The following is a 72,089-nucleotide window of genomic DNA, read 5'->3' as shown; positions in this document are numbered from 1 at the left end:
TGATTTAGAGCTTCTGAGCATGCGCCGAAACCCAGAAGTAACCCGTTCCGGTACTTCTGGGTTCGGCACGGTTCGCAACCCGAAATCGCACAACCTGAAGCGTCTGTATCCTGAGGTATGACTGTATGTAGAACCCTTGGAACTGAACCCCTGTGTAAGATGCAGTCATACTGTACACACAAGCACACCCTTCTCCCTAGATGATAAGATTTCTACAGTCAGGGAGTGTTTCATGCAAGGAAGCTTGAGTTGCATCTTCCCTACCTGCCTTCCCATCATCCCAGTGGGAATGTGCCACATGCTTTCCCCCTTCCTTTCCCGAATGGAAAGGTCAGCTTTGAGATGTCAAAATATAATCTATAACTGGTGGGATTCCCCCCCTCCTACTCCACTTTGATTTCTCCATATGTTCTCCATTTTTCCTTATCACTGCCCCCCTTTATGCTCTTCAAGACATAAATAATCAACTGATTAACTCTCTAAACAATTATGCTATGGATCCGGGACCATCTTTCCTTTTCTGACAATCAGTGTATGCTTCGCTTATTTATCTGATCTGCATGCACCTGTGCCATTACTCTTGATTGCAGTTTGGGAAAATCCTAGCCTCAGCTCTAACTGGCTGCAATCTAGTGCGGATGTATATATAGTATTGCATGCAGATGCAAAGGAAGTGTTTGCTCCACATTAGTAAGCCAGCAGTGTGTGTATGTGCATATGTGTGTGTGGTGTAGCAGGAGATGACTTCGAGCAACTTGCAACAGTCTTGGCTCCTACTTTGCTGTGATCATAAGGCATCAGCGTTACAGGTTACCTTGCCAGAAATCTTGATTGCTTGTTTAAAAATAGAATTGCAAAATAAGCCAAGGGAGGCTTGTAGGGAACGTGATGTGTTTTGGACGGCGAAGCAACACAGAAGCAACTGTCTCTCACAAAACCTCACCTGAAAAATTATTTCAAAGTGGATCTCGGCAGCCCAACCGCCACGTGGATTGAACTGGAGGCTGAAAGACGTATTCAGGCAGTAACAATAAAAAGCGGCGGAGGAGGTTAAATGGTAACAGGTAACGTTTCCCCCCTTAACATCTCTGTTAATGATCTGGAGGAGGGAGTAAACAGCTTGTTAATAAAGAGGAATCCACACTGGGAGGCATTTATGCTGATCGCAGAAGACAGACAAATAAGGCAAGATGGAAAAATGGAGAGGAGAATGTGGTGGAGCAATCTGGACAGAAAATGAAATGAATGAAAATCAAAAATGGGAGAAAGAAGACTGAAGCACAGTGGCACAATGACAGTGGAAATCAAAGCTAGAACCTAACAGCCCATCCAGACTCAGGTTTCTTTTGCAGGTGCGTTCTGCAACTTCTTGGTGACTCAGAAACTGCAATTAATCCAGAATGCATCAGCTAGACTGCTGACTGGGAGTGGCCACTGGGACCATGTAACACTGGTCCTGGAGAGACCTGCATTGGTTCCCAGTACATTTCTGAACACAATTCAAAGTGTTGGTGTTGACCTTTAAAGCCCTAAATGGCCTCGGCCCAGTATAATTGAAGGATCATCTCCACCCTCATCATTCAGCCCAGTCACTGAGGTCCAGTGCCGAGGGCCTTCTGGCAGTTCCCTTGCTGTGAGACGTGAAGTTACACGGAACCAGGCAGAAGGCCTTCTCGGTAGTGGCGCCTGCCCTGTGGAATGCCCTCCCATCAGATGTCAAGGAAATAAACAACTATCTGACGTTTAGAAGACATCTGAAGGCAGCCCTGTTTAGGGAAGTTTTTAATGTTTAATGCTGTATTGTGTTTTTAATATTCTATTGGGGGTCGCCCAGAGCGGGCAAGGTATAAATAATAAATTATTATTATCATTATCATCATCATATGGAAGAAACAGTATTCCCCCTACCCACACCCACTCCCCTGAAAATGAATACCTCCACTTAGTGGGATCAAGTTCCCCTTTCCCCTATTCAGCTGAGCATTCTCTGCTGGAAATGTGCAGCTCAGCACTCATATTTTCTACCCTTCGGACGGCAACATCCTTTTCCTGTGCTCCCATAGTTTGATCAGTAAAGTTTGCTGCCTCAATCCATCTTCCACCTGCCTTGGCTGGCTTGTTTGTGTGAGATTCCCTCTTAGCAGGGACATTTCTGAGCAGTTCTTGTAACGTACCTATCCGTAAACCTAATCATCACTTATAAATCAGAATTTTGACTGAAAGTAAAAGAAGGATTTTATAAAGTAAGATCATTATTGTATAACCTCAGTGCTGTAAATCAGTCAGTTGTACCCTAAAATTGCAAAGTGAAGATCCGTAAATCACAACACTTTTTTTATTATTATTCTTTAGGAATCTCTCGGCATGATTTGTAAATCTGTTGTAGAATTTGTAAATCCAGATTGGGGTATGTAAAACCATTCCGTGGCTTATAAATCAGCAGAATGTTTTAGCTAAATCTAATGCTTAAAATAATGATTTCTGAATCAAAACTTTTGGTGGAAGATTTACTGGTGAGTTTTATAAATCAAAGGCAAGATATATAACTCAACCCCCGAGAAGTGCAGATTTATAAATCCAACTTATAAATCATCAATGGGGTGTTGGGGTGGAGTTCATGTTTTACACTAAATAATATTTCACAAATGGCACCTCGTACATCATGCAATTGCCACAAATCTTTTACATGGGAGTCAGTGTACATGATGTGTGACTGAAGAAAAATAAATAAGTTCTGTAAGTTGGATGCAACAGAATGGTTAAACGTTTAACCTGTGCTCCCCAGACAAGGCTGAGCTCCTACTTGGGATGCGATGTCGCGGATGCAACTTCAGGGCTTTGAACATCAGCGGTAGAGGATATTTATTTATCTAAATCAGCGAGAGTCAGCATAATTCATAAAGCTGGCAATATTTGCAAAACAGAAAATCTGCTCAGGAATATGAGGCATGCTTCAGATAAAAACTGGGGTTCATCAATGGGAAGAACAGGGAGACAACTGGCCACAGAGGAAGGTCCAATGGAAATGAACATGCCTTTAGAAAGAGCCCTCTTCTTTTCTAAAGTTTGTGCTTTCAAGTGGCACCTATCTGGATAAAAACCTAAGAAAGGCCTGCTGGATCCAGCCAAAGAGGACCCATCTAGTCCAGCATTGTTTTTTTCACAGTGGCCAACCTGATGCATGGGGGAAACCAGCAAGCAGGATTTGAGCACAAGAGCATTTCCCCATCTTGTGGCTTCCTGCTCTGCCTAACTACAGCCGTATAGTTAGGCAGAGACAGGCAACTGCCTTAGGCAGTTGAAGCTTGGGTAGTGAGTGGTGGCAGAGTGTTGGAGGTAGTGATGGGGGGGGGGAGAGGATTCAATTCAGTTTGCATTTTAAAGGTGGACCTACCCAGTTCACACTTTCGGAAACAGTCTGCAGACTGAAATGCAACTATCCTTCTAAATGTGCACTTTACTGTTGGGCTATGACTCCTGTCAACCCTGCTCATGTTGCCTGAGGCTCATAAGAGAGATAGTTCAAAACCTCTGGAGGACGTCAACTTGGGGAAGGCTTGTTCTACACACTTTCCAGACCTCCGATCCTCCAAAATAGTTCTTCTTCTATCACCCATTCTCCAGTTCCAAGTTCCTTCCCATACAAATGCCAAAGTTAGCGCGATGCAAGAGAAACTCTTCCATGCTGGAGCCCACCTTCTTAAACAGATGAAACGTATTAATGGCAGTGAAGCGTTGCAATGATAGGTTGGTTTCCTCCTGATTTCACAAGGGTCCCAGTTGACCGAAGAAGCTATCCTGGCCCTTTCTCCCATGAATTATAATCATAATCATTATCTAGAGTAGCTATTAATAATCCATATAATTGCAACATTATTTCTTCAGATGTCTCCCATGCACACATTTTCAATTAGTTTTAACTGTATGGAGAGATTTTGAAGCCTCTGAGTTTTCATTATTAAGATCATTTGGGCCAAATAAAAAATCTGGCACTGGCAGCTAAGTTTATTAAAAATGGCTTTTGATAAACGAAAACAACAAATGCGCTTTGCATTTGAATGGGAAGAGCCCGCAATGATGAAACACAACCAGAGGACTCCATTGTGAAGTCAGAACTCTGCTTTATGGATGGTGGTGTCAAAGGAACCTTGGCAATTAATCTCATTTCACTGGCTAACACCCCAAGCCTAGCATGTCTATTCAGAAGTAAGTCCTATTGAATTCTAAAGGGCTTAACTCTCAGGAAAGTAGGGTTAGGACTTCAGCCTAATTAGAAGCTAAATTCCCAACTGGAAGCTAAGTTCCAAACATGAAAAATTTCCAACTGGTGCCTTCAGCGTGTAGGAGAAGCTTTATTTGAAATCTTATGGATCCAGTCTGTTTTATTCATTCAAAATATTTGCAAACCATTTTCTAGAATCAAAAATACTTCAAAAATAATGTGGTTTCCAGCAACTGGTATTTGAAAGCATTGCTTCCTGTGACTCTGTAGGCAGAGCATAGCCATCAAGGGTAGTAGCCATCGATAGCCCCCTCCTCCATGCACCTGTATAATCCTCTTTTAAAGTCATCTTGGTTGGTGGCCCTCCTGTGGGAGAGAATTGCACAGTTTCACTATGTGCTGCATGGAGAAGGGCTTTCTTTGATATCTCCTGAACCTTCCAATAGTCTTTTCTTGCTTGCTTCACATCCAACATGCTATGTACACTGATGGTGCTATATTGAAACCACCTCCTTAGATTTAAATGTAAATCTACAACCTTGATTGCAAGTTCTACATATATATATATATATATATATATGCAGGTTTTGGTGTCTTCGGGTATCTTCCCGTGTAAGAGTTGGGGTGTCTAGGCGACGTTTCGACGAGGTCTCACTCGTCATCTTCAGGCTGGTGCTTTCGGCTTCTTGTTACTAGAACAGAGCAGGATCTCAGTGTTTGAGTTCCTATAAATACTGTTGAGGGGGTGTGGTGTATAGCCTCCAACGTTCTGGGCAGAGAGGAAGTTCCCAGGTTATTGTGCCTTTTCTTCTTTTGTTCATTAATTACTTGAGGGATATCTTGAGTGATTTCTTGAGTGATATTCTGAGTACCACTTAGGAGGGTCATTAGGTGTGGATTAGTTGCTAAAGCTTTCGTGTCTTGACCTCTTGAGCTTGTGTAGAGTTTTTCTGAGAGGATGGCTGTACTGCACTTAGTTGTGCTCTGGCTTGGCTTCGTGTATAGGGGCGAGCTGTGGTTTTGTGCCCTGTGCCAGTCAGATCTGTGTAGGGATTGCAGGGGGGTGCAGCATCCGGAGGTGCCACTATGGTTTGGCTACTGGATGGTGTCTGTAATTTATCTGTGGAGAGGGTCTGGGTTTGGGTCTGGTGTGGTTGATTGGAGATGGCGTTCTGTGTGCCTCTGGTTCTGGTGTCGGTTTTTGTGGGGAGGGCTAATTTCCAGATGTCTGGCAGGCGGGACGTGTCGTCACGCTTGTTCATGTTGTGAGGGTGTTTCTCTATCTCGATGGCTTCCATGATTATTCTCTTGTGGTGATGTTCCATGTTAAAGAGCAATTTGGAATCTGCAAAATTAATTTCGTGTCCTGTTTCTTTCATGTGTTGGTAAAGAGAGGAAGTTTTTTCTTCTTTTTTGACGGCATTCTTGTGTTCTGCGATACGTGCATTTATTCGTCTGTTTGTTTGTCCAATGTACGTGGCTGGGCAGACTTTGCAGGGTATTTCATAGACCCCTTGGTTTTCTAACTGGATTTTATCTTTTGGGTTTCTGAGGATATTGGCTATTTTTTGGTTGGTGCAAAAGGCTGTTTTGATATTGTGTTTATGGAGGATTTTGCTAATTTTATCTGTAGTGCCCTTGATATAAGGAAGGAGGGCCATGCCATTGTTTTCTTCTGTGTCTTGGTTTTTGGGGGGTGTTTCTTTTTGGATTAGCTTCGTAACCCTGTTTTGCTGGTATCCGTTGGCGATTAACACATTTGAGAGATTCTGTAACTCAGTTGTCAAGTGGTCTTTGTCAGCCAGGCGTTTGGTTCTGGAGATGAGAGTCTTGGCTACGGAGTTTATTTGTGCAGGGTGGTGGTGTGATTGTGCATGTAAGTAGCGGTTGGTGTGTGTTTTTTTCCGGTAGATAGTGTGTCCTAGGGAGCCATCAGGTTTTTTGTAGATTAGGACGTCAAGGAAGGGAAGTTGGTTGTTGGCTTCTATTTCCATAGTGAATTGTATTTTGGGGTGTAGGCTGTTGAGATGTGTGAGGAAGCTATCTAGTTTTTCCTTCCCGTGTGGCCAAATTACAAAGGTGTCGTCAACATATCTGAGCCAAAGTTTGGGTTTGTGTTCTGACTTGTCTAAAGCATTGGTTTCAAAGTGTTCCATGTACAGATTTGCGATGACCGGTGAGAGGGGTGATCCCATAGGTGCTCCTTCTATCTGTTTGTATCTTTGTCCATTGTGGATGAAGTACGTGTTGGTTAGGCAGTGGTTGGTCAGGTCCAGGATGTATTCGGGGGGATTGTATTTGTTTTGAATGGCTGTCAAGGCTTCATTAATGGGCACTTGTGTGAAGAGAGATACAACATCGAAGCTCACAAGTAGGTCATCGGGATGTAGGTTTTGCTTCTTTATTGTTTCTATGAACTGGAAGGAGTTTGTAACGTGTGAAGCGATAGATTCTGCATAGGGCTGAAGTTGCTTAGCGAGAAATTTAGCGAGATTTTGTAGAGGTGAGCCTATGGAGCTGACTATTGGTCTGAGTGGTGTTCCTTCTTTGTGTATCTTGGGGAGACCGTAGAGTTTGGGGCATCTGGATGATTTTTCTCTGGGGATGATTCTTAGCTGGATTTCTTCACTGATAGGAGAGGCTTTTATTTTGGATTTGGTGGTTTTTTCCAGATAGGTGGTGGGATCTGTTTTTATAGGTTGGTAGGTAGGGTCTTGGAGTAGATTTGATAGTTTTGCTTGGTAGTCCGATGTGTTCATCACAACAGTGGCATTACCTTTGTCTGCTGGGAGAATGATTATGTTGTTGTCTTTCCTCAGGTTGGTGAGTGCTTTCTGTTCTTCTTTGTGTAAATTGCTTCTGGGTGGTTTGCTGGAGCAGAGGATGTTGGTGACTTCGAGTCTGATTTTATTGGCTTCATCTGGGTTGATTTTGGTTAGGCTAGCTTCGACTCCGCATATGATGTTTTCCGTGGGGATGCGTCTCGGGGCGACTGCAAAGTTGAAACCTTTGGAGAGTACTTTGGTTTCAGTTGAGGTGAGGATCCTGTCTGATATGTTATGTACTGTTTGTTTCATGGGTTGTTGTGGAGGGTGGCTGGGCTTCTGGCGTTTCTCTAGTTTGTGGAGTTTGTTGGTGTGTGTGTCTGTCTTATGTGAGGACTCTGTTTCAGCTCTCCAAACGGCTAGTTGTTTGCATTTGTCCCAGAGTGCAGGGTGGATTTTGTTACAGAGTTTGAGGTGAAGAGTGAGCAGATCTTTGTTGGTTTGGTTTAGTAGGTATCTTTTCCTATGTAGTTCGTTTCTGATTAGGGATAGTTCAGTTCGTTTCAGGATCCTTTCGGTAGCTGGGGTTTTAGAGTGGAATTTAAGTTGGAAGCATGTGGGAATTAAGTTGTTGTCTCGGCAGTTGCGTAGGAACAAGAGATCACATAAGATGGTGGCTCTTCGGATTTCTAGTTTCTCGTAGGTTCTTGTCAGCTGGAAGGTTTCCTCCCCGTAGAGGTGAGATATTTGCTTTCGTAGATTTTCACGGGTACAGGAATGCAGGTTTTGGTGTCTTCGGGTATCTTCCCGTGTAAGAGTTGGGGTGTCTAGGCGACGTTTCGACGAGGTCTCACTCGTCATCTTCAGGCTGGTGCTTTCGGCTTCTTGTTACTAGAACAGAGCAGGATCTCAGTGTTTGAGTTCCTATAAATACTGTTGAGGGGGTGTGGTGTATAGCCTCCAACGTTCTGGGCAGAGAGGAAGTTCCCAGGTTATTGTGCCTTTTCTTCTTTTGTTCATTAATTACTTGAGGGATATCTTGAGTGATTTCTTGAGTGATATTCTGAGTACCACTTAGGAGGGTCATTAGGTGTGGATTAGTTGCTAAAGCTTTCGTGTCTTGACCTCTTGAGCTTGTGTAGAGTTTTTCTGAGAGGATGGCTGTACTGCACTTAGTTGTGCTCTGGCTTGGCTTCGTGTATAGGGGCGAGCTGTGGTTTTGTGCCCTGTGCCAGTCAGATCTGTGTAGGGATTGAAGAAATCCAGCTAAGAATCATCCCCAGAGAAAAATCATCCAGATGCCCCAAACTCTACGGTCTCCCCAAGATACACAAAGAAGGAACACCACTCAGACCAATAGTCAGCTCCATAGGCTCACCTCTACAAAATCTCGCTAAATTTCTCGCTAAGCAACTTCAGCCCTATGCAGAATTCTATCGCTTCACACGTTACAAACTCCTTCCAGTTCATAGAAACAATAAAGAAGCAAAACCTACATCCCGATGACCTACTTGTGAGCTTCGATGTTGTATCTCTCTTCACACAAGTGCCCATTAATGAAGCCTTGACAGCCATTCAAAACAAATACAATCCCCCCGAATACATCCTGGACCTGACCAACCACTGCCTAACCAACACGTACTTCATCCACAATGGACAAAGATACAAACAGATAGAAGGAGCACCTATGGGATCACCCCTCTCACCGGTCATCGCAAATCTGTACATGGAACACTTTGAAACCAATGCTTTAGACAAGTCAGAACACAAACCAAACTTTGGCTCAGATATGTTGACGACACCTTTGTAATTTGGCCACACGGGAAGGAAAAACTAGATAGCTTCCTCACACATCTCAACAGCCTACACCCCAAAATACAATTCACTATGGAAATAGAAGCCAACAACCAACTTCCCTTCCTTGACGTCCTAATCTACAAAAAACCTGATGGCTCCCTAGGACACACTATCTACCGGAAAAAAACACACACCAACCGCTACTTACATGCACAATCACACCACCACCCTGCACAAATAAACTCCGTAGCCAAGACTCTCATCTCCAGAACCAAACGCCTGGCTGACAAAGACCACTTGACAACTGAGTTACAGAATCTCTCAAATGTGTTAATCGCCAACGGATACCAGCAAAACAGGGTTACGAAGCTAATCCAAAAAGAAACACCCCCCAAAAACCAAGACACAGAAGAAAACAATGGCATGGCCCTCCTTCCTTATATCAAGGGCACTACAGATAAAATTAGCAAAATCCTCCATAAACACAATATCAAAACAGCCTTTTGCACCAACCAAAAAATAGCCAATATCCTCAGAAACCCAAAAGATAAAATCCAGTTAGAAAACCAAGGGGTCTATGAAATACCCTGCAAAGTCTGCCCAGCCACGTACATTGGACAAACAAACAGACGAATAAATGCACGTATCGCAGAACACAAGAATGCCGTCAAAAAAGAAGAAAAAACTTCCTCTCTTTACCAACACATGAAAGAAACAGGACACGAAATTAATTTTGCAGATTCCAAATTGCTCTTTAACATGGAACATCACCACAAGAGAATAATCATGGAAGCCATCGAGATAGAGAAACACCCTCACAACATGAACAAGCGTGACGACACGTCCCGCCTGCCAGACATCTGGAAATTAGCCCTCCCCACAAAAACCGACACCAGAACCAGAGGCACACAGAACGCCATCTCCAATCAACCACACCAGACCCAAACCCAGACCCTCTCCACAGATAAATTACAGACACCATCCAGTAGCCAAACCATAGTGGCACCTCCGGATGCTGCACCCCCCTGCAATCCCTACACAGATCTGACTGGCACAGGGCACAAAACCACAGCTCGCCCCTATACACGAAGCCAAGCCAGAGCACAACTAAGTGCAGTACAGCCATCCTCTCAGAAAAACTCTACACAAGCTCAAGAGGTCAAGACACGAAAGCTTTAGCAACTAATCCACACCTAATGACCCTCCTAAGTGGTACTCAGAATATCACTCAAGAAATCACTCAAGATATCCCTCAAGTAATTAATGAACAAAAGAAGAAAAGGCACAATAACCTGGGAACTTCCTCTCTGCCCAGAACGTTGGAGGCTATACACCACACCCCCTCAACAGTATTTATAGGAACTCAAACACTGAGATCCTGCTCTGTTCTAGTAACAAGAAGCCGAAAGCACCAGCCTGAAGATGACGAGTGAGACCTCGTCGAAACGTCGCCTAGACACCCCAACTCTTACACGGGAAGATACCCGAAGACACCAAAACCTGCATTCCTGTACCCGTGAAAATCTACGAAAGCAAATATATATATATATATATATATATATATATATATATATATATATATATATATATTCAAGAATGATCAAAAGAGTTCTTTCAGATTACTCTTATATTAATATGATTTTTTTTTAACCTCCCATGGCAACATGACATACTATTACTTAAACTCGTTTAAACTATGAGCACAAGTGACTGTGCTCCATCCAATTTTGTACCCATAATACGCTTTGAACATGTCCACCTTTGCTAACAGCCTTGGACTCCTTCCTGGCCTTTTCCACTTCTCCCTACTTGTAATTTTCACCTTAAACGAATATATCATTTTGCACAATCAGGGAAGATGACTTTCATTCCATTTACTCTTTTACAAAGAATGCAGTTAGTAGAGACAGATTCTTTTTCCCCTTTGCATTTCCAACCCTCCCATTGCCGTGCTCTAAAGACAGGAAATGGATACACACACCGTCTCTATATAATAATGCATCAAAAATATATTCATTGTCTTGAATTTCATTCATCTCTCTGTGTGTCAACATTTCTCACTGAAGTCCTGCTTCGTTTGACAAGCAGGATTTATATGGGTTCCCCCTTTCCTCCTTTTTGCACCACATGCATTCCACTTTATAAGCGCATACACACACATCCCTCATTAAAAAGTCTTTCATTTCCCAATTTCCCCAACAATTTCATTCAGTGCGCAACAGTATTTCATTTCATCTAGGATTCCATCACTGTCTGTTTTTAGCACATAGTTAAACTACGAAATTTGCTCCTGCAGGAGGCAGTCATGGCCACCAACCTAGACGGCTTTGAAATACAGCTGAAGTAATTCAGGAGGAGAGGGTTGTCAATGGCTAATAGCCACCGTGGCTATGTTCTTTGTTCATGGTCAGAGGCAGTAATAGTTCTGAATACCAGTTGCTGGAAACAGTGGTACGGGAGAGTGTTCTTGTGTTCAAATTCTGCTTGTGGGTTTCCCACAGGCATCTGGTTGGCCACTGTGAGAACAGGATGCTGGACTAGATAGGCCATTGGCTTGATCCAGGAGGCTCTCTCTATGTTCTTATGTTCACAGACTTCAAATGGCCAACGAATCACAGGGGTTGGTGCTGCACACTTCTGGTTCCTGAGAGGGCTTTGAGGTCTAGGCCCACCCGGCCCACTGTAGCTCAGCAGGTTTTATCCCACCTCAGCTTCTGATGCTTCTGGTGAAGAACCCCTGACAGAGCAATGCAACAAAAGCAGACTCTGTTGGGGGATTCCCAAAGGTCTATTTCTCAGCAAGATCCAATTCTCATCTCACTCCTTTGATTTTGAAACACAGGCTCCCTGACACTTGTCAGAAGCGTGCAAACATTTGACTTCACCGCATCTACCAATTCTGGCACCCCATCCAATAAAGTGATAATGCATTGGGAGAGCATTATCCCATTACACGTTCATAATTTGAAAGAACTATGGGGAAAGACAACCGGCGAAAAATATTGGCAACGCGAGTTAATGAAAAGCTCACATTTTCTAACTACTGTTTAACTAATTAAAATTGAATTAAAGGAATATAGCATTAACTATGTCAACTGTTTTGCATTAAAAAGTTGTTAAATATATCATGCTGTTTGTAGGCAGATTTTTGCAACAGCTAATTGTGAGAAATAGTCATGTAGTATCTAATTGCATAACTGGGTAGCGTATAAAATTCACAATTAGGTGAATTATATTTAGTAAAATATGTTCAAATACATTGTTTTTTAGATTGTGGGGTTTTATGGAAGCATAATGGAATCGAAGCACATTTTTAATTACCTAATTATTGCCATTTTCCAAGTCCACTTACACCATAATTGGTCTTATTTTCATAGTCCAAGCTCCATTTAATTACGCTGAATCCCTTTTACCTGCATAAAGGAATTCTCTTTTTTATATCAAAATGTTATCCAACCAGAAGCATTCAGTCTTCAGTCTTTCATTACTACCCTATTATTTGTTTTGCAAGACACACACACAGACAGACAGACAGACAGACACACACACATACACACACACACACACACCAGTTTTCAAATACAGTACTGGGTGCTACACCAAATTACCAATTAATGCCCATATTTCTGAAGTGTTATGTGCATATCAGCTGCATGTTTGCTTATTGTCCAGGACACCAGCTAGACCCCAGGCTTAGCTGACATGAAATGTCGCAGAAACACTGGAAACTGCCTTCTACTGAGTCAGAGCTTTGGTCCACCTAGTTCAATAGTTATCTGTACAGACTGGCAGCTGCTCTCCCAGGTTTCAGGCACGTGATGGAGATGCCAGGGATCAAACCTGGGACCTTTTGCACGCCAAGTAGGCATTCTAATGCCAACGTTGGTGGCTTCCCCCCTGAAATGAATATTAACCCACTCAAAAGTGGCATTAAACTTGAGCTTAGTAGATAATCAGGCAATTAACACCCAGGGTGATCTTAAAGATAAGAGTGGCTCCATGCTTTCTTCCTCACAAACAAAAGCATGCACAGCCAAGGAGTCGTCACCCTGCTCATCCTCTGGAAACAACTCTGAAATTTCCTCGCCTATCAGTATTCCTGAGTATTCCAACAGCTGTCAAAGCTCAGTGTCTAGAGGCATGTTCCAGGGCATAAGCAAAAAGGGTTTTTTTTTATCAGCCTTTCAAGTTGGGGCATTCTGACTGGGGAACATAAGATGAGCCTGAACTGGATCAGGCCCATGGCCCCTCTTAAGTCCATTATCCTGTTCCCACAGTGGCTAGCCAGATGCCTGGAGGAAGCCAGATATCAGAATAAGAGGACTATCCCCTCTAGGAGTTCCCAGCAAATAGTATTCAGAAGCCTCACTGCCTCCAACTCTGGAAGCAGAGCAGAGCCAAGAAGGCTAATAGCCATCAATAGACTATGAATTTGTCCAATCCTCTTTTAAAGCCATCCAGGTTGGTGGTCATCATTGCCTCCAAGATCACATGAAAAAGTGTGGAGGAGCAAAGCTTTGCACCTGCAGCCTTCAGGCCAATTTTGCCATAGCAGTGCAGGGATCAAATGCATCATGAATCCAGAATCAAAGTGGACCTACTCAGTTTCCTGACCCATAATTTCGGTGTATCCCCATACCCACCAGCTCTTTCACAGAATGTGAAAACTGCTCCTGAAAACAGCTATGGTGCTAGCTAGCTAGCTTATTTTTCTTTAATAAAAGAACTGGTTTGGCCAGCTTATTCTTATACATTTTACCCTCCACAGTTACAGGGTCACAAGAATGGGAAGGGGCTCAGGACATGATGCAGAATGACTCCCCCTCAAACTCAATACAGTTTTCCAACTTGAACGGAGCTTCTTTTTTTTTTCCTTTTTAAAGGAATCTCTTGTTTTTTTCATCTTCCATTTGCCTTTCGTCTGTTGTTTCCCTTTCGTCTTTAGTAAGTCTTTTCTTCCTAGAGTCTTATAACACCCACTGTTCACATTCTACCTGCAGTAGGAATGAATGAGTTAACCCCCAAAAGAACTCAGCAACCTGGGGGGCGGGGGGAGTGAGCTTTTTAGTTTCCAATAAAAATGTCAAAGAGATATGAAAAGCAATAAATGGCTCAAAAATGTTTAAATTGAAGGAAAACAATTGAAAATGGGCATAGAAATAGAATGTTTAGCTAACCAAGCTATAATACCCTTGTTATTTTAATCAGCTCGGGGAAGTAATTGAGCTTCATGCAGGAGTATACTTTTATGTTTTAATGTATAGCCTTTTATCTTTCTCAAAGCAATTCTGAAAAGGCCTTCTTCCATGGTAACATTTCAGAATGGCAGTCTTTATACTTTTGCATAATTTCATTCCATGCAATGTGCAGCCGCATCCTAAGAAGGCTTAACTCAGAAGGAGGCCTCTCTGGGTGGAACAGGACACTTGGGTAAGCAGGTTGAAGATTTCAGCCTTGGCTTGGAAGGGTTACCTTTAATGCCTATGGGATGCTGGTTTGAGGGTGGTGCTTTGTAAGGATAATATATTTAAAACTGACAAAAGAAATCACTTCCAAGTGATTCTGTAATCTCCTGTGCAGGACAGGTACTGCATCCCTCACCTCCAAACAACTACAGTGGTACCTCGGGTTAAGTACTTAATTCATTCTGGAGGTCCGTTCTTAACCTGTAACTGTTCTTAACCTGAAGCACCACTTTAGCTAATGGGGCCTCCCGCTGCTGCCACACCGCAGGAGCACAATTTCTGTTCTCATCCTGAAGCAAAGTTCTTAACCCGAGGTAATATTTCTGGGTTAGCAGAGTCTGTAACCTGAAGCATATGTAACCTGAAGCGTATGTAACCCGAGGTACCACTGTATAGTGTAGACAGCAAAGATTCAGGATGGATAAAAGAATGGACTTCTTCGAGCAGTGCATAAACTATGGAACTCAGAATGACTCCCCCTCAAAGGAGGCAGTGATGGCCACCAACCTAGCAGTGCATAAACTATGGAACTCAGAATGACTCCCCCTCAAAGGAGGCAGTGATGGCCACTGCCTCCCCCTCAAAGGAGGCAGTGATGGCCACCAACCTAGATGATTTTAAACAAGGATTGGATAAATCCATGCTGCAGTGGCTTTTCGCCATGGATTATCAATGGCTTCCAGCCATGTAAGCTATGCTCTGTCTCCACAGACAGAGACAGCAGTGCTTCTGAATGCTAGTTACTGGAAAACACAGGAGGGGACAGTGCTCTGGTGGTTGGCTCCTGTTTGCTGGTTTTCCCCTGGGGCATCCCCTCCTTTCCAAGGTTTCTTCCAAGCAATCGGAGACTGCACCTGTGTGCAGCCTGTTCCTGCTCCATCCGTTTCAGCCCTCTTCTGGTTCTGGGGAGACAGGGCAGAGAGGGGAGCCTGTCACAGCAGGAGGGGGAGACACTTGTGACTCTTCACAGCCTTCCTCAACTCTTGGCCTCCCTCTCCCACTCACCAGCTTCAGCTTCTGTCTCTGATTCTGGACTTCTCTCCACCACAGACTCTTCCAGCTCACTAAGCCCTGTTAGCTCTTCAGCTTCAGACACCTCCTCTTCTGAGTTTTCTCCTTCTTCTCCCTCTGACCACTAAATGGTCCAGCTACCATTCCCCATGCTCTGAGCCTTCTTCCCTTGGTGGTTCCCCAGCTGGTGGTTCCCCACCATTCCTCTGCATCCAACCAGCCCATGACACAATATGAGAACATAATAAGAGCCTGCTGGATCAGGCCAAAGGAGGGGGGGTGTCTAGTCCAGCATCCTGTTGTCACAGTGGCCAACCACTACTGTTCAGAAGCATTGCTGCCTATGGAGGCAGAGCATAGCCATTGATAGTCTCTGTGAATTTGCCTAACTTCTTTTAAAGCTATTTAAGTTGGTGCAAATCACTGACTCCTGTGGGTGGAAGTTCCAAAGTTTAACCATGTGCTGCATAAACAAGTCCTTTCTTTTCCCTGGCCTGAATCTTCCAACATTCAGCTTCATTGGATGCCCATGAAATTCTCTTGCAGCCTACATTTTCCAGGACTGATTTGCTATAAACGTGGAGTCCTTCAGTGGTTTATGCATTTCCTCTGTGGAATACAAAAACAGTGGAGCAACCTGAGACACAACCACGTGGTCCACAAAGGTGATAGCATGGCCTAAACTTCAGAAACAGATTTCTTTTCCTGAGATGATGAAAATCTTGTGGTTTACCCACAAGGTTATTAGGAAATTAAATATTATCAGACTACTCTTGATGGAGTTAATTGGAAAGTCAAATGCAGAATTCCCTAATCAAATTTTTAAAGGCAGTACTTTTGGATATGTGTGTGTGTGTGTGTGTGTGTGTGTGTGTGTGCATTAGAAAACTGCACATTTTCCTATTGTGATTAGCAAAAAACCATAGTAAACCATAAATCATAGCAAATGTGGTGAAGTGCCCTTGATATATATCCACTAGTGGTCTCAAGGTATCGTATTGGTTAATCCAGAGAGAAAAAGCACATTTTCCTCATTCTGCTCTACTGACCTTTTGCTTAGCTTTTTGCTAATGTCATTTTCACTCTTGGTTGGGCTTTGCTGACAGTTAGGATGGCTTCTTTATGAAGATCCTGAGATAAACTAGGGCCATGCATTCATTCACATAACACATACAAAAAAAACCTCTTCTCTGTTCCTCCTCTGATATAAAATATTCCTGATGTAATCAAGAGAACATCAAAACCCTATAGAGTGCCCTTGTTAATCCTGTTGCTTCCTACTTTTCCTGTGTGTGTGTGTGTGTGTGTGTGTGTGTGTGTGTGTGTGTGGAGACATAGAATAATAGAATTGTAGAGTTGGAAGGGACCCAATGGTCATCTAGTCCACCCCTCTGCAATGCAGGAATTGCAGGTAAAGAATCTTTAACAGATGGCCATCCACCCTCCCTTTAAAAACATCCAATGAAGGAGAGTCTACCTAAGGACTCCATTCCAACAGTGATTAGTAACAAATATTAAAACCAGCTTCAAAAATGGTTGCAATTGAAATACATTCATTGCTCTTTTCTTTTCTTTTTTTTTTAAAAAGAAGGAACAATTCCGACTTATGCTGTTTTAATTCTGGCAGTCCCCCTTCTGCCCCCTCTCCCATCGATAATAACCAATGGTACCTAATTTTAAGCACAATTGCTATGGCCATATCGCCACGACAATATCATTCTATTCCTAAGGTGCAATTAAAGATATGCCTGGATGTATAAGTCTTTATCAATATAGCCGAAGAATGCCAAAGAGACACATTGAGGAAGGATTTGGCTCAGCAGTTTCTGTAGCTGTGTGGGCATTGCAGAATTACTTCGGTGCTTTGACAAAACCTGTCGGTTAGGCACTTATATACAGGGCCGTTATTAGAATGGGGATGCTATAGACATTCTCCTCAACCCACCTTTGCCCCTTAGTGACTGCAGAACCTTCCAACATTCAGCTTAACTTGATGTCCATGAGTTCTGGTATTATGAGAGAGGGAGACAAACTTTTCGGCACCCCTTTCCTCCATGCCATGCAACTGAATTTGGGGGAAGGGGGGAGAGAGAGAGAGAACAGGAGCATCTGAAACTTTTCTGGGAAACATCACTGGCCTCATCAGAAGTTGTTTGGCATAGGGTTGTGTGCAGTGTTTGTGCCACTCAGAGTAGACCCATGGAAATTAATGGGCATGACTCACTTTGGTCCGTTCCATTTCAAGGGGTCTACTCTGAGCTGACCTTGCTTGGTGCAGCACCCTGCCTCCAGGAACCTCTGGTTAAGGACATGGCATGGAGTGGGACTTGATCTCCAAACTGATGGTGGTTCTATTGGAAAACTCTTCAGGAGAAGCTTTCACAGCAGAGTGTGGAGACGCTGGAAAGAAAGAACCACAGCGTTGCACAGTTACAAGGTATCACCAAGGGACATTTAGTCCAACACCCTGTGGCTGCCAACTTCAGCCATGCACGGGCTTTAAATCTCCAGGGCATGGACCCGAGTGAAGCCAACCTGCCCCCTCCACCGGCAGTGGCCCACTCCCATGCCCTCTCATGATTGTCCAATTGTGTGAGCTGGCAGAATCCACTTCCTAGGTGCCAAGATCAGTCCAGGGACATCCTTTGCTGCTAGGGTAGTGATCTAGAGGGCAGGGCCTTTACAGCCGGATCACGGCAGGAGGGAGGAGTGTCACTCCGCAATGATGCCCACCTAAGAGGGTGAATGGACTTCCCTCAGTCTCCGTTGTTCATGTTGACCTCAATGGCAGGGATCTGAGATCCAAGCCTCCGCCTCCCAGAAGCAGCCAAGCTGTGAAATCTAGGGCAGAGACGACTAACCTACCGCTGTTCCCTTAGGTTCTTTAAGTGCTGATAAATGTATTTAATTCTATTCCGCTCAGGTTAGCCATCAGCTTGGTGATATCGGGCTGTAGAGAGCCATTTGGCCAGCCCTGTCATCTCACACCTTAATGAGCACTGAAGGCGCACCGAGTAACTGGATATTTCACTTTGGATCCTGCCTAGCAGTTCATTATATAAAATCCTGCATATAGTTAAATTAGCAGCATGGCTGACAAGACGGTGACACAGCTTAACTTATTTTTAAAATTGCTTAACTTTATCGTTATATGGAGCCAATTGTCTGAGTATTTATAGACGAAAATGTGCCACCATCGAAGTGCATGGTGAATATGAGTTATATAGCCTGTGTCCTCCTCTGTTCCAGGACTTTGAGGCTAATGTTGTTATTGTTGTCGTTGTCGTTGTCATCATCATCGTTATTATTTTCCCAGCATTAAAACACAAAGTAGGGACTATACAAAAAACCAAACAAAAACACCAAAATCAAAATGCTGTGCCAATTTAACCCAGATGATTTATTCATTTCAAAGCATTTCCACGCTGCTTAATATATGACATCTCTGCCAAAGACCTGTGCCAAGGTAAAGGTAAAGGTAAAGGTACCCCTGCCCGTACGGGCCAGTCATGTCCGACTCTAGGGTTGTGCGCCCATCTCACTTAAGAGGCCGGGGGCCAGCGCTGTCCGCAGACACTTCCGGGTCACATGGCCAGTGTGACATCGCTGCTCTGGCGAGCCAGTGCCGCACACGGAAACGGCGTTTACCTTCCCGCTAGTAAGCGGTCCCTATTTATCTACTTGCACCCGGGGGTGCTTTCGAACTGCTAGGCTGGCAGGTGCTGGGACTGAGCAACGGGAGCGCACCCCGCCGCGGGGATTCGAACTGCCAACCTGACGATCGGCAAGTCCTAGGCGCTGAGGTTTTACCCACAGCGCCACCCGCATCCCTGACCTGTGCCAAAGACCTGTCTAAATAAAAATGTATTTTCCCGGTGGCAGGTTGGTCATCTGAGCAAGGGAGCCCAGAGCCGGGCAACTTTTAGTCCATCCCTTTTACACAAAGTGGACCTTCTTGCAGCTACTTTGGGCTATATACCTCCAAGCCTATTACAAAATGCTCCGGATAACATCAAATGCCATCTGTGGCTGTCTGTCAAGTGAAGGCAAATGCCTTTTCTTCCCTTCAAAGATGATCAATTTTATTGACCAGGGGAAGAGGCTGTATTTTTAGAATGTTTGAGGATGCCACTCAAAGCCACCAAACCGCTGCCCCTGTCTAAATTTTGCACAAGATGAACAAAAAGTCTGGAACTCTATTGTCAGAAGGACATAAAGGTGGAAGTCCCTGATCCACTAGGCACTGGGGTGGATTGCACCCTGCCCTTTGCAGAGTCAGGCCCAGGCTGCCATGGGGCTCAGCACTGGCTGCAACAACAAGAAGCTCTGGCTCGCCCAGCCCTACCCATTGTCACCCCACCACCACATTTACCTGACCTGAGGGTTCTGGATCACAGGAGCCTCAGCAATTGCCCTCTCCCACCCGAAACAAGCCAGGACTGCTCCAAGAAAACGCACGTGGCAAAAAGTATCCTTAGGTGGGCCACCTCCTTACTTGCTTGTGATTGGCCAAGCAGATAGCCAGCCAATCAGGACCCCCCTTCGCTTCTCACTTCCCTCTGTGGCCCCCTACATGGGCATAGCCAGGGTTTTTGTTTTTTGAAGGGGGCAGCCCTTTGATTAGGAAATCACAGCTGCTGAGCTGGGGAGGAAAGGGGGAGGAAATGAAGTACCAGGCAACTCCAAAGCCTTACCTAGTTTGGAGTGAGACACCGCTTGTTTCTCAATTTTAGATTGAGAAACTTGAATATTTTTGAAAACAGATATCATTGTGCAAGGCCAGCCCACCCATGAAGTGGCATGAAGTAGCTGCTTCAGGCAGCAGAAGCCCCCAAGGCTGCTTCATGGTGCCCCCACCTCTGCCAGAGAAGCAGTGCAAGTCTAGGTTCTGATTTCCTGCCGGTTTCTTGCAAGATCTTGTGAGATCGCACCAAAGTCTTGCAGGATGTCCAGGAGAGCGAAAGATCTCAGGAGATCCCTGTGAGATCTTGCAAGCTCTTTCGGGGAATCGGCACCAGTGCCAGCATTGCTTCTCTGCAAGTGCCCCAGGATTTCAGAACTTAAAGCTATCCGTTCTGAAGGAAGGCAGGCAAGGACTGACAGCTCGGCTGGGACTCGCTAGCTTGGGGAGGAGGTGCGTGACTTCTCAGCTGGAGAAGGCTCAGGTGAGGTTAGGATGCCTCATCAAGCCCAGAAGGTATAACAGGAAATCTGTCTTAGCCAGGCCTGCGTCCACCAGCATTGCTCTCCTGACAGGTGATTTGGACAGATGATTTGGACTCAGATAATTGAGTACTTTAAATGATTTTCAATAATATTTGTGGATCTAGGGGGGAAGCTGCTTCCCTGCCCCACCTTGGCTATGCCTATGGCCCCCTAGCCTCATGCTGTGGTCCCCATTTATGCAATTTTCACCTGTGACCCCCGGGGAATATCGTTGGGAAACACTGATCTAGTCCAAGCCCTGCAATGCAGGAATCACAGTGAAGGAAACCCTGACAGATGGTTACATAATTTGAACAACAGCATGATGGACCTGCCCAGGCTTGTGGGGTTCAACTGAGGCCTTGCTTATTTACCCATCATCAGGATTGATTAGACCGGCAGGCTCTAGAGACAGGACCTCTGCGGTGGTGGCCCCATGTTTATGGAACTACCTCCCTAGGCATGTATGCCTCCTACTTTACTGGGTCTTCAAGTCTTCTCTCTTTCAAGCACTTTAGCTTGATATTTTAGTGCAAGTTGTTTAACCACTGTTATTTTAATGTTATTTTTTTGACCTACATTAATTTAATGCATGTTGTGCTTGTGCTCTTTTTAAATTACTGCTGGTGCAATAATAATAAGTATAGATTGTTTCCAGTTGGTTTTAAAATGAGTTTTATGGTTTCAATGTGTTGAGAGCCATCTTGGGAGGGGTTGGCATGAAAAGTGGCTTGCAAATGTTGAACGACATATCAGTTGCCACTAGATACTCTTAACTGGACATGCCTTTCCCTGCTCTGCACAGGCCCCTGAACTGCCTGATTTTAGAGAAGAGACACCTTCATGATTCTACTTATGAGATAAAACAGGAAAGGCTCACTTGTTTGGCTGAGTTTTGGTTTTCCCTGACAGGCAATATCTATCCGGCTGGGGATTTCTCTTTATTTAAGGTTCACTGATTTTTAGTAGAGCCATTTCAGCAACCCGGGTGGATCAACATATTTCGACAAGGTTTGCCAGTGGAGAACTCATATCTCCAGAGCTGAAAGAGGCCGAGCTATTTAATTATGCAAAATGATTTAACTGAACATTAATATCACAATATTTTGACTGAACTGGTTTGGCTAGGGAAATAGAAGTGACTAGCATACTGAATGCCTTGGTTTGGGGGTGTTCTGAAGACAGGAACGCTCAAGTGGAGATGACAGTGTGAGAGTTAGAAGAGGCAAAGGTTTCAGCAGAGGGATTTTAAAAGCCAGCAACCATCTGTTTCCCCTCACCTTTCCACAGGGGGAAAAAGTGACATATCAAAACACTGCTGTCCTTGCTTCATCGTTTGGAAAGATGGCTTCCCTTTCCTAAAAGCAAATTGCATCCTTCCTTACCAGCCTGCAAGGACCATCCCTTGCCCTGGATCTCATTGGACTCCAGCTCCCTTGCCAGCATGGCAACTGATGCAGGAAGGTGAGAGTTGTAATCCAACAGCCTCTGGACGACACCATATTAGCTAACCCTGTTGGGGGAATGAGAGGAAGCATAAAAAAAAAAATCTTCCCGGAAGCTTGCGCAACTGTTTTGTACAAACAAAACCCAAATTCCCCATTAGTTTTGTTTCAGATAAAGTTTCAGTAATGGCTAGTGGTGATGAAAAAGAGGAAGCTTTTGACTATCCTTGTAATTCCTCAAATGAGCAAGCATCTTCGAAATGGCTTCAAATTCCACTTTTGCCAAAATTCAGCAGTATAACAATGACACGGTCAGGTTGCTACGCCAACAATAGGCATTTGCTGTAGCCAAGGAGAAATCAAGAGCCTTAGGCAGGGTTGTGTAAATACAAGAACTGAATGGCGCCAACTCTTTGATGGATGCAAATGCTCCCCTCTTTGGGTGAGTTGCACAAGCATTCTAGTCATCATGGGTGAGGCAGTAAGATTTGGAGAAGGGGGGATGAACTCCATGCCTCAGATCTCCTACCAGGACCACCATCTAACTTCAGCAGTTTCACTCACCATTATTCACAATTTGCCACCTTGAGGGCTATAAACTTGTAAACTTTTTTTTAACGCGAAAGCTGATATTCTCAGAAGACTGAACTCTGCAGATGGGATCAAATGGCATGACTTTCTTCTGCTCACATCAAAGAGGCCATACCTTTCTCACACTGTTTGAAGAACAGCCAGGGGCCAATCCTCTATCTGAAAGGGTCTTCTGTTTGAAGGGCTACCCAGAAAAAAACACAAGATGGAAGAGCAGAAGCCTTGAAACTGATCATCAACAGCAACTGAAGAGCGAACTGAACAGGCACTCTGATCACTTGGTGATTCCCCACTATAGTGAGATGTCTTCTTCTTGTTGTTTAAGTTGGAGGAGTTGCTTCTCAGCTTGCACCTATCTGTAAAAACAAGCAGATCTCCATAAAACTTGCCCCTGAGTCCTCTTCTGTCCTTTAGCGATGCTTTCTCTCTTTCCTTGCAAGGTGTAAGCTCTTGTGGAAACTTTAGCTTTTCTGTTTTTAGGGGTTAGCGTGTGCTTAACATTTTTGGTAAGGGAGCAAACCTTTCCCTCCACACATATACAAGCACGCACACACACACAGACACACCACCGTGCAGAGGGTGGCATGGCAAATTCAACTTAGCAGCTCGCCTTAATTGAGTCAGCTGGTGCCTGCCATACAGTGAAACTTCAAATTTGATCTGGTCAGCATGCCTGTGTAATGCATTGGTGGTTTGAAGTTGGATTTATCCTGCCATGGGAACTGTCTCCATCGATGAAACAAACAGTCTATGAGTCTAGTGGACTGTGACAGCCTGAGATGCCAAACTCGAGAGGGGAAGGAGGCAAGAGGGGAGAGGAGGAATGAAAAAAGATGGGAGGGGGGGACGACTTGAATCCTGAGCTTTAACCAACACAGCCCCCGATGCTTTGCAACGATCCTTTCCCAAAAATCATTGCAGCTTAGGACAAGTGATTAAAAATAACTCCATGTTGTGTGTGGAGGGTGGACGGGGAGAGATTGGCTGCTCATTCTGTCACTTGTACATCACTTGCAGCTTCTTTTTCATATTGACAGCAAGAAAGAACACAGCATCATAACAACTTCTCTTTTAGTTAAGATATGGAACTCTCTCCCATAGGTGGCAGCTCGGTTGCCAGCCTGGATGGCTTTAAAAGAGGACTGGATAAATTCATGGGAGACCATGGAAGACAAGGCTATCAATGGCTACGAGCCAAGAGGGCTGTGCTGTGCCTCCACAGCTGGAGGCTGCAATGCTTCTGAGCACCAGCTGGTGGAAACCACAGCAGGGGAGAGGGCTCTTGGGCTCAAATCCTGTTTGCAAGTTTCCCACAAGCATCAGGTCAGCCATTGTGAGAACAGGACGCTGGACTAGATGGGCCATTGGCCTGATCCAGCAGACTCTTATTATAATCTTATGTTGGAACTGGTGGACCCCCCACTGTTCACTTTTAGGATCTTGTGAGCATTCCTTTTTAGAAGACCCCAAAACTCAAGGTGAGCTTTGTTTTGTGGTCAGTTGGATCTTCTTCTTTATTTAACAGTTGCTATCATCCCTTGCTATTGACCATACTGACTGGGGTCGGAATTCAACAACACCTGGAGATCCACAAGCCTCCCATCACTGACCTGTACTCTACCAATATGTGCAGGGAATGAATTGCCTCCTTCCTCTCTCTCTCTCTGCATTGTGGGAGATGTAACAAAGTGTATTTGCCTTCAAAGCAAGCCTGCCCCAATCCCTACAAGACAATGATAAGGTGTGTGTGGGAGGGGTGTGTGTCTTAGGAGGAGTTCAAAGCTGCAGTGTGATTTAACTGTGGCTGTCTAAACTTCTTAAACATGACAAGTCAGCATCAGAAACTGACATGTCCTCATCAGGATGAGGAGTGAAGCCTGCGGCCTTTCATGAATGCTCTTTAACCACACTTGAACAGCTAACCTTAAAATGCTTTTAAAACTATACATATATATTTATATGCAGGCAGCGGCTTTTCCAGAGAACTATCTGATAGTAGGGCTGTTCAACAATGGAATGGACTACCTTGGAAAGTGGTGGATTCTCCTCTTTGGAGGTTTTTCAACAGAGGTTGGCTGACCATCTGTTGGGAATTTTTCCTTAATTGCAGGAAGTTTGACTAGATGACCCTTGGGGTCCCTTAAAGCTCTCCAACTCTAAGATTCCACGAGACTCACCAATGATCAATCACAGTTTTGTTGGTTAACTCTCAAGTTGGTGAGGCTCATTTGACAATGACATGAACGCAAACATTTAGTGTCATTGGCCCAGTCCTGTGGAATGCTCTTCTAACAGAGATTTAGCAGGGATTTTCTGTTTTTAATGTTCACTAGAAACTTTTCTACGTTGCCAGGTTTATGCAGACAATTAAGAAAACATCCACTATAATAATTACCTGGCAATCTGTGATTTTGAATTCTCATTGCATGTATCGAATTAATGCAAACCTCTTAGATTTTTAAAAAACAATGAATTTGTGATATACACCTATTTTTATAAAATAACAAGAGTTACCTGAGCATTATGAGAACAACAGAGTTCTCTTACTATAGACCTCAAGTTGAGGAACTTTTTCTCTCTCACTTGGAATCTGTGCTCTTTCATAAGGAAAAGAAAAGGCCTGTCCGTTTCTGAAGAAACCTTGCTTCTGCATATGGGTGAGCACAGAGCTTGAGACATTTTACAGGTGGGCCTCTGAAGTCTTAAGCATAACTCTTTGTATACAACTGTTATTCTTAGCTCCTGCTGTACGGGGTCGTTTTCCCGAGAGACATAATCTAAACAGTTTCTCTTAAGCTGATCGGTCTGTCTAAAATATTTCAGAAAACATCCACGACAGCTCTAGACAGATTATTTTAGAATACCAAGGGTGGGCTTAGTTCTTTCAAATTCAAACATGAGATGTTTCCCCCACTTATTCTCCCACAGTTTTGATAACCCTTTTCGCACGGATTAGTTAACAGTGGAAATGTGGCTTTGCGCTATTAAACCACATCTACGAAATCTGAAAGTCGACATGTGGTGTGACAAAGACATTGGGGAGTTGGGATTCTACTTGCTACCCTCTGCATGGGACTGACCTTGTCTCTGTTCGGTAATGGAGGTTTCCAATCACTTTCCAGCCTTGGGGCTTTCTAGGGCCAGGCCTGCCAATCACAATGAACAGTATGAGATGGCAGAGCCATTGATGGAAAGTCGGCAAATGTCCACAACAGACAGCAAAGAAGACCTCTTGTTACTTGTTCCCAAAGAAAACCTGGGATCTACTTTTGGAGAAAAGAGAAGTCTCAAATGGACCATTATGGTGTGCATGGTTTATTGTACACTTAGAAGATAGACATGCTAAAAAAAAAAACTTGAAGGGGGCTATATATTTTATTGATTTCTTCACAGAAATATTATTGCTATACCAGTTTCCTTCTCAGCTCATAACATTCAGAAAAACACAAAAGACTCCTCATTAAAACCTATGAATTCAAAGTAAAACAGATATCCTTCTTAAACTATGGTGCCCAGAATTATCCATTTAAATCCCACCTTCCTTCCTATTGACATTTTCTAATCTTGCTCTGTTCCAAGTAGGGTGTTTTAGGGTATGGATTTTATTTATTTTCTTTTATTTGCCTTTTTTTCTTTATGGAACACATTGATTTCTCCATTGAAAGATTTGCTAGTAATTTATACTGATTGCTGAAAAAGACACCATTCTTCTTTTAATAAGGCAATTTGCATATTTAATAACTTTAATCTTCCTTGCTGAAAGGCAGTCTCTGAAAGTTTATTTCTACATTCTTTATTTTCTGATTCTCTTAGCATCTTTTCCATTAACATGATGATAAATGAAATCAAAATAGGGAGTGACAGTTTCCTCTTTGAGAGTTATTCTTGTGGTCTAACAGCATAAATTTCTACCCTTACTAGGGATATACATTCCATTCCATGCTGTATTCTCCACATGCAGTCCTGTTTCTATTCCACTGCAGTTCAACATCCACAAAAAACCTATATTATTTGACTCATTGACCTCTGTGGCTAAATTACATAACACAGGTAATTAATTATGTACATAATGTTGTTACACTCCCCCCCCCATTCTTTGCAATGCAAAGGAAACAAGGCTCATGGGTGGGGGTGTAATCAGCTGTGTATTGTTTGTGGACTGAAGGCAGCAACAAGTATCTGCATTCACTGAAATGATTTTTGTTCTGAACATGGGACAAATAAGCAAACAGTAGTAATTTCTCCTCCTGTTTCTGGTGGTGTTGGGATTCTCTGGCATTCCCAGGAATCACATAGAAAATGGAGGTATTGGCAGTTTTGCAGAAACCCTGAGGTGCAGACTTTGAACACAAAGAGGACCATGTATCTTGAGGCAGGGTGCCATACACGGGCCGCCACCACAGAGAAAGTTCTCTCGTGTGTTGCCACTAACCTTGCAAGAGGAGTGCAACAGCTAATTCTAAAGAAAGAACCATAGCTCAAGTGGTAGAACATCAACTTTGCATGCAGGAGATCCCAGATTCAACTCCTGATGACATCTCCAGGTAGAACAAGGCAACACCTCTTCCTGAAATCCTGGAGGGTCACTCATGCTCAGGGTACATATTGCTGAGCTATATGGACCAATGCTCTGATTCAGTAGAAGGCAGCTTTCTACAGCACTGTGATGGGAATATTTGCATAGGAGGAGATGGTCCTTCAAACAGCTTGGTCCCAAACGGTTTAGAGCTTTATAGATAGCCACCAGCACCTGAAATTGCACTCAAAAATGAATTGGCCCCTCAAGGCTTATGCAAAGAACCAGCATGACCCATATACCTTTGTGATAGTGCTGGGAGACCTTCCACTTTTGAGGGGCCAGTAGGATTGCTAGGATCTCAACCAGAAACTGCAATTCAACAGCAGCTCAATGCACAGAAATTTAGCAGGTTATCAAATTCAGTTTCATGCTGTGAAAAGTGTCGCCTGCTGATTTTGACACATCGTGGCTATTAAGGACACAGTTCTGCACACATCCAGGCACAAACTAATCTATTTGTTGTTCTGGAACAACTGGGAGCGTCTGAAGCACCAGCCTTTGCAAATCTGATGTCCTCCAGATGTTTTGGACTACTAATCCCACCAGCCCCAGTCAGCTGATGGGAGTGGTAATCCAAAATATCTGGCTTCATTCTTTAATGGATGCATCGTCCACTCACTCTACAGGGCTGGCTCATATGAGGTATGAACTACTAAAATGTTGGATATACACTGGATTCGATGGAAGAACTGGTAAGTTGAATGGATGTTTTAGGTCAATGTCCCACAACCACAGAGTCCCTCATTGCAGCGGCAACTGTTTGTTGTTTAGTTGTGTCCAACTCTTCGTGACCCCATGGACCAGAGCACGCCAGGCACTTTTGTCTTCCACTGCCTCCCGCAGTTTGGTCAAACTCATGCTGGTAGCTTCGAGAACACTATCCAACCATCTCGTCCTCTGTCGTCCCCTTCTCCTTGTACCCTCCATCTTTCCCAACAACAGGGTCTTTTCCAGGGAGTCTTCTCTTCTCATGAGGTGGCCAAAGTATTGGAGCCTCAGCTTCAGGATCTGTCCTTCCAGTGAGCACTCAGGGTTGATTTCCTTAAGAATGGAGAGGTTTGTTCTTCTTGCAGTCCATGGGACTCTCAAGAGTCTCCTCCAGCACCATAATTCAAAAGCATCAAATCTTCAGTGATCAGCCTTCTTTATGGTCCAGCTCTCACTTCCATACATCACTACTGGGAAAACCATAGCTTTAACTATACGGATCTTTGTTGGCAAGGTGATGGCTCAACTGTAGCACCTGTTAAACTGCAACTTAAATCTATCTAAGTGTCAAGGAAGCTCACTTAAAATCAGGGGGACTGCTCAAACTGCTGTTAGATTCTTGTTTTAAATGGCCTCGGGAACCATGGTGCAAGAACACTAATATAAGAACATAAGAAGAGCCTGCTGGATCAGGTCGGTGCCCATCTAGTCCAAATTCCTGTTTTCACAGCAGCTGACCAGATGACAAGCCCACAAACAGGATCTGAGCACAAGAGTCCTCTCATCTCTTGCGGCTTCCAGCAACTGATATTCAGAAGCATTACTGCCTCCAGCTGTGGACATGAAGCATAGCCATCAAGACTAGTACCTACTGACAGTGTAACCTGGGTAAGGGTCTAGTTCAGGGACAGAGCAGCTGCTTTGCATGAAGAGCTAATGCCTGGTGTCAAAGGAGTGGAGACGACTTTCTGTCTGAAACTCTGGAGAACCACTGCCAGTCAGTGTAGTCAACACTGAACTAGATGGACTGACCTGACATAAGGCATCTTCTTATCTTCCAAACCTTTAAAAATTTTCTTTTCTAGCTCAACCTAAACTAACCAGAGCTTCTTATTCTTTGAAACAATTCCATGGCAACCCTATTTTTTATTTTTAAAGGAGACCTCAGAATTTCTCACCCACTTAGCACCTGGTTAAACACCATTTTAACCTCTTGCTTCTGGCCTAGTATATCCCCATTAGGAAGCATTTCTGTTAATGTCATCCCAATTAAGTAATTGTCATTGTCACTCACAAACATTTGGCTCAATTGGCTTCTTGGGAGGTTCCTTAATAATGCAGCCATCCCAATTAAGCTCATCCTCATTAGACGAAGTATACAATATTACCATTTTATTGCCATCTGTAAAGTAGTCCCACTCTGAGCTATGGAATTATTAAGAGGCAACATAAACAGAATTCCCAGCCAATGTATTATTTGCTGACCCCAGTAGATGGTGACAATGGCCTGTTGACTTTCATTGCTCTCAGTACATCTTCAGAGGCACTCGTGATTACTCTTTGGAGCTTGAGGAATACAGTGTAATTTAATTTTGTCTTCTTCAGATGGTGTTGTTCTACTCTGTTCACATCAACATATTAGGATTTCATAAAAGTGCTTCATAGAAAAGAGAAAAAAAGCTGCAAAACAGCTGACTTTCACTCCTGGAATTTTTTGGGTTAATAAGTAGGATCAACTAGGACTATTGCAACATCACTCGATTGTCATCTCCCAAATTCAGTAGCTGTATTTTGTAGTCCATTTCACTGATAGACATGGGGAGGGGAAGAGCTGCTGACCCCACATCAGATCTCAACATGTTAGCTGGAAGATCTGTAAGGGTCATCAGCAAGGCACAGAGACAAAATTATAGAAGTATAAGAACATCAGAGATCTGATGGACCAGCATTGGAGTCGAAGGACCATTGGCCTGGTCCAACAGACTCTTCTTATGGTATTATGTTCTTGTATTCTTATTGTCTTCTCACACTGGGCAAGCTGGTGCCAATGGGAAGTCCACAAGTAGAACCAGAGCACAAGAGCATTGTCCCCTCATGAGGATTCCTTTACAAGTTGCTGGAAGGCAACAACACAGAGAGCAACTTGTCTCCACACCCTTCTTCTGGGCTTCCCAGGGGCTTCTGGTTCCCCACAGAAGTAAACACGATTAGGTGGGACTCTGATCTACTTCAGCAAAACTCTTCTGATGTTCTTATGCGGAGGCTGTTTGGAGGGAGGCAAATGTAACCTAGGAATATAAGAAGAGCCTGCTGGATTTGGCCCATCTAGTCCACCATTCTGTTCTCACAATGGCCAACCAGATGTCTGCAGGAAACTAGCAAGCAAGATTCAAGCAGCAGCGCTGTCCCTTCTTGTGGTCTCCAGCAACTGGCATTCAGAAGCATTGCTCTGTGGCGGCAGAGCAGAACAGAGCCATCGTGGCTAGTATCCTCTGAGAGCAGTTAATCTTCCAGAGATGCAATGGGCAACCCCTTCTGCAAGCGGATGGTGAGAGTCTTTGATTATTTTGCCACTCTCTTCCAAGGGGTAGTGTGCACAAATGCCTTACGAGCTCTTTTGCTGATGTTGTTTCTAGTGTTAACATTTAATGTTGTGTGGGTGGTTGGGATATACACAATACAATTCTGAAAGAGTGGATTTGGGCTCTTCTCATCCTGGCCCTTCTGAGCACATATGTTAGAACTAAGTCTTTTTTGGCTCAGCTGTAGCTTGAATCTAATGAAAATGACAGATAATGCAGGGAGCTGAGAGCCTGCCAAAAAGGGGGATATTTCCCATGAGATAGCACCTGGTGATGCAGAAATAGACACTATAGATTTGTGATTGGCTGGTTCTTACCAGTCTTCCTATCTAGTCGGTATTATCAACTACACAAGATCACATCTTGGATAATAACAGCAACAGTAGCATCTATAAAAAATCACTGCAACAGAAAGAAAGAGGGGGGGGGGGAATAGATCAATTATGTCAATTATATGGTAGAACTCTTCCCCCCCCCATCTGCACCACACACACACACACACACACACACACACGTGTAGCATCTATCTCTGATCTAATTATTCACAGCCTTATTTGGGTGCCCCCCCTTCTCTTCTCTTTTCTCTCTCTCAAGCAAACAAAAAAAAGGAGCTTTCTTTTCAAATGCACTGCCAAATTAAATATATGTGTGATCACTGTGTGGCATGTATAGTTAACTTGATAAAGAAGTGATTGCTAGAAGATCAGGATACTGGGGAACAGCTCCCTGCTCCCCACTATTTTCATGTTGATTTCTTTTTCCTGTCAAAGGCAAGTTAAAATAGGGGATCTGTGTTAGGGTGAGGGGGAGAAAGCATCAGCAATCTTCCTGCCCCCCAATAGAATAAAATGAGGCATAAGAAGTTAGCATGCTGCAGTGATTATTTTATTTCCCCATTTTGGCAAACGTGTCCATTATTTCTAAACAACTCCATTCTGCTGATTATAATGGACTTTCTTCCTTCCTTCCTTCCTTCCTTCATCAAAATAAAAGCATTACAAATAGCACACCCAAGTTGGGCAAAGCCCCCGTTCCTAACTGGGAATTTGGAATGGACAACTACTAAAATGCAGGCCTGTTTATTTCATTGTTTGCATTGCATTGCATTGCATTGCATTGCATTGCATTGCATTTATATCCCACCTATTCCAAAAAGGAGCTCAAGGCAATGTATGTGGTTCTCCCTTTCAACCGTTTTATCCTCACAACAACTTTATGAGGTAGTTTAGGCTGAGGGAGAGTGGCTGCATCAGTAGTTTTGGTAGAAGGCGAAGAGCAGCAGAACAGAAACAGGGGTATGAGCATCAAATACAGGGTGGAATGGAAAGCGATGCCTTCTTGCATCCCTAGATTCGTCCCACAGTAGTTAGGAGGCAGGCAGTTGCATCATTCCAACATTTCTTTGCAACAATCATGTGTAAGGATCTCCCCACCCCCACTCCATATATATGAAGATGGGCTGTGAAAATATCTTAAGCAATGGTGTGACACGATCACACTTCCTGTGGTTAATTCTTCACCCAGGTCAGGTGCTTTCTCTGCTCAGTGACTCATTTGATTATCATCTACCTTGTGATTGCACATACACACACACACCCCAGAAAGAAGGAAGGAAGAAGGAAGGAAGGAAGGGGAGAGGTGGGAGGGAGCCACGGAGCCTCAAGCAGTGTCTGGTAAGGATGACAAGCAGTCACAGTACTGAGCACTGTGCAGGAATAACTGAGTTAGAAAAAAGCTGCTGGCACTGTAATAAAGCGTTTAATGGACAGACAGCCTCCTTTACCTTCCTTGGGGTAACACTAAATCCCTTTTTATTGTAGTTTGCACAGATGTTAGTGAGTTATCCATTTCTCTAATCATACTAGAAGTTAACACATCTATCTTAAGTAAGAAGGCTGGCCCACTCTCTTTGAGAGAGTCCTTTTTCTAATAAACTTGTGTCAGTTCTAGGTCAGTTTTACCAATACAAATAAAATTCAAGCAAATAAAAAGTATATTGTTTTGTGATAAGAGGTATGTAATTATGTCCCTTAGGTCAGTTTAAATTTACACACCCGGCGTAACCTTTGCTACCATGTGGATTTTAAGTTTCCCCCTTTTTTGAAGAAAGGAAAAAAAGACAGCTTAAAAAAACAACCACCTTAGATCATGCAATATCAGAAAGGCCCGCCATGCTCTGGGCTAGATGCAGTATACAGTTTGTACTCCTCTCTCTCTCTCTCTCTCTCTCTCTCTCTCTTTGCTACAGTTATTTGTGTGTATAAATAAAGACATCTTGCTCTCACACTGCCTCATCCCGTCAATAAATCGTCATGAATGGAATGGGCTTGTTTGGTTTATTTCCTCTGCAAAGAGACTTTAACTGGATCAATAAATGCAGAATATTCACATTTGCTTGTATTCTTTCAGAGAGAGAAAGAGAGATCGTGTCCTGTTTCGGGAGGTTATTCCCTCCCCACCACCACCACCACAATACATACGTACACTTTCAGGCACGCCTTACATCTCCAAATGTAGCATATTCTCCTATTAAAACTCATCAAAAGAGGATTAAGTAAATAAACGGGTTTCTTTTCTCTTTCTCTCTTTCTTTTTTTTAAAGGGGGAAGGTTTTGTACACAGCAAATATGCTACATACTTCAACTTCCAGTGTGCCCGCAAAGGTCAGCTAAAGTTCAGGGGAAGGATAAATGATTGCTACTTTAAGGGGGTCCGCTGTAAGCCCTGTCCTTTTTTTTTTTTTTTTTGCACGGAGTTGATGGGTTCACAGCGGTAGCTGAATTTTGATAGATTGGCAGACACTGAAAGGAAATGCTAAGTGCGCTACTGGGATTCTTGCTCTCTCTCTCTCTCTCTCTCCCCCCGTTTTCCAGGGGCAAAGGGAGAGAGGCAAGGGACATGTATTTCTTAAGGGCAGGACCATCGCCCGACCCCGCGGACAAAGCCCGTGCGGCTGCCGTTGCCTCCTCGTACCTTTGCCTTGGAACAAAAGGCCTAACCAGCAGGGTGGGCTACCCAGATAAACCTGTGAGGCTCAGGGATGGAGGCCTGCCTTTTGTGCATGCAAATTTACTGCTCTCCGGGGCCTCCCTGTACAGCAAAGAGGCCTGCCTCTGTTGTGTTTTCCCGGTAAAACACTTTTAATAAATAAATCATAGATAAGGAAACCTTTCGCTGTTGCCTCTTCAAAACAAAGGAAAGGGGCCCTGTGGAAATTTCCTAATGCAGCTACAGATCAAGCTATTTTAAACAAAACAAAACATGAAGTTTTAGAGCAATCCAAAGGAGATGCACTAGTGGCAAAAATAAAATAAAATCCCGCAAAGTAAACAGCTGACCCAGAAGGGCTTTCCTCCTAACGGGGGGAGTGGATTTGGCATAACTCTACTCCCTTGGGAGGAGAAGAGAGGGAATTTTTGCCCAGTGAGGGAGGCAGAGATGAACAATTTAAGCCTGCCCTGCCCCATGTTATCCTCTCTTCTCTCTTCAGCACCTACCCTCCCTCTCTTGGCAGTGTGGGCCTTTGGATAGTTGCCTTTTGGGGGCAGTAGGATTTTTGGGGGAAGGTCCTGATTGGCTCTGTGTCTTCCCTTTTTTGTCTACTCTACACTGTTGAGTGATGTCTGGTTGACTTGTGTGGTGTTTATTTATGTGGCGGGTTGGCATTTAGTCCAGGCAGGTGAGAAGATTCAAGACAGAATGGAGACAGTGATGGAGACCTGAGACAGTGTTGGGTCAGAGGCATTCCTTAGTCACCACTGCCAGGCCTTTCCTCAGTAACAGTCAGTTCCCAAAATCCTGTCAGAATAAAACCATCTTCAGTGCTTGGTGGGAGGACAGCTAGGAGGGAGGTAGCCTAACTTCTCTAGAAAGGGAGTTCCAGAATCTGTTTGGCAGCCACCAAGAAGACCTATTAGGAAACCTTGCTGTGTGGACACAGTGTGTGAGTTCAGACTTGCCCAGGGGATAGGAAGGTTCAATTACCTACAATCTATTACCTACCACATGCCTGGACACCTTTGATTTGGTTACATTGTTTTAATTTGATTAATTAAATCAATTTAATTTTGCAGATTCTGGTGGGTGGATTCTTTGCTGTGAATCCTAGAAGACCTGCCCCCTGCCTTACAGGGGCCCTGACTGACTCCAGATACAAAAGCTAAGGCTGCTGAATAGACTCTTTGGCTGGGGCATTGTTTAGAAGGTTTGTTGGGTTTCTTTTGTTGTTGCTATTGATATATATATTTTGTATCTATAATTTTAGATCTTATTATGGTTTATGTGGAAATTGTTTAGTTTGGTTGTGTACTTTTTGATGTGCTCTATTTATTGTTTATGACTTCTTTTGCACTTTGGAATTTGCCACTATGTATACCATTGCTAACGCAATGTGCAATATGCTGAAATTTCTAGTACTTATTGGCAGCCACAGCCAACTGGAATCAAAGCCCTCGGTTTCATTTCTCATTCTAAATATGATTTATCTTCCAAAAACGTTTAGGAAGGGATAGGAAATGCCTTTCGTTTTGATTTCCTGCTGACATGGGCAGAATTCAGGTTGCGTTGTGGTTTCAAATGGCTGCACTTTTATTTATTTATTTTTGGAGGGGTTGAATTAGCTACATTTCCATTTTAGGAGTTTCCTCTCTAAAGATGAATTTTAAAGGTTTCTAAAACAAACAAACAAAACGAAGCTGTTTTTCCCACAACAGAAAAATATATATTGAACATTTAGAACAGATCTTTATGGATCTTAGGCATGCACAGAGAGATGCCTTTCCCATGGGATAATGGCTTCATGGATTTCTGACCTTAAAAGGGAAATTGACAAATTTGTGGAGAACACTGTTATTAGTGGCTACCAGTCATTATGGCTGTCTATTGCCTCATGCTGGGTAACATGTTTGGGGAGAATGGTATTGTGTGCACACCCTTTTGGCAAACTTCTCATCCACATCTGGTTGGACACTGGGAGAACAGAATGGTGTTCATGACTGGCATTTTGTGTGATCCAGCAGGGCTCTTTTTAAACCCCCATTGTTCTAATGGACACTATTTAAATCATTGATTCTCAGCTTTCTTAGCAAGCTTTGGAAGGGTGGGAGGGATTGTATCAATTCCCAGGTGGCAAAACATCCCTTCTCTCCACTTACCTTGGAGGTGGGATGTAAGAAGGTTCCATGCTCTGTTCATCTCATGCAGAACTGTTTCCATTCCACTGCAGTCCGTCTTCCTCCCAAAACTATGCCACTTGTCTGCTGCATCAAAATTATGTAACTTATGTGATTCATGTCTTTAACTATGTATATTAAGTAAATTATGGTGTCATTACATCAGTCTACTCCATTCATTTCAGTGCAAACAAAATGCAATGGAAAAGGTGGTGGCAACATGATCATTTATGCAGTATTTGTGGACTGCAACAATACTGGTGAATACCAATTGCATTCACTGGACAAATAAACAAAAATTGGCAATTTCTACTCCCATTTCCATTTCCACTGGAAATCTCAGACATAAGGACATAAGAAGAGCCTGCTGGATCAGGCCAATGGCCCATCTAACCCCCAGCATCCTGTTCTCACAGTGGCCAACCAGATGACCATTATGGGAAGCCTGCAAGCAGGATTTGAGCACAATAACCACTCTCTCTTCCTGTGGTTTCCAGCAACTGGGATTCAGAAACATTACTGTCTCAAACTCTGGAAGCCTGGCCATCATGGCTAGTAGCCACCAATAATCCTCTTTTAAAGTCAGCCCAACTGGTGGCTATATCTGGGCAGCAAGTTCCATAGTTTAACTATGTGAAGTGTGAAGAAGGACTTCCTATTATCTGTCCTACCTTGGATGTCCATTAAACTGAGTAGACATGCATATGATTGCGCTTGTGCAAAGTTACCTGGAAGTAATAGGCAGACTTTTCCCAAGCAAATGTGTATATCTTTAAAATAAGAATAATGATGGAGAAATTAGGGAATAACTGTTCATGGAGCCCTTGAATATGTGGGTTCATGGGTAGCCCATTTCTTCACACAAATGATTGGTACCCTTTCCTCCTCAAAACCACATTAACCACCTATGCCCCCCCCCCCGGCAAATCTGCAAGCAAGTGCATTTAATGAAGTTTTGGAAAAGAACTTTGAAAATAAAAGAGAGCTAATTTCACCCATTAATCTGATACATTTTGGTTCCTTTTAATTTAAAATTCAGAAATCTGATTGGAGATGAGCTGAACAAGCCTTTTTGTTTAGTTAATTCAAGCTACTGCATTTATAAGACCTGTCAAGTTTTTCCTTTCTCCAGTCTGAGCCGAGAGCATCTCAGAGCTGTATTGAGATTTCTTATCTGAAGGTTATATATTTTGATCCAGAGATTTGAAGCCAAATCAATATGGTTTATTGGGATCCTATTGGACACAAAGGAAGAACTTTGCTGTTTACAAGATATTTCTTGAAAGGAAGAAGGGTATTGCAATTTGCCAGAGTATCTTACACACACACTCTCAATTTATAGCTGCAGTTATACGTTTTCATTAGTGTGTTTTTTATTAAAAGCAGAATAGCTATACCATATACACATCCTTCCATTTTGTTCACAGATGCCAAACTGCAAGCATCTTATTTTGTTTTTTATATATCTAATAAAGACATGTAGAGTCTTCATGAGAAATGTCACTGGTTTTACTCAAACTGCTTGTCTTTCCCTAGACATTCCTTGTATGTTAACAACACCCACAGTTTTCCCCAAAATGGTGAGAATTGCTTTTCTATTTCAGTTTATTTCAATGGGTTCTGATCAGAGTAGATCCACTGAAATCCGTGGATCAAGTCAGTCATGTCCATGCACTCTGAGTGGAACTAGCATAGGCATTCCTTCTAAATTTGCATGTCTGCAAATTATCATATGCAAATATTCTGCAAATCTGCATCCCCTCGCCCTCTGCTTTGAGGATACATTTCCTCTTTTTGGCAATGTGTAAGTGGCCACTCTAGGGCTCATGAGGGATGGGAACAAAGTTGACTGGACTTGGTTTAGCTGGAAAATAAGCCAAGCTGTTTCCCATTTTTTTAAGGGAGGGGAGGAAATAGCTTGTCTTATATCTGAGTCAATCTGATGTGAGCTGGGGGAGTTCACCCATCACTAATTCCTGGCTGGTTGCCTTTTTTCCTCTCACTCTTTTCCTCGTGCACATATCATCCTCACCCTGAATCAGCAAATTGACTGCCAAGAGATGGGGGTTGACAAGAGGCTAATAAGAGCAAAGTCTTTTGTATTATGCGGAGGGAGGTCTTCACCGTTTTGTTTTATTTTGTTACATTAACACTTCTTGCAAGAGGCACTTGCCACTGTTAAAGAAAGTTGCTTTTGGAAGACTTGCTGTGGCGGTCCAACTGAGATGTGCATGCATCAGTGCTAACAAGGTGCAACACTGCTACCCATAAATATGGCACGACTCTCGCTAAATAGACTTTTGAAAACACACTCCAGATCAAGAACACTAAAATCACTTTGCATTGTGGAAAAAAATAATAATGCCAAAGTTCTATGGGCAATTGTGGTGATATCTCATTAACCGAAGCATTATGACACATGTCCTTTTTAATTATTATTTTTTCCATGGTCGCCATCTTCACATGACAGTGGAGGGACACCCTCTTCTAATTAACTATGAACATGTCCTTCTGAAGATTGGGCACAGCAGACAGGCATGTGCAAAGATTGTCAGCTACCTGGTTTTGAGAAGGGTTCAGTTCCTTTTCAAATAGTTTTCCTCTACTCGCATTTCTTTCTGCTTCACCACCACCTGCAGACTTATTGCTTGTGTTGTTGTTTAGTTGTTTAGTCATGTCCGACTCTTCGTGACCCCATGGACCAGAGAAGAAGAAGAAGAAGAAGAGTTTGGATTTGATATCCCGCCTTTCACTCCCCTTCAGGAGTCTCAAAGCGGCTAACATTCTCCTTTCCCTTCCTCCCCCACAACAAACACTCTGTGAGGTGAGTGGGGCTGAGAGACTTCACAGAAGTGTGACTGGCCCAAGGTCACCCAGCAGCTGCATGTGGAGGAGCGGAGACACAAACCCGGTTCCCCAGATAACGAGACTACCGCTCTTAACCACTACACCACACAGGCACTCCTGTCTTCCACTGCCTCCCGCAGTTTGGTCAGACTCATGCTGGCAGCTTCGAGAACACTGTCCAACCATCTCGTTCTCTGTCGTCCCCTTCTTGTGCTCTCAATCTTTCCCAACATCAGGGTCTTTTCCAGGGAGTCTTCTCTTCTCATGAGGTGACCAAAGTATTGGAGCCCCAGCTTCAGGATCTGTCCTTCCAGTGAACACTCAGGGCTGATTGCTTGTACTTGACCTCAATATCTTCTTCCTATGAGAACCATTGAAGCCTAAAACAGTGTAGCCTAGAATAGTGTGGTAGGTGCTGAATGCCAGTTGCTGGAAACCTCAGGAGAAGCATATGGTTGGCTACTGTGAGAATGGGATGCTAGACTAGATGGGCCATTGGCCTAGTCCAACAGTCTCTTGTGTTCTTATGCATTATAAAACACACAGTAATAAAGCCAAACTAGTGAATAATTAAAATAAATCAAAACACATTTAGAATCAGCAGTTAAAACCCAATTCTGCCTTGACAGCAGCCCAGCCAACAGCATCATTTGCACCTTAGTTTCCATAGGCCCATCTGAATAGGAAGGTCTCAGCCTGCTGGTGGAATGATGGCAAAGAAGGAGCCAGTCTGAACGCTCTTGGGAGGGAATTTGACCACATGGGAGCAGCCACAGAAAAGGCTCTCTTTAGTGTCACCACCAACCGTGCCTCTGGTGTTTATGTGACTGAGTGAAGATGCTCACCTGAGCACCAAGCTTCTAAAATATAGTGAGCAAAAATGAGATGCTAGACTCCACAGCATCACTATACCTGGGCATAAAACATAGCATGACCTTAGGACCTTTAAGGAGAAGAACATGAGAAATGCCTGATGGATCAAGCCAATGTCCCACCTAGTCCAGCATCCTGTTCTCAAAGCGGCCAACCAGATGCCCATTATGGAAAACCTGCAAGGAGGGTTTGATCCCAAGCACACTCTCTCCTCCTGTGGTTTCCAGCAACTGGTATTCAGAAACATTGGTGAGTCCAACTGCGGAGGCAGAGCAGAGCCATCATCTATCACCCTGTCCTCCATGAATCTGCCTAATTCTCTTTTAAAGACATCTAGATTGCTGGCCATCACTGCCTCCTGTGGAAAAGGGTAAAGGATATCCTAACATTTTGCTAAAAATGAAACCATCTGTTCCTAATGCTTTGGAAACGCTTCCCCCTGAAACTGCAACAAGTCAAGGTCTTCAGTACTGCCAGGAAGGAGGCTTTGGTAGCAAATTGACTTCTTGTATCTACAAAAAAACAGTTGTGGCAAGATGCTGTGGAAGGTAATTGTGTGCACTGCTCAAAATATTTTAAATGAACTCGTTCTTACAAAGAAATAAGTTATGAAGTTAACTTTTTTCTCCCTTGCCTGTGTGTGAATAATTAAAGTATTGTCACTACTCTAAATTACCATCCATTGTTAACTTACATCATTAAATCTTGCCTCTTTGCTGAAGAATAATGAAAAATACACTTAATTAACAGTTATTGCAAGCTTTAGGCCATTGATAACACTGTTCGCAGAGTGAATTTCACAAGTGTGTTTTGTACTGCACTTGAAATTGCTTTCCTTTATGCCAGACCCCTGCTTAGCTATGTAGGCATAACAAATTTTTATATCAGGAGAATAAACTCCCCTCCAAAGCTGCGTCAATATCGGTTAAGCTTAGCTTGCTGCAAGCTGACAAAAGCAATGTTATCTTAATTTCTTTTCTTTTCCTTCTTCCTTTTGGAAAAAAAAACAACAGAACAACATGGAGGGTGGAGCTATGACCAGAGGCTTTGTTCCTATTGCATTAAATTTATGAGAAGCTTAAAGCAGTTTGGCTGGATCTCACTGGAACACACCCTTTCCGGGTTTCTGAAAATGTTACTTTCCAACATTTAGGGAGAAGGGGGCGTGAGGTGGAGTGAGGGGAGAGGAGGAGGAAAGGACCTCTCCCCTTTTATTTTTGGCAACAGCTCCCCAAAGGCCAAACCCGTGATTTTTGAGAAGATGGCTCCTGTTAATATCCTTGTTGTTTCGATTAAGGAGGTGATAGATTCCGCCTCCCCCTCCCTTCCCTTCCTAGGATATTGTAAAAGAGGTTTGCCAGCACCGTAAAGAATGTGCTGCATTCTTCAGATGAAATAAGGCCAATCAGTGGAATAATGAGGAAAGTAATATCTCCCCAGAGAGTCTGATTGGGTTTTCATCAAATCAGCCAACCTTTTCCAGTCATTTAAACCAGGATTCACTCCATGCCGGGTGTTATGCTGCCTCAGATCTTTCCCTTCTTCCTCTTTTCTTGTCTGTAGAAAACTAAAATAAAAAGGAATACCCTTGTGATTATTATTGCTGATAAACTGAATAATTGGAAGGAAGTGGATGCATGTCTATGATGTGTGCTCTTATTTTCTAACATTTGTGGCTTTTTAAAGGAGGGGGCATCTTTATTCAAAGAGGAACTTTATCTATCCATCTAGGTAGTTTATTGTTGTTTTTTCGACCGTCAAAATCGTATCACCCACTGGGGGGGACGGACTACTTTCTATGTCATTCAGTACTGAAACACTGCTGCCAGCAAGGTAATAACTATACCATAATAACCCCAAAATGGGGCAGGGGTATGCCAGATACCACTGGAAGATTCATCCCTCTCTGGCATTGCCTTTTATTTTTATCTTGTGGTCTAGCCTCCTGCGGAATCCTGCTTATTTAGAACAAGGTCTACCAGCCCCCCATGACAAGGCACCCAATTCTCATTGTAATTAGAAACTGACACATTTATTTTTTATTTATGCCTTAATTTGGCTCTCCAGGATAAACCTTCTAAAATGAGTCGTTTAATTTACCGGAGGCCGGGAGAACAACAGTTCTCCGGGATGTTTCATTATTTCACCTCTTTTCAATCAAAATGACTCGCCTGAGCTGCAAGTGCGGCACTGCGGGAACACACAGACACACACTCACACAAGCTGCACAACAGTCAGATGGGATGCAAAGGGCAGTAACTGTAGCCCGGAACTGTGATTCGTTTCAACAGGAAATGTGGAGGTTGGTGGGTAAATTGCCATGTATTCATAAAGCATGGAAAGAGCTTTCCGTTTCAACGTCTCAGCTGAGAAAGATGGAGGATGCATTAAACAATATTATTACCCTACTGGTATGGATCTTGATTTTTTTTAATTTAAAGAATAGTTTAATAAAAACAAAAACAACACTTGTTATATTTTACAGAGAATAACAACAACAAAACTAACACGCAAATGCAGAAAGTCCACACTGAGATGTCTATGTAATACAGATAAGTATATTCATATCTGGATGTTTGAAATGTTATATTCCCCAGGAAGTCCAAATGTTTTTCTTTGGTGAAGGTGAGCAGTCCTGTAGTTCATTGGTTGCGACACAGAATGTGAAGTCACAGCAGATTGTATAAAAATGTTCTTCAGGTTCTTTTCCTTTTAGGACTTGGATATTATGAGTTATTTTCTCAGCAATTGCTATGTTTCATACATTTTTATGCCATGATTCAAGGGATAAATCTTGCAGATTTCCCCCCCTCCCCATTTTTTGTGAAAAAGATAATCTGGCAGCTACTAGAAACCATGTTAATCATTTTTCTTAAGGAAATTGGATCAAATTATATTTAATACTAATTGGGGGGGGGGATGATGACCAGAAAAATAATTTCTAGATTTTTTTCCCAAATGTGTCTGTCTGCTTCCATTATAGATGGGCAAGTCAGTTAATTTCAGTTTCTTTTTTTCTGATTTTGGATTCAAACCTGCCACATCTCCACATCAGTTTGTGTTTGTGTTTGTTGTTTAGCTTTGTGCAATAGTTGAGAGTTTATTATAGCAGTTAAGAGTCTTCTACTCTCCTTCTGAACAGATTGTCTCTGAGAGAGCCATGAAGATATCAAGAACTTTATACACAGATAACAAACACCAAGAGGAAAGAGACTCAACCCCCCCAATCATATTATTATTTTTTAATAAAAGAAAGCAATTGCAAAAATTCATCAGAACTTTAGTGTTCATTTCTCCAAAGATTGCACATTTTCCCCTCTGCTATTTTCCCTAATATATGCACATTTTTACAAGCAATTTTCCTTAATGAGGTGCATTTTTGTAGGTTTGGTTTAAAAATACATATTCACACTGTAAAGTCTTACATGATTTGGAACCTTTCTTGAGACAAAGCTACAGATGCATTAAGATCTATGGAGGGCCCTCCTCTACGTGCCATCTCCAAGAGAGGAGAGTTGGGATCAGAATTCCAAATGTGTGTATCTGCTTGTGCAAAGGCTGAATTCAGATATGGGGCTTATTGCATTTGTTTTCTTGGCCATCACGCTAGCATTTCTGTCCTGATTTCTAATGTTCCTCTTGTGTTGTGGAACTGTGGCTTTTTGGTAGATATACCACCATGTCATGATCAATTTTGAATGGCGGGAAATATCCGCATGCCAGGAGACTGCCCCAAATTTTGCCACATGAAATTACTAAATTCCCACAATTTTCCAAGTTAACAGGGTTGCAAATGTGCTTTTTCTTCTTCTTCTGGAAACCCCCCCCCCCCCACTGAGATCAGCATTATGTTTCCCCTAGAATCCACTAGAGTCCCAAATGTGGTTTTCACATTGTGAAAGATCACATAAAACACCAAAATTAATAGGTAGGGGAGTGCCAGGAAGACTGAATAAAGTGCCTTCTGAATGCTCCCTTCTGCACTGATGCTGAATGCCCTGGCTCTGGGGCAGGCTCTGGTGCCCATAACCTGCTCCCCCTCCATATATATGCACATGTAAGTTGCCTTCCATTGTAGTCTCTGGTCCAAGTCTTCCTCCAGAGCAGTCCTGCTTTGTTTCACAGTCAACTGGATTGTGGATTTGAGGACAAAGTTGAAACAACATGGAATCAGTTGAGTTCTGATCTCCAGCTGTGTAAATTAGCATAGCGCTGTTGAAGTCAATGGAGTCACATCAGTTGACACCAGCTGATGGTCTGGAGTTGGTATGTGTCATTTATGCAAATGAAAGCAAATGAGTGGCTTGCAGCAGGGTTACAGTCTTACAGGACTAATCAGCCATTTCTTATGGATCTCTGACTTCCTTTCTTTTTTAAAAAAGGAGCCTCACAAAAGACAACCACAATCTCCGTCAGTGCTTCTGTTGGGGGAATTGCTAGCAATCAAAAGCACTGCCCATGAATTGTGAAGCTAACTACACTGGGGCAATGAAATGAAATGTGAAATCTCCTCTTCTTGTTGTTGTTGCTTTTGTTTCCTTTTCAGACAAAAAAACACTCATCTGCTGTAGTGCTGCCTTTAAACGTCTAGGAAATTATAGTTCTGAAGAGAATTATAGATTTTGTAAACGAACAAGAATGTACTTAATATGCATACTTCATTCAACGCTTCATTTGGGTGCTTTGGGCGGAAATGGCAGGAGCTTTTGAAAACCAGGGGATGGGACACTAGAGGAGAAGGGAGGCTGGCAGGTAGTGGGGTGATGGGGCAGTCTTGGAATCAGGTAAAACAAGTGGAACCCATAACAGAATGGTGCAGCATTGAGTGTTCTTCTGCAGGATTCCATTCTAGACATGTCCTCTTCCAAGAGACTCCTAGAAGCTAGTTCAGGCATTATGTAGTATACAAACCTAACAACAGCAGCGGCAACAGCAACAACAACTGATTAAGTCCCACCCCTTTCTGCCATCTTTCCCCCCAACAGCAGATATGCATTGAAATTAAGTGGGGGGCAAGGCAGGGGCAGGTGGTTGGAGGAAGGATCTGTCCAGCAGCTGATGTTCTACCGTATGTGGTCTTTGAGATGTCAGGTTAAGACTTCCCTCTGCTTTCAGGCATTTGATGGTATTTCATGTGCCGGTTAATACTTATTGATGTTGTTTAGTCATTCAGTCATGTCCGACTCTTCGTGACCCCATGGACCAGAGCACGCCAGGCACTCCTGTCTTCCACTGCCTCCCGCAGTTTGGTCAGACTCATGTTGGTCGCTTCAAGAACACTGTCCAACCATCTCGTCTTCTGTCGTCCCCTCTCCTTGTGCCCTCCATCTTTCCCAACATCAGGGCCTTTTCCAGGGAGTCTTCTCTTCTCATGAGGTGGCCAAAGTATTGGAGCCACAGCTTCAGGATCTGTCCTTCCAGTGTGCACTCAGGGCTGATTTCCTTAAGAATGGATAGGTTTGATCTTCTTGCAGTCCACGGGACTCTCAAGAGTCTCCTCCGGCACCATAATTCAAAAGCATCAATTCCATCTTATTGATAAACATCTGCTTAGCTGGTCATTGTGGAAAAAACATTCCAAGTTTTTATGGGAGACTTTTACTTTCGGATGGTTAAATGATTGTTAGTTATAATTAGGTGTGTGTGTTTTCTGCATGTTGTAGACCACTTGCAAAGCAGCTTTTGGCTGTTTTGTAGGTGGTGTCTATGGGATATTAGTAGTAGTAGTAATATATTAATAAACTCTTGGGGTGGGGTATTGTTTGGGTTTTTTTGTTGGAGTCAAGACTTAATTTTGGATCTGTTAATTTTGCTATTGTTTATATCAATTATATTTTTAGATCTTAGAATGCCTTACTTGGGAATTGTGTAATTTCATTGTATACAGTTTCCTGTTTTATTTATTGTTTATCACTACTCTTGTTATATTTTTTTGCAATTATCTAAATCTTTTAATGTTGTAAGCCTCCTTGAGCATGGTTTCGATGATGGAAAGACAGCATACAAATAAACAACAATGATGATCCTACTTTGTGAGGAAATGTTGCAGTTCAAAAATATTTGGAATGGTTGTGCTTTTATTTTTAAAAAAATAAAAAACACACACCTGGCCTCCCTTTTAACTCGGAGATGCAGGAATTTGTAGTGAAATGCTGTTATTCCACTGGTGACTGCAGTGTTGGGATTCAGTTGTGAAAAGATGTGGAAAAGTCTCCCCCTTTGTGATAAAAGGACCCAGGACAATCCAGCAGAGGCACATCTAGAAAATTTTCAACATACTTTGGGACTACACCAGCATGGCATGATTACATCATTGAAATCAACAATGTGTCTGAGGATGTTTCCACCTTTCCCAGTCTGTAGGAATCCGTATTCCACACTGGAAGGGGGGTGGGCATGAGAGGGGAGGGTGAGCAAGAGAGAGAGAAAGAGAGAGAGAACATGTTTAGCATGCGAAAGTTTTCAAAATTAACCGAGTTTCATTCACCCCGTTCCTCCCACACTGCTCAGCAAATGATTCAGAGCCTTCAGCGTGATTTCATCTGTGCAGGCTCTAATCCACTTACTTAATGAAATACATAATTAACATATTATAATTGCAGTAAAGATGGTTTTGACAGAAATCATTTCCCGTATCTAATACCGTGGTAATTTAATCTGTTCCCCACTCCCTAACACGACCCTCCGTGATTAAGTTTCATAAGAATTTTTTTTGATTGATTGATTCATCTGACGTGCCTGGCCCTTGCAAAAGGAGTGGCTGTCAGTTTCCAGATAGTCACGTGACGTTGCGGCAGATGGCTGTGCAGAGGCTTTTGCTCTGTCTCTCTGTGTGGTCTCTCCCCACCCTGGTTACTTTGCTTCTCTCTTTCTGTGCACTGATAATCCAAATACCTCTAGCATAAATTCACTAATGCACATACATGCACATGTACACAAATGCAAGCATGTGCACATACATTGAAGTAGGCAAAGAAAAATGGGCTGAGCTAGAACATCAGCTAATTTAATGGTAGCATAGATTCATAGAACTGTGGAGTTGGAAGGTACCCAAGGGTCATCAAGTCCAACCCCATGCAATGCAGGAGTTGCAGCTAAAGAATCCATGACAGATGACCAATAACCTTCCCAGTTAGTCCATTCCACTATAAAATGGCTCTTACTGTCAAGTTGTGCCTAATGCTTAGTCAGAATCTCCTTTCTTGTAACTTGAAGCCATTGCTTTGGGTCCTACCCTCTGGAGCAGGAGAAGACAATTTTGTTCCATCTTCCATGTGATATTTGTATGGAAGTGAGAGCTGGACCATAAAGAAGGCTGATCGTCGAAGAATTGATGCTTTTGAATTATGGTGATGGAGGAGACTCTCGAGATTCCCATGGACTGCAAGAAGATCAAACCTCTCCATTCTTAAGGAAATCAGCCCTGAGTGCTCACTGGAAGGACAGATCCTGAAGCTGAGGCTCCAATACTTTGGCCACCTCATGAGAAGAGAAGACTCCCTGGAAAAGACCCTGATGTTGGGAAAGATGGAGGGCACAAGGAGAAGGGGACGACAGAGGACGAGATGGTTGGATAGTGTTCTTGAAGCTACCAGCATGAGTTTGTTTTTTTTTTTTATAAAATTTTTATTGGTTTTACAACATTTTTGAGAAAAACAGACAAACATTAAAAATGACGAACATACATGTATAGTTTCAAACATATTTTCATAAACCTCCTTTCTAGGACTTCCCCATACCCCCCCTCTCTGCATCCCAATGTCCATAGTTCAACTAGCAACTCCCAATTATTACTTTCCAATCTCTATCATCTTAGTCCTCTCTTAGACTCTGACCTTATGTCCCTGTACCCCTTTGTTTCTGGAAACTACGACATTTTAACATTCATTAAGTTTATAGTAGTCCTTAAGATAGCTTTTAAATTTTCTCCATTCTTCTTCTACCGTCTCTTTTCGTTGGTCACGGATTCTGCCTGTCATCTCGGCCAATGTCATGTAGTCCATCACTTTCATCTGCCATTCTTCCAAAGTGGGTAGGTCTTGTGTCTTCCAATACTTTGCGATGAGTATTCTTGCTGCTGTTGTGGCATACATGAAAAAAGCTCTATCTTTCTTTGTCACCAATTGGCCGACAATGCCCAAGAGGAAGGCCTCTGGTTTTTTAGAAAAAGTACATTTAAGTACCTTTTTCATTTCATTATAGATCATTTCCCAGAAGGCCTTAATCTTCGGGCATGTCCACCAAAGGTGATAAAAGGTACCTTCAGTCTCTTTACACTTCCAACATTTGTTATCGGGCAAATGATAGATTTTTGCCAGCTTGACTGGGGTCATGTACCACCTGTATACCATTTTCATGATGTTTTCCTTTAAGGCATTACATGCCGTAAATTTTATACCGGTGTTCCATAACCATTCCCAGTCAGCTGACATAATGTTATGTCCAACATCCTGAGCCCACTTAATCATAGCCGATTTAACTGTTTCATCCTGTGTGTTCCATTTCAACAACAAGTTGTACATTCTAGATAAATTCTTAGTACTGGGTTCTAACAATTCGGTTTCTAATTTTGATTTTTCCACCTGGAAGCCGACTTTCCTGTCCTGTTTAAAAAATTCCATTATTTGACGATATTGGAACCAATTTTCCACTTTATGCTTCAATTTCTCCTGACTTTGTAATTTGAACTTATCTCCATCCTGTTCTAAAATTTCCCAATACTTCGGCCATCCGACCTCCATATTGAGTTTTTTCACTGCTTTAGCCTCCACTGGTGACACCCATCTAGGGGTTTTGTTTTCCAATAGATCTTTATATCTTATCCAAACATTAAACAATGCTTTTCTGACAATGTGATTTTTGAAGGCACTGTTAACTTTATCATACCAAAGATATGCATGCCAACCAAAAGCGTTATTGAAACCTTCCAGATCCAAGATGTCTGTATTCTCGAGGAGCATCCATTCTTTGAGCCAGCAAAAAGCTGCTGCCTCATAATACAATTTTAGGTCCGGCAGGGCAAAACCCCCTCTTTCTTTAGCATCTGTCAATATTTTAAATTTAATTCGGGGCTTTTTGCCCTGCCAGACAAATTTCGAGATATCTTTGTGCCACCTCTTAAAACATTCCATCTTATCAATAATCTGCAAGGTCTGAAACAAAAATAACATTCTAGGCAATACATTCATTTTAATTACTGCAATTCGGCCTAACATTGACAGTTTCAAATTTGACCATATTTCTAAATCTTTTTTAATTTCTGACCAACATTTTTCATAATTGTCCTTATACAAATTCTGATTCTTGGATGTTAGATAAACCCCTAGATATTTGACCTTCTTGACCACAGTCAAACCTGTTTCCTCTTGAAATTTCTCCTTTTCCATATCTGTTAGGTTTTTCCCTAAAACTTTGGTTTTTTGCTTGTTCAACTTAAATCCAGCTACCTGGCCAAACTGTTGTATTATTTCTAATACCTTTTTCGTACTAGTGTTTGGCTCTTGCAAAGTCAATACTAGGTCATCTGCGAACGCTCTTAACTTGTAATGTTTAGCTCCGACCTGCACACCTTTAACCTGCTGGTCATTTCTTATCATATTCAGCAACACCTCCAGAACTGAAATAAAGAGTAATGGGGAAATCGGGCACCCCTGTCGTGTTCCTTTTTCTATCTTAAGCTCCTCAGTCACAACATTATTTACAATCAGTTTGGCTTTTTGTTCAGAGTATATTGCAGCCATACCATTCTCAAAACCCCGGCCTACCCCCATCCTATGAAGATTCTTCTTCATAAAACTCCAAGAAATATTGTCGAAGGCTTTCTCCGCGTCCACAAAGATCAATACTGCTTTAGTGTTTATATTCACCTCTAGCTTTTCCAGAATGTCTATTACATTCCTTACATTGTCTGCCAGGTGTCTTTTAGGGAGAAAGCCTGCTTGGTCCTTATGAATCATCTCCATCAAAACTCTTTTGAGTCTTTTTGCCAAAATGTCTGCAAAAATTTTGTAATCCACATTGAGCAATGATATTGGGCGGTAGTTCTTGAGTTGGGTCTTTTCAGTCTCTGACTTTGGTATGAGTGAAATATATGCCTCTTTCCACGATTCAGGTGCCCTTTTTCCTTCAAGGATCTCATTACAAACTTCTCTTAATGGTTGAGTCAACCATTCCTTCAACGATTTGTAGTATCTGGAAGTCAGTCCATCTGGTCCCGGAGATTTGCCCAGTTGCATATTCTGAATGGCAGCCTCTATCTCTTGTTCTGAGATTCTCTGGTTCAAGTCCATCTTACTTTGATGAGAGATATTTTGTAGTCCATATTTTCCAAGGAATTTGTCTATATCTTCTTCATTTTGCGGGCCTTGAGTGTAGAGTTTTTTAAAATAACTTAAAAAGCAATTTCTAATTTCATTGGGTTTAGATATATTCTTTCCATCCACCTCCAGGCTTGTAACTGTATTTAGTTTCTGCCTTTTCTTCAGTTGCCATGCCAAAAGTTTGCCACATTTATTTGCTGATTCAAAAGTCTTTTGCTTCATTTGCCTTATCTTCCATTCAATCTCTTGGTTCATCAATTCCATATATTGTGTTTGATATAATTTGATCTCTCTTAAGATGTCCTGAGACTTTGGTTTTGTTCTTAATTTCCTCTCTCCTTCTTTTATCATTTCCAGAATCTTCTCTTTTTTCTCATTTTGTTTTCTCCTCTTTATTGAGTTTTGTTGAATCAAAAATCCTCTCATCACCGCTTTACTTGCGTCCCAGATCACTCTTTTCTCCACGTCGGTCCTCAAATTTATTTCAAAATAGTCTTTTAGAGTCTTTTGGGCCTTCGTGAGAATCTCCTTATCTCGAAAGAGGGTGTCATTCATTCTCCATCTAAATTGACCAGTTATTGTGAGTTTCATCTCCATCTTCACGGCGTTGTGGTCGGAGCAAGTTTTTGGGCAGATTTCCACTTTCTTAATCTTTGGGGCCATTCCACTAGTAACCCAGATTTGGTCAATTCTGGTCCAGGTCATCATTGCTTGGGAGAAAAAGGTTCCCTCTCTCTCCAGAGGGTTCCTTGTTCTCCAAATATCTATCAAGTCCATATTTTCAGTCATTTCAAAGAAAGTCTTAGGGAGTCTCCCTTCTTTGGTGACTGTAAGTCTTTGTGCCTTGTCCATATTAGTGGAGACCACGCCATTCATGTCTCCCATAATTATCATATTGTAATCCAAATAGTCCATCAAAGTTTCATGAAGTCTCTTAAAGAAGTCGGATTTGCCTTCATTTGGTGCATAAATTCCAACAACTAAGAATTTTTCTCCTTGTACTTGTATCTCCACAGCCAGATATCTCCCTTGTTCATCTTTGAATATCATTTTTGGAGCCCATTTCTCCTTCACATATATTACAACTCCTCTCTTCTTAACTTTGTCTGATGAAATAAATTCTTGTCCTAGCCTTTTATTTGAAAGTAATCTCCTGTGGGCTCTGGTTATGTGAGTTTCTTGTAAGCATATCAAGTCCAATTGTTCTTTATTCAATATATGAAATACTTGTCTTCTCTTCAAAGGCCCATTGAGCCCATTACAATTCCAACTAAGGAATTGCAGAGCCATCTTGTTATTTTCTTAAGGCTCCTCCAACAGCTCCAAGTTGTTGCTCTTCTTCTGATGGTGGTGGTTTTTGTCCAAACGAGAGATTCAGGATGTCCAGTGCTCTCCTCTGTTCTGCAAGTACGTCCACAGTCCCCTTCTGTAAATCCTCCTGGTATCTTGCCAAAAATTTGTCTTTATCTTGAATTGTCTTTATTTTCACTTTCTTTGCCTTGTAGTCAAATGACAGTCCTTGTGGAAACTCCCACCTAAAGCGAATAGTGTTCTTCTTTAGCAAGAGAACCAAGTCCTTGTAAAAGTTTCTTAAATCCAAAATGTATTTTGGGATGTCTTTGAAGATCTGTACAGCTGAATTTCCAATTTGCAGGGCCTTTTCAAAGTGTAATCCTAATATTTTGTCTCTTTCCTCCTTGGATCTGAGTGTAATCAGACAGTCTCTCGGTGTCTTTCTATCTTGCTTTTTACCCAATCTGAAGGCAGTCGTAATTTTGAATTCGTCTTCCTCAAGGTCCCAGCAATCCGCAAACTCCCGTGTCAAGTATTCCACAAGGCTGTCTCTTTCATTCTCCGGAATCAGTCTTAATTTTAAATTTCTCTCTTTCCTCTGTAACTCCCACAAGGCCAAAGTTGCATCATGCTCATAGACCTTCTTGGCAAGCGGCTCTAACTTCTCCTGTGTCTCTCCGGCAGTGGCTTTGGCCTCCTCGGCAATTTGGCGCGTGGTGGCGTTCTCCTCTACCAATTTATTTATAGATTCTGTATTCTGGTTTAATCTTGCTGATATTTCTGTTAATTTTTGTGTGTTCTCTGAAGTCTGTTTTGTCAAAGACTCCAGGGTTTGGTTTATCTTGAGCAGGGCCTCTGTCACAGCTTCCATAGAAACGGCTGCTCCTTTGTCTTGACCTGTTGTTCCTGCTGATCCGGCTGTTGCGCCTGAGATTGAGCCTCTTTTCTTTGCCTGTTGCAGCTGCAACTGTTGTTGTTGTTGTTGTTGCTTGATCTTGGCTCTTGTGACTATCTCTTCTTGTGGGCCACTCATGTCAAGGTCAATTCCCACGGGATTTGTTCTCCCTTGGAAAATTCCACTGTCTTAAGCCGTGCCAAACTTTACTTTATCCTCTAGAGGGAGCAAATCAAAATGGCCATAGAGCGAAATTTCCAAATACCAAAACAAAGGAGACAGTCCAAAAAGTAAGAAAAAGGGAGCTTAACACAGTCAAAGTCAATGTTACTAAATACTTATAACTTCAAATTGCCACAGTTGCCCAATTTATACTGTTTCTTCTTATAATATGCAATAGTCAGGCAGTGTGGAAACTTTGTATCAAAGTATCACTTCACAGGGAAAAGTCAGTTCAGTGTACTAAGAAGGCAGACCGTTTCGTACTTTCAAACAGATGAGACAGCAGAGGTTTTTTTCCTCCAAATAAATCATGCAGTTAATGGTCAGATTCACCTCCCCTCTGCCCTGCTTGCTAGAGGGGAGATCAAAGGTTTAAATGTCCGGTTTAGCTGATCAAAGGACGGATTTAAACGGATGCAGGTTTAGAGCTCCGTTGCTTTCGCTTTCATGCAGTCGGGGGGAGGCAGACTTCCTTTGTTTAAATCTCCCCCGTTTTTAGCCCAATTTTTAAAATTGAAAGAGTCCCGGTTATTTTTCAGTTCTTACTCACGGGGAATCAGTCCGAATTTTCTTTTCAGGAAGGAATCGGCGCTCTCCGCTTATGGCGACGCGGCTTCACTTCGCAGGCTGGGTAGCGACTCTCAGCACCGCGCTCACTCCCGATGTCGATCCGTAGCCTTTAAAAAGGCTCTTTCACGGTACCGGGGGGCGCGAAGGTGCCCACCGAGTCTCCTTGTTCTCAGGCTTCAGCGCCTGGGATTTTAGGGGTCCCCCGCTTGCCGTAGCGGGTAAGACCCGAACTTGCGAAGCAGTCCTTCTCCGGAGCTCGGAGCTAGGACCGCCATTAAGCGCTGGCACCGACCGGAAGTGCTACCAGCATGAGTTTGACCAAACTGCGGGAGGCAGTTGAAGACAGGAGTGCCTGGCATGCTCTGGTCCATGGGGTCATGAAGAGTGGAACACAACTGAATGACTAAACAACAATCATATCACTTCTCTGTCTTTTCTTCCCTAGGCTAAACATACCCAACTCCCTCAACTATTTCTCATAAGATGGTTTCCAGATCCTTGATCATCTTGGTTGCCCTCCTCCGCACACCTTCCAGCTTCTCAACGTGCTACATAAACTGGCACCCAGAACTGGACACAGGACTCCACATGGGGTCTAATACCAAGGCAGAATAGACGAGTTTTTATGTTTATTGTTTTGTTATTTGTATGAAAAGTGGGGAATTCGCGGAAGGGAATTTGGGTCAACTTTAGAAAAAGGATTTAAGAATGAGTACTGATGTATAAATTTTGATCTTTATAAGGTAAAATCGGCTTTTTATAATGAATTAAACATAAAAAGGTTAAAAAATTGGGGATAAGAACTTGTTGAACTAACAATTTGAATTGGAATATAAGAAGGGGAGGTGTGGGATAGTCAGGGAAATATGTTATTGAAAAATAAGGATGGTAAACTGTATATGTTTTTAATTTTTCTTTTTCTTTTTTTTTTTTCTTTTTGGCTTTTTAATTTACTAAAATGGAAAATCTTCAATAAATATCTATTAAAAAAAAATACCAAGGCAGAATAGAGCAGTATTTGATGTCCTTTGATCTGGGCATAGGACCAAAGGCCTATCTAGTCCAGCATTCTGGTCAATTAGATTGCCTTTAGGGAAACCCACAAATGAGATAGGTGAACAGTTGCCTTCTCTCACTTGTGATCCTTTATTCAAAGGCATCTGATCTTGGAAGTAGCACATAGTCATCATGACTAGTGGCCATTGATTGCCTTGTCCTCCACGGATGTAGATAATCTCCTTTTCAAGCCATCCAAGTTGGTGCCTATCACTACACTCTGTGATAGCCAATTTCATAGCTTCTCTCGGTTCTGGGTGAACTTCTGAGCCCCCCATGAAATGTGGTAATGGCCACTGATGTATGATTACTCAAAAAAGGGGATTAGATAAATGTAAGCGTGATATATGGGGTGCTGTTAACCATTTGTGGTTGGTGGCTAGAGTTTTGGACTAGGTCCCAAGGAAACCCAGGTTTAAATCCCCACTCAGCCATGGAGCTCAGTGGGTGACCTTGGGCCCGTCACCCACTCTCATCCTTGACTGCCTCACAGAGTTGCTATGAGGATAATATGGAGAGGGTAATCTTGTACCACCACCTTAAGCTCCTTGGAGGAAAGATGGCATTTAAATGCAATTATAAATAAGCAAACCTTGACACAAACAGAGGCTATCTGAAAGACTGCATTCCCTCACAGGAACCTGCCCAGGTTCTGAGATCTTCAGAGAGGCCCTTCTTCTAGTTCTGACACTCTCATAGGCACACTTGGTATGACTGGCAGACTAGAGCAAAGGAGGCTGAAAACCAAGTGTCATCGGTGTTCAAAGGCATCTTTCCCCTTTCAGCAATTTTTCAGAGACAGCTGTGCAAGGGTGCAAAAGTATCCATCTATTGAGGAAGAATTAGCTTAATTAGGCATTATTTATCCTCATGTTCTATATTAGGTGGGATCACCTGCATGACCAGCATAGCAAGTATTGTCCTTACTATAATTCAGCTTTGTTTCCCGATGGTGAGAACTGCATATAGTCAAATCTGATTGGATGGAAAGCACCGGGACAGTATCATATTCACTGTGGGATCTCCACATTCCCATCTTTGAATCCCAAATGTCCCTAAAAAACCAAAATGGGTAAAACACAACCCTAGTCTAGACCAAAGTACAACCAGCCCACCATTATGTTTTAAGTTGTTGTTGATGATGTTGATGATGATGATTAAATTAAATAACCAATTAGATCAATCAAACTGTTCACCAAGGCAAGCAGGGAAATTTTGTTTGGTCTTCATTCTGTGTGAACTAGCGATGGGAGAATCTGTCAGTTTTTGTTTCTCTCAGTTTCTCATTTTTTATTCCTAGCCTTAAATTCAGATCTCCACATTTCCACATCAGTTTGACTCCTCATGAAAATTCACCAGCATTTTACTGTGACTTTCTCCCAATATACACAATTTTGTATGCATTTTTGCACAATGTACACATTTTCCCCAAGCCATTTCAGCTAATATAATGCATTTTTTTCTATATTGTTTCCACTAATACATGCATTCTTATGGACACTTCCCCCTTGTTATATGCTTGTTATTTGTACAGATTACTTGACTGGAGGATTCCCCTACAAAATTCAGAAGAGTACAAATTTCTGTAGTGGTTTTCTGATTATGGAGTGCTTTCCCCAGAGAGGCTCGCTTGGCACCATCATTATAGGCACTGGGCAAAAACATTCCTCTTCTTCCATGCCTTTGGCTAATTAAACAACCTATGGCCTTTTAAACTGTGTGTGGAATGGGGCCATTGTTTTTGTTTGTTACTATGTTATATGTTTTGTGATTTTATATTGTAAATTGCCCTGTGATCCTCAGATGAAGAGCAGTATAGAAATTTAATTAATAAATAATAATAAAACTCTCTTCATCCTTAGTTACATATGACTGAACTTCAGCTTTCTATCTCTTGTGAATGAATTTTCCAAGGCTTGAGTTGTAGCCAATCACACTCTACTCAAAGCACAGCCATTGAAATGAATGGATCTATGCTAATGATTTCCATTCTATTCAATGAGCCTGGTTTGAGTGTGAACAACATTGGATAAAACTCCTTGTTATCAATGCCCAGGGATATGTTCTTTCTGTCTCTCCCTCTGTACATATGTGCTGTAACTGTATGTGGGTATATATAATTCATTCGGCTACGATATCCCATAAAACCAGATAAAAGAAAAAGTAAACGATTACTCTTGGCAACCCAAATAGAAAGGTCTTATAGCAATTCTGGGGGGAGGAAATGTTGATGTTCAGGTTTTGAGTCTCCAGAGGAAGGGAGTTTTATGGTTGTGGGATAACCACCGAGAATGCCTATTTAAATGCCCCTTCTGTCTGAATTCGGCATGCAGATGGGATAATCAACAGGGAATTCTCAGTTGATCTGACAGGGCTCAGTGTGACAGATGGGTGGAAGCAGCCTCTAATGGCGTTTTGGGTATAAGCCATCTAGGACTTTATAGATCAAATCCAGAATCTTTAAATTATGCTGTTGAGTTCATCCAAACATCCGACTATATTCACCTTTTAGAGATATCTAAGGCCACCAGGGGCATCACTTTGAGAGGAAATGTGAGAAGAACTACTTATCCTATTTCAGATGTCCACAGAAGTACGTATCTATATTTCTCATCAACTACACAATGGCAATGCTATCCTAACTACATCTAGTGAGAAGTTAAGTTCTATTGAGTTTGGTGAGGCTTAGTCTCAAGTGAGCAAGTTTAGGATTGCAGCCTGAGTGACTCTTGTTTCTAAAGAAATAATTGAGGGGAAGCAGAGACCTGATGCAGATGCTTCATCACCTCCTTAAAAGTGATCGGCTAAGCATTTTCAGACATATACTAGCTGTAAGGGAGCCCAAATAGTTGATCCTGGTGGAATTACTATTATGGTTACAGTAAGCCTGAAACTTACACACATTTAGCTTGTGCACATTCAGCTTTAAGCATCTGACAAGTAAAACAACAACAAGTGGGCAGGGTTTGGGTGAAAATGATGTTGGCAATCCCACCCACCGCTGAACCCAATGGGTTTTGACTATATGTGATTTTGGCTTTAGGTACGATCCATGAAATGTAAGTAATATTATTAATTATATTTATATCTCACCATTCCTCCAAGGAGCTCAAGATGGAGTGCATAGTTCTCCTTCTCCCCATTTCATTATCACAACAACCTTGTATGGTAGGTTAGGCCACACAGTGGGGATTTGAACCTAGGTGCAACCCTCTAACCACTACACCACACTGGCTCTCTTGTGACACAGCTGCAGGCTTTCCTTGAGGAAATTAGTTATGTAGACCCATTTCAATCCAGGTTCCGACCTAGCTTGAGGACTGAAGCTGCCTTGGTCATTCTGGTGGGTGACCTCTATCAGGAGAGGGAGAGGGAGAGTACAACCCTGTTGCTCTTAGCAGATCGTCTTTTGATACTGTTGACCATGATATCCTCCTGGACCATCCACGGGCCACTATCTCCTGCAGTGACTTATATCCAGGGACAGTTCCAGAAGGTAGCATTGGATGAATGCTTCTCAGCCTCTTGGCTCTTGAGTTGTGGGAAACCGTAGGGCACTATATTGCTTTGATGCGATTTAACATCTACAGGAAGCTGTTGAGCAGTGGCCATTGGAACTTTTGGATCAAGGTGTCATCAATACGCTGGTGATACTCAGTTCTGTTTCTCTGTAATATCTGAATTGGGAATGGCTGAGAAGGTCCTGGATCCATGTCTGGATTTAGGGGGCTCTGGATGAAATCTAATAAACTGAGTCTGAGTTTTGGCAAGGTGGAGGGTCTGTGGGTGAGGGGTTCCAGGTCTGGATAACTGGCCAATTGCCTGCTTCAGATAGGGACATACTCCCCCTGAAAGAGCAGGTTCATCATCTTGGGGTGCTCCTGGGTCCAACTCTGTCACTGGCAGCACAGGTGTCCTCAGTGACTAGGAGGGCCTTTCATCAATTTTAGTTGTTAAAACAGTTACAGCTGTTCTGGGATTAGGATAGTTTGGCCAGAGTCATCTATGTGGGACTACCCTTGGGGTTGGCCTGGAGGCTGGAGCTAATGCAGAACTCAGTGGCTGGAACGGAATATAAATTATTATTATTATTATTATTATTATTATTATTATTATTATTATTCCAGATTGACATGGTTGTTTTTACAATCCAGCAGTATATACTTTTTGCAAAATAAAATAAATAAAAACAGTCATTTTAATCCTGCATTTCTCAAAAAAAAAAAAAAGACAAGGAGAAAAGAAAAGGGGGGAGGAAAAAAGCATTTTCATTGTAACATGTAATTTGGCTCTGCATAAACATTGCTTGGTGCAGAAGTTAATGGCACCAATCCCTTTGCTTAAAAAATGTGTTGCTAATATTACTGTAGCTGTTATGATTAGATATCTAATCGCAATGTATGCTCTTAAATATGCTGGATAGAAATGAGTATACTATGTTTGAGAGATGGACAGTAAGGTAAGAATTATACACATGCACACACACACACACACACAGAAAAGCACATGTGTGTGCATTTCTGTGATCCACTTCATCTCAGAAATACCCAGCAGTGGGCCTTTGAACCTTGCGGAGAATCTGTCCCTGCCGAAATATGAAACGCTCCCATCTCCCACCAACCAGCCCTGCAGACACACGGAAAAATAAGGCGGTAACATCGCCTTAGCTCTCCCCACTGTGGCCTAAAGCCCCATCTGCAAAAAAACAAAACAAAAAAACAAAAAGAAACTCAACCCTATTCTCCGGGAGACATCAGAAATGGCGACACGCCCAGAATTTCCACATCTGCATGGGCAAGTCACATCGCAAATATCTGCTGAGGATTTTCTCTTGTCCTCAGATCAAGGTTGGGGTGGGGGTGGGGTGGGAGAGAGAAGCAGCCCTTTCGGTGAGTGGCAAGTGTACATGGACACCACCCCTTCAACTGCCAATATGTTATGAGGGCTTGGTAACAATCTGGAGTCTCCGGGGAGCTCTGCTGCAGTTCAAGTGAGTATCAGACAGAGAGAAAACAATTTCTGGTGCCAATAACGCGGCACAGATGAAAAATGTTTTAATATTTGAAGCTGCTTTATGGCAGAAGCAATGACAGTGATGGAGTCAATGTCAGCTTTTTTCCTTTAAATGTCATCTTTCGTCTATGAGGTTTCTCTCTCTCTCCCTCCCTCCCCCCCTCCTCCCCTGCTCCGGAGGCAAAGTGAGGCTGGTGCCTGCCTGTTTGCAACCATTGATCATTGATTTTATTCTAAATGGAAAGCTTGCCAGAAGACTAGAAATTCTGGAATTTATTAGGATTTCTTTAAGAGGCACTTTAGCTCAACAGTTCTCATTACCGTCTTTACAGCGTTACTTATTTTTCTTTTTATGTCATGTGATTTGTAAAGGGTTGGGACTCGGGGAACAATATGCGATTAAACCCGTGGCGTGCGCCGCAGTCTGCCGACATGGGGAAGAAGATCCTTCAGAAGGGCGAAAGCACATCGTCAAGTGTTTCCGAGCCTCAAAAGTTTCTATCTCCAAAGCCATTGTCTGGGATGTGTAGAGCTTGCACACTATTATTTAACCTGCCGTTCCAAATTGCTGCTTTTATTAAATAAGGCAACTCACGGCAATTATATACACACACAAAAAGCTCAGACATCTTTGTATTTTGACACTGGAGACGTGCCCCCTGGTCCAGGGATTACTTAGGGTGGAGCTGCAGGTTAGAATATAAGAAGTGCCTGCTGGACCAGGTAAAGGGGGGGGGCCAAGGAGAGCCAGTGTGGTGTAGTGGTTAAGAGCGGTGGACTCGTAATCTGGTGAACTGGGTTCGATATCCTGCTCCTCCACATACAGCTGCTGGGTGACCTTGGGCTAGTCATACTTCTCTGAAGTTTCTCAGCCCCACTCACCTCACAGAGTGTTTGTTGTGGGGGAGGAAAGGAAAGGAGATTGTTAGGCACTTTGAGACTCCTTAGGGTAGTGATAAAGCAGGACATCAAATCCAAACTCCTCCTCCTCTTCTTCTTCTTCTTCATCTAGTCCAACATCCTGCTCTCACAGTGGACAACTAGATGTCCCCATTGGAAACCAGCAAGCAGGATCTGACCTCAAAAGCCCTCTCCTGTGGTCTCCAGCCGCTGGCATCCAGAAGTATTGCTGTCTCCAACAATGGAGGCAGAGCATAACCATCATGGCCAGTAGCCATGTCAGCCTCATTCCCCTCCATGAATTTGTCCAATCCTCTTTTAAAGCCATCCAAATTGGTGGCCATCACTGCCTCCTGTGGAAGGGAGTTCCAGAGTTGAACTATGTGCTGGCTGAATCCAGCTCGGGGCTGCTAACAATTACAGTAACTCCTTAGCAAAACTTCCCTCTCTCCCTTTGTAAGATACAACATTGCTTACCCTGTATGTCCTGATATCATTTAATTGCATACTTTCCTTGCCTCCTACTCCTTTTTATTGGCTAAGGGGCAGAGAAATGCAGTAAAGATACAGGGCAAGTGACGCTACATAATCTTTACTTCTTCATAGACCATCTTTCAGCAAGTGCTGTTTCCAAAGGACATGCTGGCATAAACCAGCCTGTACAAAGAACCTATGTAGCGTACAGTGAGCAAAAGTCCCAAACAATTAAAAATCACCCAAAACCCAAGATCCCAAACTGACCAGCAGAAAAAAACCCCTACTAAGTCCAGCTGTTAGGAGCCTGAGGACCCAGTTCATTAAAAATGCAGCAGGACAAAAAACCGTTTTCCATCTGCCTTCCAAAGAAAGGCAAGAGATAAGGTTCAATATGTTCCCTAATGGAACTACCACTGAATAGGCCCTGCTCATAAGAAGTCTTAAATGTGTAGGGGACAGGACATGATGTGGCAGCACTAGGCTGAACATGATGCATTCCATGCTCCCTCGTCTGTTGCGTGTGCACGGAGTCCCCCCCCATGCCGCGTTCATGGATGAAATGAATCTGCCTAAATCTCCTTACACAGATTGGGTCACCCTGCAAAACGGGATTCCCATGTGCTCAGAAGCTATTTTGTGTGCCTCAAAGTACACACAGTGACCTTTGGTTAGAGCTGTTCATCTTTGTACTGTATGCATTAATGTTTCTCCCCCACCACCACTGTAAGAAGCATTTGTCTTGTTCAGTGAATACGGATAAAATATATTTTGGGCTGTGATAGCTTTTTTGCCCCCCCCCCAATACAGTGGCAGTATTCTGAACATGCCAGCTCAGAGTGGTGAAGGCTTTATTAACATTGAACGCACTTGTGTGCTTATGTATAGGTGATTATTCTTCATTGGGTTAGAAAACATCCATTTACGACCCGTACAGTAGCCTAAATGTTTTTGGGTTCTTGATGTGTTTCCATTGGCACAGGACTTGTTCAAACAGGTATGTGAGCTCTTGGCCGAGATGCCTGACATTCAAGCTTTATTACAGAGCAAGGCTCCCAGGGGATGTGAATTATAGTTAGTATCAACCTTGGCGTGCTAAAAGCATCATTCAGCCAAGCTGATCGTGGAATTTACTCTAGAGTTTTGGGCCGGAGATCCATCTGCTGAACTGCTCCTTCTTTATCTGTGTAGTTGCAAGAAAACAAAGTGTGTGTGTGTGTGTGTGTGTGTGTGTGTCACACCAAAGAGGAAAGCAGTCATTGCAATGAAGGATAAAACAAGGGAATAAAAGATCTTGGAGACTTCATAGCTAGGAGTGAGTTTTATAGCCACCATTTAGATCAAATTAATTCTGTCCTGCTCTTTCATAAACTATCAAGGGCAGGGCGTGAAAGATAGGGGAGGGAGAAGGCTTCTTCTGGCTGGGGGGTGAATCTAAATCTGAAGCTCGAAAACTGAGGGGTGTGTGTGTGTGTGTGGCAGGAAGAAAGGAGTATATGTCTTTCCCCATCTATACAATAGCAACTATTTGCACAAAGGTTTCCTAATGTGGTTTGGGATTGTGGCAGAAGCCTCACTGGAAATTGTAACCTCTCTCTATGTCTGTTGCTGATAAGAGATTTATTTAACACCCTGGTTATCCAGATATTACAATTATCCCTATGCACAGATTCTGTTCTTCCAAACTTCAGATATTCAAAAACTATCACCTGTAAAGCAGGGCCTCTGCAGGATTCCTGCCCCATTCATGATGTTTGTGGATTGTACATATCTCAGCACCCTGTTGCAGAGCAGAGACAGATTTAGGGTTCAGTTGCCCTTTGAATGGAGCCTTAGGGGGGCTGCAGCTATGATTTAGACTGGAGCATGAGAGTTGGAGGGGTGCTGAATTTTGGCATTGCACAGGGTGCCACTGAAATTTGAGACACCAAGATCAACCACTGTGCAAAGGCAAATGGCAAGAAGAACCTTTGAACTCCTTGGAGGAAATGGTGTTACATAAATGCAATAAGTAAATAAATAAAAGAAATGTTTGCAGTCACCACAAGACAATAGTCATGACTGTACAGTTCATACACTGCATTCACCTCACCTCCAAAGGAGAGGCCTGCTGTGCATTCCACTGAGTCATGAGTCCTTTTGCAGAACATAAATGAACAAAACCAGGATGTGTCTGGTACAATGGCGAAGCCTCATAAACTGCAGGGGAAATTCAGAAAATGTTACAAATGAGGCTGAGCCACGTCGGCAGCTTCTTGGCTGATGGATGCTGAAAGTATAATGTAGCACATTTTTGTTGTTGTTGTTATTTTAGAAAATTCATTTTGATAAAGAAAGCAGTGGTCTGGAATAGATTTCTACCATAACTCTTCCTGGAAATGGGCTTTGAAATAAGGTTTACAAGGCCATGCCTTTGAACAGGGACGGGTCTGTAGTTTCGTCATCCTAATGCTGTTGATAACATGCAAATATCAGAAGATTCAGTAAAGTTACCGTGCATAAGAATCAAGCCAATGGCCTGCCAAGTCCAGCATTCCGTTCTTACTATGGTCAACCAGATTATCCATGAATTTTGATTTATTTTGTTTTGCTTCCCCCATCAACAATGCTAGTAGGGTGGCACCATAAACTATAGGTAAACAACAGGGTGCTCTCCATATGGTGTTGGGCTGATTCCCCCTCCTTGCTTCTATTCAACCTGCCATGGAACTGTTAATAGTTCTACCTAGACAGTGACTCAATTCGTACATAATGCTAAGTCATGGTTTAGCATGAATGAGAAAATCTGTGGGTTCCTGGAAGGAGTACACGAGGAACTAACCTGGGTTACGGCTAGTGGTTTGTCTGGAGTGAGACAAACCATAAGCCTGGGTCCAACATAATGCTAAGCCAAACCATGGCTTACTCCCTGGTAGCATGCAGGGCTGGCCCAGCCATGAGGGAAGGTGAGGTGATTGCTTCAGGCAGCACGGTCCAAAGGGGCAGCAGATCCTGATGTAGATCTTTATTCTACCCTTGTTCCTGCTGTAGAGCTTCACTCATTCCTTCTTCCCTAGTGGGGAGGGGGGAAACCATTTTGTTGTTCACCGCAGGTACCAAAATTTCTTGGGCTGGACCTGATAGCATGGCAACAACAGGAACAGGGGAGGAGCAATATTCAATCTGGGAAGCCACAGCTTTGCTCATGTGTGCTAAGCCATAGTCAAGGATGGAGGAGAAAGCCAATTCTGGTCTGCATTTAATAATAATAATAATAATAATAATAATTTTTATTTATATCCCACCCTCCCCAGCCGAAGCTGGGCTCAGGGCGGCTAACAACAATAAAACAGTACAAAAGTACAGCACAAACAACACTCTAAAATCATTCATTATAAAATTACGGTAATTCAAATCAAGCCACTGGCAACCATTAGGCCAGAGCTCCGCGAAGATTGCTGAGGTAGGGAGTCAGGCTGTGCCCTGGCCAAAGGCCTGGTGGAACAGCTCTGTCTTGCAGGCCCTGCGGAAAGATGTCAAGTCCCACAGGGCCCTAGTCTCTTGTGACAGAGTGTTCCACCAGATCGGAGCCACAGCCAAAAAAGCCCTGGCTCTGGTTGAGGCCAGCCTAACTTCTCTGTGGCCTGGGACCTTCAAGATGTTTTTATTTGAAGACCGTAAGTTTCTCTGTGGGGCATACCAGGAGAGGCGGTCCCATAAAGGTGAGCGTACCTAACAGGCACTTTTCAAAACAACACACAAACTGAAACACAGCAATCCTCTGAAATTCACACTTCTCTGAGTTTTGCAATGCAGTTCTCCTGCCAAGATTGCAGAATTGCACATAAACTTGTGTATATCAGGATATCTTCGCATTAAACTCCCGATGAATTTCCAACAAACCGATACAGTGCAAATTGGTGTGGAAATGTGGAGAACTGAATTCAAGATTGGGAAAATGAGAAACAGAGAGAAAACGAAATTGATAGAGCCATCCATTGCTTGTTATGGAATCATGGTTTGTTTTAGCATTATGTGTGTTTAAACTGACTCTCATATATATATATATATATATATATATATATATATATATATATATATAATCTACGAAGAAATATAAAAGCTCAGTCATAACATCCCCTTGTTACAGAAAGCTGCTTTTAAGGTAAAGGTGTCTCACAGTCAAATGTGTTGACATTCACTCATACACTAATCCATTTCTCCTTCCAGATTCTTTAAAGCACAGCATGCCTCTCTTCTAATCTTAACTATTCTCTTGAGAGAGAGGCTAGAGCAAGTAATGGAAGATACCCAAAAGCCCAGGCATAGAAAACAAGTGTCGTGGTCAAAACACAAGTGTTTGCTTTCAAAATTGTACACAGAGCAGCCTCCTGTCCTGAAGGCATACAGCCTCTTTAAGCTACTTAACTTTCATTCATCTCGCGCCTTGTAAACCGCACAATGTTCCTTTTCAGAGTGGAAAAAAAATCAAGAATCTCTAAGTGTCATTTTAGGTGCGATGCTTCAGGTCTTCAACAATATCACTCCTAAACCAAGCAGCTTTGCTTTTTAGGGTCATGGGCACTGAGTTGGCTATTCCTGGATTAAGCGGCATGCAATTTATTATTATTATTATTTTAAAAAAATCAAGCTTTCAAAGTAAAACTTTATGAAGGGCACATTTTCGTGATTATCCATTTCTCCCTCCCTTCCTCCTCCTCCCCAGACCAGCATGGGTGGTTAGGCAGTGCCAAGTATTTACAAGCCAACTGAAGAGTCCATAATTCAGTTCTTCCTTTTCTCATACATTCCCCAGATTGTTAACAAATTCCCTCCTTTGATAACAGCATGGTTTTTTCCCCTTCCCTCGCAGGCGAGGTGACATGACATAACCCCTGGCCTATTAGGAGAACACGATTCCTTTCAGACGGATTAGTTCAGGTACGCAAATCTCGATTCAAATATTTAACAGATTGCCCATAAATCAAAAAAGGTTCACGGGGAGCAGGGGTAATTCGGAGCAAACATAAACACTCTGCAAAGGCTGATCCCCTCTGTGTCTGCCTAACCTGCTGGAGACAGGGGATCAGAAAAGGGAGTAGAAAACAAACTGTCCATTGATGTGTGAACTTGAGCTCTAAAATATGAAGCGAGTGGCTGTATGCTTCATAAAACACCCTCCCTATTTACATTCCCTCTTTATGAGTGGTCGGCAGCTCTCAGATTATGGCCTGAATTTACGTTTAATTAAGTTCAAATTGGTTGCATCAGAATGATACCACCAAAGCATTTTTAATTAATAGCGCAACTGTTGCAGCAGTCGATCACACCATCTAGTACCTGGAGCTTCTAGGTGTTTTGTCACTCCTGAATGAATCCATCCTTCTCACTCTCCCTCTCTCTCGCTCTCTGAGAAACTGCAGGTACGATCTTCTTGTATCCTCCCAACCAATGAAGACTGGGGTCAACTAAACTTTCATTTTCACCAACAAATCAATCTTCTGGGAACTGAATAGCTTAGAATTAGGTAGGTGAGTCCCAAAAGCATGATTGTTTCACCCAAGTAGTGACCCAAAAACACTGAAGGAGAGTTGGAGACCCCTCTCCCCCGGCAGAGCTACACTTCCCAGAGTTACCTGGGAAGAGGGATCAATGTCCCCCTCTGGGAGCTGTAGCTCTGTGAGAGGAATGGGAGTCTCCTAAGAAAGCTCAGCACCCATAGCAAACTACAGTTCACAGGAATCTTTAAGGGAAGCCATGACTGTTTAAAGTGGCATGATACTGCTTTAAATTCATTGTGCAAACAGGAGTCTGTATCTGTGCTGAATCTGAAAGGTTATCTTTCTTTTCTACATATGGAATTGTTTTTATATATGGAATTGCCTTTTACATATTACCGGTACATTATTTTTATTGTCTGTGAATTTACAGTGCAGTTGCTTTGAGATACATGATGGGAAATCAAATAAAGTAAGTTTGATTTTGATTATGGAAATAAATAAATAATACCATCAAACTAATTGAGGCTCTGGGTTGATTAGTTTTTATAAAACGCTTTCAAGAAAAGTTGACATCTACAACTTAGATGTTCATGACACCTAAAATTGTGTTTGGAAATACTAAGAGGTTTGTAATCGATTCCGGGCTGAGATTCTCGCATGCCTATTCTGAAAATGGCAATAATCAGGATCTGCAAGAGAGAAGGAGGGAAAGGGAGGGAAACAGGGAGGGAGAGAGGGAGGGAGGGAGGGAGGGAGGGAGGGAGAGAGTGTGTGTGTCCTGGTGAGGTTCATGAGCTCAAGTTCCTCTTCTTGATGTTTATCCCAAGTTTGCAATTTTGCCTCTGTTATTTTTTATTTTTTTTAAAGAGCCAGCAAGGCTTCATTATGTTGTCTGTGCTGGGTCCTTTTGAAATAAGCCAGGCATGCTGGTGCAACTAGCAAGGCCCGTAATGTGGGAGAAATGAACTTCAGAGCATGGAGAGATTAAGAGCATAATACAGAAAGAAGAAACCTCTCTTGACTTTGATGGATGGAATTTGAAGCAAATTGATGCCCCTGTCTTTTTGGCCAATATATTTTGTTTAAATGGAAAACGGGTTGAATCATCCTGCTGGAGAAAGCAATTACTCTCTGCTTATGCCTTGCTTCTGGTACCTTCTTTGAAACATGGAAGGGAGCAACGTGAAGGTAAGAGGTGAACATTAGTGGTCATTACTAGGCTTAATTCTGTCCATGGAGCCAACCAGGCCCCAAGACTCCACACAACCTCCAGGCTGTCATAGGAAGAGACCTTCTGAATCAGACCAAAGGACTATGTCAGGCAAGAGGGACCTGTGGTCCTCCAGATGTCGATAGACTCCAATTCCTGCTGTTTCTAACCACTAGCTATGCTGGCTGGGGCCAATGGGAGTTGGAGTTGAAGAACATCTGGAGGGCCATAGGTTCCTTACTCATGACTTACACAATCCTGGCATAGGCCATCACTGGCTGGCTGGAATCATGAAAGTGGGCACACCACTTATGGGACTGAGGACACACTGCAAGATTTCATTGCAGTGCTTATTTACAGTAGGGAAAGGAGAGATTACATATTGTATGCTACTTGAAGGAACTGTTTATGGGTCAAAAGCAGGATATAAATGCAGTTAGAATAATAGGGTGTTTTTTTAAAAAAAATAATCTATGTTTTTAGAGGTTAATGTTATGCAAACCAGTGCCTTCATTTTAGCAGATACAATTCCTCTTTTGGGCCATCCTTGCTGGAGCTATGGATGTGGAAGAACTTTGTTTCAGTTTGCATTTGAAGGCTAACCTACATAATCCACACTTTTGGTAACAAGACAAGGATGGAAACACGGAATCATCCTTCAGAAGTCACATTTTTGGGTTTTTGTGATGCAGTTTTCTGCACCTGTGCTGTGCAGAAAAGGGCATGTACCGAGCCAAACTGCATGAAAACACATACATAGTGGAAAACAACATAAAATGCATTATATTACAGACAATTGCTTTGCAAAAAGAAAGTGTCTATTTGGCAAATTTGCATGCCAACATGTGTATAGTAGGAGAAATTCACACCAAAAGCATCTTCACGAGGACCTTTAAAAAAAGAAAAGAAAGCCCCAGAATCAGGCCATTGACCTGATCCAGAAGTCTCTTCTTACATTCACATACAGATGTGGAAAACTGAATGTACCTTTGGATAAATGAGAAACTGAAGAGAAACCAAAATCGACAGATTCACTCATCCCTAGTTGAAGCTAACAACCAAAGTCTGGGCAAGCTTGCACTTTGCAGGCCTCTGAAATAATCGCAAGGCTAAACACTTCCCTTGATGGTGAGCTAAACAGATAAAATCCAACCCCCCTCCCTCCCTCCCATTGCCTTTCTGCTGTCTTCCTCCCTTTTTGACTTTCCCAGAATGCTTCAGTGGTAACTGACAGCTGGATGCGGCACAAACCCTGCTGGACAAGTGTCAGGTTTGGTGAAGGGATATTAAAGAGAACTTGATCGTGTGTCAGCTCCCTTCAAAATACACTCACATCGAAGAAGTGATATATCTGTCAAAGCCAGGACTTCAGGATTTGGCAGAACAGGCCGTTTTCATAAACAAAACTGTCCAATTACATTAAGGGCCATGAACCTCAGGTGTGTTTGCCAGGGACAGCATACACATACACATCACAGAGTCTGTCTCCCTAAAGCCATACGTTTTGATGCTGTCTGCATCTCAATGCGCCTCCTTTGTGCTTCTCAGATTAGGAATTAATTCAGAATTATCAGAAACAAAAATTGGAGCGCTGAACTTCAACATTAACTTTTTTTAAACCACGGATGCCAAAGGTTGAAAATAATTCATGGAGAGGGGTAGAGGCAGTAGAACATTTATGAAGATTGATTAGATGGTTTAATAAAAGAAAAAGAAAGAACCCCTCCCTAATCCCAACAACCTTCATACGCTCACGTGACGTTTATTTCTTGTTTAGTTTAGTTGCTTAAATGCTTTTAAAGAGAGCTGGTTTGAGTTTTGATTAAATAGCATCATTGGTTCGGAAACAAATTATGTCTGACAGAATAGCAACCAAAGCTTTTGCTGAAAATACGTTATTGTCAAGTTGATGTCTTCCTCTGCGCCTTCAGAAATGCAAACATTTGGCGAGAGTGAGACTTCAAGTGAAAACGGCTTGTTCCAGACACGCGGCAGAACGTGGGTGGTTAACTGTTACGCTGAAGTTCAGGGAAGCCATCACACTTCCCTCGTGAGGATAGAAACTGTCTTGTGATAGCATCTATGCCAAAATGCTCATTTCGGTGATGTGCATCATATAATATCCAAAGTTCTTCTCTCTTTTAATGGCAAAACTTTATGCAGCAGCCTTCTGTCGAGCCTAGGCCACTGGCCCACCTTGTCAAATGTTGGTCTACTGACTGAAAGCAGATCTCTAGAACAGTGGTTCCCAAACCTTTTTTTAGGCTATCCCAGCCTTGATTCCACGAACTCATTAAATACATTTAGTTCACTCAGCAATTATGAGTTACAGAATATTGATGGCAGCTGGGGAGAGGGAGAGAGAGGGAGAGAGAGAGAGCCAATCAGCATGGTCAATGGTCAGCGATGATGGAAGATGTAGTCCAACAACATCTGAAAGACCACAGGTTCCCCATCTCTGGTCTAAAGCATGGGTAGTAAATGTGCTGCCCTCCAGATATTGTTGGACCACAATTCCCATCAATACTAACCATGAGCTAGCTGGGGCTGATGGGATTAGAAGTCCAACAACATCTGACAGATACAATATACACCCTGGTCTAAAGAAAAGGGAAGGCAGACTGTGGGTCTAGCAATTAAGCCCATGGTTGAGAGAATGTTGTGTGAGAGCTAAATTTTAAAACAGATATTTCCCTCTTTGCTTCTTTCCCTTTGCCCTTCTAAACCCTCAGCTTCGAAATCCCAGCCCAATTAGCAAACAGATTAATTTTACTTGAAAAGAATCATTCCTGTTGGCTTCTTGGTGTCCCTGATATTCTTCCATTTGCTAAATTTTGCTCTTGGCATTTGCAACTTCATCCAGACTCCAGAAGTTCTATCTTTTACTTCCTGTTTAAACCCTGGGTAAGGCAATCACCATCTGCAGTAGCAGCTGATCCTCAAAGTAGGTGAATTTCAGTAGAAGTAAACATAGGCAAGGGAATTGTTCTTTAAAGCCACTTTTGAGAAATATCTGGTGACAATCTATCAATTTCCTTATTTTATTTGTATTTAAGTGGCTGAATGTGCATTACAGATTCATAAATATGATGGACCAGTGGAATAAAATCTCCATCATCTCACCAAGTTACGCTTCTAGCTAGTACAATTATCCCAGTATGACTTGGAACAAAATATTGATAAAAATAGTGGATCTAATTCTCAGGTAGTTTGTTATTACATATGAACCAGAAACTGCAGTTAGTTTAAACCAGGGGTGGGGAACCTGTGGCCCTCCATAGTTTTTTGGACCCCACCTCCCATCATCCTCAATCATTGGTTATGTCGGCTAGGGTTGATGGAAGTTGGAGTTCAAAAACATCTGAATTGCCACAGGCAGAAGCTGTGGTTTAAACTATGGTATATCGTGAAACAAGTCCAGATCAGAAAATATAGCTTCATTCAATGATCCATGCTTTGAAGTTCAACTGCAGTGTGGTCTGATTCAAATGAAACAATAAACTGTGGTATAATAATAATAATAATAATAATAATAATAATAATAATAATAATAATTTATTTATACCCCGCCCATCTGGCTGGGCCTCCCCAGCCACTCTGGGCGGCTTCCATAAAAAGCAAAAATACAGTAAAATATCACATGTTAAAAACTTCCCTGAACAGGGCTGCCTTAAGATGTCTTCTGAATGTCAGGTAGTTGTTTATCGCTTTGACATCTGCTGGAAGGGTGTTCCACAGGGCGGGCGCCACTACCGAGAAGGCCCTCTGCCTGGTTCCCTGTAGCTTTGCTTCTCGCAATGAGGGAACCGCCAGAAGGCCCTCGGTACTGGACCTCAGCATCCGGGCAGAATGATGGGGGTGGAGACGCTCCTTCAGGTATACTGGACCGAGGCCGTTTAGGGCTTTAAAGGTCAGCACCAACACTTTGAATCGTGCTCGGAAACGTACTGGGAGCCAATGTAGGTCTTGCAAGATTTAAACAAGGAAACAGATGTTTATAATCTCCTCCTTGTGACAGAACTTGGGGAGAAGAGAGGGAAGGGAGTGCTCATACTCAAGGTTTGAGCAGACTTGTTACTGTAGCACCAAACTGTGGTTTAGCTATGGTTTCAGATTGCATCTAAACCCAGACAGTGTCATCAAGGACAGTTCATGGACAGCTGGTCAAACCAGCTAAGGTGGAATCTCCATACCCCACAGGTAACGTGGAGTAACTATAACTTTCATCCTTTTTGATGAACTTTCAAGAGTCAGCTGATCAGCCACTTCTGGAGACTGAACGCCCAGCTAGGTGGACTTGGGTCCGAACCAGGCATGGCCAAACTTGGCCGTTCAGCTGTTTTAGGACTACAGTTCCCATCATCCCTGACCACTGGTCCTGTTAGCTAGGGATGATGGGAGTTGTAGTCCCAAAACAGCTGGAGGGCCAAGTTGGTCTGAACCCATTAAACTTTCTTTAAAGCTTCACTAAAAAAAAGAAATCATAACTGTACTGGGCAAAGGAATTTGCTAGGGAGAAGATGCAGAAAGAACTCAATCCAAGGATGCCAAGAATGTATTGAAAACCGATATGGTCATTCTGTCACAGTTATCTGCTAAAAGAGCATCAAATTGTCACTTGAAACATTAATGGCAGTTAAATTTAGACCAATAGAAGGATATGCATATACATGTGTCCTAACCTGCCGGTGAAAAATCATGGAATATCATGCACAGCAACTAGAAAGAGAAAGCACGACTTTATTACCAAAGAGCAGTGGGTGCAATCCAGTCATGTTAAAACAAATTGGAAGCAGGTTGCAATCACAGTTTTTGCCAGGAGCACAGTGATCTCTATCTGCAACATAAAATACATTTCATGCATTGCAAAATGAAATATTTAAGATATATGCATCAACCAAAAAAAGCAGTATAAACCCACTAATGCACCTTAACAATCAGGTTATCATATTTTTGAGATCTAATAAAGAGCTGAACTTCAATTATCATCATATAAAAACTTATCTCATAAACTAATAATCAGTATCAAGGCTAAAGCAGCTACACCAGTAAAGTTTAGTGCTTCCTGGTCACAGGCTTTGGATACCAATCTCAGGACAAGATATTTCAATCTCAGGGCCTCCACGGAGTCTCCATTTGCCACCTTTGAATCTTGCATCTAGCAGTTTTGCAGTAGCATTATTTTAATATACATATTTTATGAAGGAACTTACATATAGAAAAAAACAACAGGTTTGTTTAACAAACATACAATACAGAGTGGAAGTGATTGAGTGGCAGTGATAGCAATTCCACATTCAATAATATTGCTAATTAATATAATGATGAATCCCATATTTTAAGACTTTTAACAAAAACAATAAATATCTGGAAACAATGTACATAAACACATAAGT

Source organism: Podarcis bocagei (genome assembly GCF_964188305.1).
Source record: "Podarcis bocagei genome assembly, chromosome: 7".
Lineage (NCBI taxonomy): Eukaryota > Metazoa > Chordata > Lepidosauria > Squamata > Lacertidae > Podarcis > Podarcis bocagei.
This window is presented reverse-complemented; position numbering follows the sequence as displayed.